Below are 72,089 nucleotides of genomic sequence, written 5' to 3'. Positions count from 1 at the left end.
TCAATGACGGTTGAATTGAAACCTGTTTTTGAAAACACAAGTAAGTAAGTGTTTCTTATTTTGCAAGGTTGACAACTTTGTGCAAAAAAATGTTTTTAATTGTTTGTATGCTTTCAGGAGGTCTGAGGTTTTATCCCTAGTCGAAACAGACTGATTTTTGGGATGTTTTTTTCCTTTTAATTTTATTTCTTGCTTTGTCTGGCGCTGTTTCATATACACTTTTTAAGATCTTTATCATTCTTTTTCCATCTCTGTACAATTTTACACTTTCCCTAACAAGTAGTTAATTTAATAATTAATTGATAAAAAATATATACATATATATATATATATATGTATATATTTTTTTATCAATTAATTATTAAATTAACTACTTGTTAGGGAAAGTGTAAAATTGTACAGAGATGGAAAAAGAATGATAAAGATCTTAAAAAGTGTATAAGAAACAGCGCCAGACAAAGCAAGAAATAAAATTAAAAGGAAAAAAAACATCCCAAAAATCAGTCTGTTTCGACTAGGGATAAAACCTCAGACCTCCTGAAAGCATACAAACAATTAAAAACATTTTTTTGCACAAAGTTGTCAACCTTGCAAAATAAGAAACACTTACTTACTTGTGTTTTCAAAAACAGGTTTCAATTCAACCGTCATTGAACCCTTGCCTTGATAAATTGTGTGGACACAAAGTTCTACATTCTTGTATGTCACAGTGACCTCATCATTCCCATCAACGCAGACAGGCTCAGACAGTACTGATCCCTGACAGTTGACCTCAAAAGGGGAAAAAAAATTTCAATATAAAAACACCAAATACAGTGGTCTCTGTTTATAATCACTCTGGCTACAAGCATGATCTCGCTATAAGCAAACTCAGGGCGCAAAACAGTATTTTCACAATATAAATTTACTCCATTACAAGCATGCTCATCAAAAAGAACTTTGCTAACAATACTCAAATATCTGTCCCATTTGAGTAGGCTATTGTAATTACTGAGATCCTTGAGATCAATCCCCGATGCAGTCGAGATTTTTTCTGACCCCCCTGTCCACCCAGCAGAGATTGGATTGCTGGGTCTGTAAGATTTGGCAGAAAGTACTTTGCGATAGACTAGCTTTCTATTCAAAGGGTAGCAAGCAATTGCTATTGTCCATTTCATGCGATAGAAACCAGTATAAACTTCAGCCCCCAGGGCCTAATGGCTATGAAGGACTATTTTTATTTTTTTTGTAATTATTATTTTGTTACTGGCCAAGGGACTGAATTAAAAAACAAACGCATTCGAGAAACAGAACATTTCCATTTTTTTAAAAATTAGAACTATTACAAAATCAGCCACCATATATAGCCAAGTAATTGTTGACATCTAATGCGAGTGGGTTTATATGTGCAACAAGTAGTATTGGCTGTCATTTTTGACAAGTTTGCTCTCGATAGGTCTGGAATGTTTACAACTGAAGCGATGAAAGGAACCTTAAAAAGAAAAAGAAAAGGTTACGTATTTTGTTCGGCAATTAATTGTAAAAATTGTCGAGAGAAACCTGAGTGCAAGGGAATTTCTTTCTTTTTACTTCAATCGAATCTGAATCTTACTCGAAGGAGTTGGAAAGGTAAGACGATCTTTCACTTAAATTTACTGGACTACTGCTATAACAATAACTTACTAGACTTAATTATTTTACTTTGTCTCATTCCTCACTCTCACTTCAATCAATGATTCAACTGATTTATATGGGGCCTGTGATGATGATGATGATGATGATGATGATGATGATGATGATGATGATAACAATAATAATGATTATATTATTATTATTACTTGTATTACTATTATTATTATTCTTATTATTATTATTATTATTATTGTTATTATTATTATTATTATTATTATTTTTATTATTATTATTTTTATTATTATTTTTATTATTATTATATCATTATTATTATTATTATTAATTATTATTATTATTATTATATTATTATTATTTTATTATTATTATCATTATCATTATTATTATTATTATTATTATTATTATTATTATTATTATTATTATTATTATTATTATTATTATTATTATTATTATTATTATTATTATTATTATTATAGTAATAGTAAGAAGAAAAAAACCATTGCTCATTTGTGTTTTTACTTGCATTCGGGAGATTCATTTGGATTTACCTTTGATGAACACTGATCAGAGTGAGAAGAAGATTAACTAGAACTGTTAGTAGCATTTTTAAAAAATTATCATTGTGATATCCTATAACATGTCGTAATCATATGAACGGCGTGCACATATTTGCAGGTCTGAGAACCCAAATCGTTATGGGCTCGTTGTTGTAAAAGAAATCTCAAATAATGACGCAAAATATTGTCCATTACAACATTGTTAAACTAGACCCATAAGCTGGTTCGGATGTCAGAACTGCATATATGTACATGTCGAAAGATTCCCACTTCCTTTCTGCTCTCTCCCTCTCTCTCTCTCTGTCTCTCTCTCTCTCTCTCTCTCTCTCTCTCTCTCTCTCTCTCTCTCTCTCTCTCTCTCTCTCTCTCTCTCTTTCTCCTCTATCTCTCCGCTTCCCACTCTCCCTGATCCTCGCTGTAAACAAAAACAGGAGGGGTCTGCTCGATATCTCTCTTTGTGTGCAATTAAAATCAGTATTGACTTTTCTTCCTGGTCATAAGACATAACAATGTTTGTTTTACATTTTTCTAACCGAAATGGAAACTGAATTATGACTATAGTTAACCAATTGCACGTTTCTGGGGTTTTCAAAACCAACTGGTGTTATTATTTGTTATTACTGCTAATGCCACCATTTTCTTTAGGAGCCTATACAAACAAAGGGACATCATTCTAATGTTGTTCTACACTTTCAAAGATAAAAAAAACTTTCAGTTGTGAATCATAGATATGTGTCATTAAAAAAGAACCCGGCTATGTGGTCTAGTGGTATGACACTCGCTTTCGGATCGGAAGGTCCTGAGTTCGAGCTTCGCTCAGTGCATAGTTGAGTCCTTGGAGAAGGCTCTTTACTCACATTCTCTCACCATACTCAGGTGCAAAATGAGTACCTGGCTGTTAACAGCGTTGTATCTGTCAGGAAAAATTGTAACATCGCCTTACAGGCATTGTCCCGTCCTAAATGTTAAATGTTGCTGTTGGCCATAGACTCCCTTGTAGAGCGCTATGAGCACATTTAGTGGATATTGCGCTATATAAAAGCTCAATTTAGATTTTAGAACCCAATGCAAGAGCCAGGGAGTTTTGCTATCATTGCCACTATCCGTGCAAAGATTTTGCTCAATATCACTTGACTTTGTTACAAGACATAATATGGAACTGACAATGCTAACAACAAAAAGAAATGACCTGGAATAAATGAGACCCACTTCGTCAATAAGAGCAAAATTGATAATGATCAAAATTCCAAACATTGAACATTTCGGGCTCTTCTCCAGCAAATAATGCAAACAATAAAAACATTAATAATCATCATCATCATTGCCTTTTTCATCCTGGGTCAGGGTATAGGCCACAGACAAACAGTTTCCATCCTTCTCTATCCTGAGCTAACTTTTTGATCTCATTCCATGTCTTACCACTTATCTGTAAATCAGCTTCTTTAAATTCTGTCATTCCAGAAACTCTTCGGTCGCCCAAGCTAAAAAAAAGGATTTGGTTTGTCCGTCTGCGTTTCTGTAACGGTTTGAGTTTAACAGAAAGGGGTGTTAACCCTTTGCCAACCCCCAACCTGGAGGACCAGGTGACTCAAAAAATGGGGGAATCACACACCATTAGTCGCCTTTTACGACACGCTGGCTTGGCGTTGGGCTATTCATTAATACATCACTTAAAATCCAGACAGATGGGGATTCTGATAGCTCAGTTGGTAGAGCACTCGCTTCACTTGCAAAGGAATCAAGCTTAAATTCTGGGTGATTGGATGTCTGGGTCTAATAGATCTGGTGGAATGTACTTTGCAATAGACTAGCATCCAGTCCATAAGGTAGAAAGCAATTGCAACTGTCTGTTTCAAGTATACAAACTAGGATAAACTCCGGCTTCATGGGCCAAAATGGCTCTGAAGGACAACATCACCTTGTCGCCTAATACAATCTCAATATGTAAAACATTAGTTAATAGACAAGGACAATATGGTGTGTTTGCATTCAATATCCAGATTACCTTTAGCTTCTGTATACCCGCAGATATAAAAACATCTGTTTGACAAGAGGCCAATTTCATTGAGTCTTCAACACACAGTTTATATGCATCTTTGAAAATATCTGGCCTTCCCTGGAAGGTGATAGTACAATTGTCTAAGTAGTCTGTCGAGCATTTTCGATATTCTGGCAGCACTCTTATATTTGACACTCGACCATATGGCGATACATCAACAGGTACAACTTGACCACAATTTATTGATTCTGTAAAACAGAGTTTAAAAAACTGTACTTTTACAAAGAGCAAAGGACAAATCGGATGTAAGAGCTTTAAAAAAATTTTAAATATAAAATAATGATTGTTTCAGACAAGAAACCCTTCTTTAAACTGCAATAAAAACAGTTCAAATGGTACTTTGCATTAAATCTATACAGACGAGAGAAACATTCTCAGCATATCCAGTTAAAGATGGAGGAGTTCAAGTACTGGTATCACAATGTTCTACCTTATAATTATAATCTGGGGGGCCTTTAATTGTAAAGGAAGGAGGACGGGGGGGGGGGGGGGGGGAGTAAATGCTTTGTTCTGACTTTTCATCTAAACAACCATCTGATCATGAAAGACTTTCTCAAGCTGATAAGCATAACAAAAGTGTTTTTCTTTTCTTCTCTACAAGTCTTTTTGACCTATAGGACTTAGAAGCTGACATTTATCGTCATTTCTATATTACTAAACAGACAATAGCAATTGTTAACCCTTTAAGACTCTACTCTAGTCACAAAGTAATTTACACCAGATTTGAGCGACAGACTTAACAACAAAATCACATTTATCTCGATTTCAACCAAGATCAATCCAGCCTCTTCTATCGTGACACCTTAAAGGGTTAATTAAGCTTGCCTATTTCTTTAATCACTATAAAACGTGGACTAGAGTCGTTCCGTCCCTTACCATCCGCTAAGAGCCGGTCACGCCTTACGAGAACAAGGGAAATAATCTGTCCATACAAGCACCATACACTATACCGTTTTCATAAAGCAATATCGCAAAATCTGAAGACATGGTTACAGGTTTGGGTTGTCAACTGACTTTTCCCCAGCAAGAAATATTATATCCATGTTCTATAAGTGTTAAATATATGATATATTTTCCCCCTACCGACCATATTCTTTTCCATCGTTCCCCTACCGACTAATTCCTGAGCCCTTACTAACCACCCGCCTTACCACTAAGGAAACATTATTTTGATGCACTACAATTTGATATAAAACTCACAAGAATAACAAGAAAGCCAATACTGTAAATATCATCATAGATATACAGTAAATAAGACTATCATTTAAGCATTAAGAAAAAAAACAACAAAAACAAATCAGCTTAAAATTCTCGCTCGAGGCGCTTTACAATGTCTACCTGGCAAGAGGAAACATTAAATATAGTAACAATGATGAGGACAAGACATGACATGCAGATTTATTTTTTTGTAATAAACATCAAATTGAAACAAATACTCATTGAGCCCATCCTCGTCAAGGGCTTCAATGGTATCACGCTGCCTGCCCGAGCATAGTTTTTAAAAAATGTAACCAGCGCTTGTACCGTCCACAACTGATCCAACTATTATATTCTCTATTGCTGAAGCAGTCTGATGAACATGATGAATCATCGTCTAGAATAACCTCTGTATGAGTCTCTAACTAGTTTCGCTGAGGATCATTTCTGTCTTTCTCTTTTTGCCCTTCCCTATCCCTTTCTGCTTCATGCCAATTTTTGCTTTATTTTTCCCCCTCTCCTGACGTTTCCTTTCCTGCTCAGTCTTCTTTGTAGCATTTTTTTTCTTCCTTCCTATTAGCAGCGACTGTTCAATGACACTCAATGACAGACAGTTAAACAATTATTTACACATCTACTCTAGATGATCTAGGTCTGGGAAATGAAAAAAAAACATTAGATGTTTTGTTTTACGGTGTTTGATCAGGTTTTTAAAGTACCCATTTAAAGTGTTTGGTCGGTAAGGAAACGGATATATATGCGAAAATGCCCTTCCCTCACCGACCAACCTATTTTCAGGGCACAATGGAGATTCAACACCGATTTGACACAAGTAATGCCTACATATAGATCCCAGGAGGCAGTTTTAAGCCACTCCATTGTATTCTACTGTTAGAAGAATTAAATTCGGCTTATTTGTCAATCAGGACGGACGACGTGCCGTAAGACAATAACTATTTTCATCTTACTTGAACAAAAGTTGTCAATTTGAGTGTGTTTTCCCTACAACTAGATATTTTGACAGTTTGTAGTGGCAGAAGCAATCTTCATAGATAATGTAATCGGGTTATTACAACTAAAGTCATTCAATTAAAGATGCAACATAGCAAAAACTCCTGTGAGTTGTCTATTTGGTCGGTTGAGGAAATGGTCGGTAAGGGAAGGAATGACTCTAGATGAGTTTTACTTTAGGTAATATAGATAGCTACTGTTACTGTAAGGCTCAGTAACAGTAAAAAGGGTAAGTAAAAAGGCAATCAGTGATTATTTATTTCTTAGCACCCCTCTCCTCTGTCCAAAGCCCAAGCCCGACGTGCACTTATATGCAGGTCTAATAACCCAATTCCTTATATGGGCTCATAGTTGTAATGGAATCTAAAAAAATGACGCAAAATATTGTCCATTACAACATGCATGTTAAACTAGGCCCATAAGTGGGTTCGGATGTCAGACCTGCATATATGTATACCGTCGCCCAAATCCAACTAAAATTTTCACGTTAGACAATTCACAACTCTTTTCTTCATTTCTGAATAGTTCTGTGTCAGTAAAAATTATTCATGAAACTGAGACTGAAACAAATGGGGAATATCATTTTGTCATTTCACACTGAAAACAATCTGAAGCAAATGCAATTTAAGTCAAGAACATTGATTGGTATGGCACGGGATTGTGGGTAGTTTTTAGGTGATTATCAGTGATAGGTGTCCTAGTCCTTGAAATTGTATCATTCATTTTCCCTCTATCTCTATACTTAATAATTAATAATTTGATTTCTTGCAGTTGTACAAGTACAAGACAGCTCTAACTAACCTTTTTTCACTGTCATTTCAAATGAAGAGCATCTGAGGGATATGACAAGAAGAAGTGTTCTCAATAAACGCCCGTCTTCGATTACGTCCATTGTGTCAGTGTGTGAGCACTGTCTAATTTTCAGACGAAATCCTACATTATCAATGTTATGATCCACCTGGAGTGTTCGTAAATTTCGAAATAGGAAAAGAGCGTTAGCTCTCCTCTTTCTAGGGATTGATAAGCGTTTCAACGTAAATTTTCAATACCATCCTCGGGTCTACACTGGCGTAAAGTTCTGATTTCTGTAGGGTGTCCGAATTTCGACACCTGTCGTAAAATCGACACTCTTAGATAGCCTGCTGTTTTTCACCTAAATTTATGTTTTCGGACATAAAAATATTGATGTCATCTTAACCGCCGATTAATTTTCTTTCTGTTTCGCCTAGTTTCCGATTAAAAACACGGATGGAAAATTTTGTTTTTTTTTCATGCGTAAACTTACGATTCAAGAAACCCGCTTCAACTCAACACCCGCGATTTTGTAAAATAGGCGTAACTATAGTTACGCCATGGTTGGCCCTAATTTCGACATCCTTCAGGAAACGCTGTGGTTGTGATATTTGGTATCTTTTTATTCAAGATACTTTTTCTGTTCGATCTATGTCATGTGTTTCGCATTTCAGTCCAGAATCTAAGCAAAAACTGACCAAAAATATATATATATACAAACAATTCCTACACATTGTTAAACGCATGTACACATGTAATATCTAATGAAGGGAGTGATGTCATTTGGGCACACATTTTCCGGACAACATCTGCAGAAAAACAAAACCTGGGCTTAACAAAAAAAAAAAAGTAGTCCAGAGCCATTAGACTCATGGAGACAGAGTTTATCTTGGTTTCTATAGATTGAATTAAGTTGACGTCGCTTAGGTCTTCGTTATTATTTTTGCCATCCAATTTTATGAGTAATTCTCACTAAACTGTATTAACCAGACTATAAACGTTCATGGTTACATATAGTTTTGTCTGTTAATCCGTTATACTTCCGGATGGCAATGTTGTGAGTTTTTAAAGCAAAACACAGACTTTCTATAGTGTGAAACGGACGATAGCAATTACTTGCTTCCCATTGGATAGGACGCTAGTCTATCGTAAAGTACTTTTCGCCAGATCGAACAGACCTAGCTACCCAATTACTGCTGGATTGTCAGGGGGTCGGAAAAAATCACACCTGGATCAATATCGGTCCCTTTGATTGTGAAGCGAGGCCCTATCAACTGAGTTATCGGGACCTCTTATAGAAGGTAATAATAATAATAATAATAATAATAATAATAATAATAATAATAATAATAATAATAATAATAATAATAATAATAATAATAATAATAATAATAATAACAATCACAATAACAACAACAACAACAATAATAATAATAAGAAGAAGAAGAAGAAGAAGAAGAAGAAGAAGAAGAAGAAGAAGAAGAAGAAGAAGAAGAAGAAGAAGAAGAAGAAGAAGAAGAAGAAGAAGACCAACAACAACAACAACAACAACAACAACAACAACAACAACAACAACAACAACAACAACAAACGACATCCATTATTTCCATTGAGCCAAATTATTAGAAAGCTTTTGTCTGTCCTACTGGTGGAGATCCCCTGCCAGGTTCAATGCGAGCACTGACTGGTCTATCCTCTTCACAAATGTGTATATTATGTGTGTAAAACAAAATAAACCCAACTTTCAATCACAGCTGTATGATATTCAAAGAAAATCTTGCATCCAATATAGACTATCTTATCTTAAGTGCGACACTGTCACCCTTGCAGATCCACGCAATTTGCGCTGTCTTATGGGGAGGGGGTGTTTTTTTTTTTTGTGTGTGTATTTTTAATGCGTGTTTTTTTCTTTTCTTCATATTTGTATCTTTTGTTTAAAAAAAGAAAGAGAAAATAAAAGCAAATAAGAAAATCAAAATCGAATTAATTAGTTGATAAATAAAACAATATATCATCCACAAGCCTTACCAACTGTTGTATTTTAAGTCATAGACTGTCTATACTAATTTATCTGAGTGTAAAAGAAAAAAAAAAGAGATGCATAAGGAGAGAGAATAATTTTTGCATGGAAATTTGAGTGTTTTGGTATGATTGAGTGTGCGTGGGTGTATTGGGGGGAAGGGTGTATGTGAGTAATATATATATATATATATATATATATATATATATATATATATATATATATATATATATATATATATATATATATATATTAAGTATCCCAAACTACTGCTGTTCAGCAGGTGAATTTTTTTTCACAAATCATCAAAAATGAGGTCTCTTCGAACTGTCTCTTTTTCTAGAATTAAAGTCATTGCTGAGAAACGTAAACAATTAAAAGCAGTATCCAGAAAATCACAAATTGGGCCTGCTAGTAAGTTTGTTTCACTGCAAAGCTCCGCCTATGTTTTTTTTTTTTTAATCATATTTTTTTCTTCCCCTATACAGGATTTATGTGGGGGTTTTTTTTCAAAAATCACATTAAATAAAAAAAAACAACAAACTTTCAAACCCTATACCTTTTTAACTTATACTAGTAAAAAGCCCGCAATTTCGCGGGGAAAGAACTCATTCGATACTGTACTCACCATCATTTAATGAGGGCAGATTGGTAAACAACGTTGTCTGTGTAATTTGGTATATCTTCGGTTGATTTTTCTGTGTGGCCCAACATGAAGTGTAAGCCACTATAGCCTCTGACCCGTGACACAGCAACATACAGTTGTCCGTGTGTGAATACCGGTTGTGGTAAGAAAATCCCCACCTTGCTTAATGTCTGCCCCTGAGACTTGTTAATTGTCATTGCATATGACAATTTTACCGGAAACTGTCTTCTATTTAGAATAAGTGGTAAGCCTGAATCAGTTGTTGTCGTCAGATTGATTCTAGGGATAAACACTATGTCGCCAGCTCTACTACCGGTAATTATCTTGGCTTCTAATACTGTTGAACCTAATTTAATTATTAACAAACGGGTGCCATTTAGGAGGCCTGATTTAGGATTTATATTTCTAAGCAGCATGACTGACGTGTTGGCTTTCAAATGTAATGCATGTGGAGGAAGTCCGGGAGATGTAAGTTCGTTCAAGAATTCAATCGGGTATAAGTTGATGTCAGAGTCACTTTGAATGGAATCAGCACTGCGGTACATTTGTTCAGTTGATGAGGTCAACCTGGACAGAACGGCTGCCTTTATTTTGTCAACATTTTCATGGGTTGTAGTCAAAATTGCTCTCTCTGATAGATAACGTTCATCCGCAAAGTTCAGATTCAAATCATTGTATACATCATTTATCAAGCATTCTGTGTCATTTTCAGGAAGGCATAGCGCTCTAGGTAATTTAACAGAATACTTTCCTATTTCGCTGAAAACCGGCTCTGTACCATTTCCGATGCGGAGAAGCCAATTTGCAAAACAGTTATTGTCATCAGTAACCCTCATGTTCTTGTTCATGTGAAAAATGGTGACAAAATTCCAAATAATTGACTTTTAAGTGTGACACTTAATATATCGGCTTCACTTCCTTTGTTAACAACAGGTAGAATTTGCCGAAAATCCCATCCAAGTACAACCACTTTGCCCCCAAAAGGTTTTGAACTGCCTGTTATGTCACAAAATGTCCTGCTCACACATTCAAACACACGCCTGTCCATCATCGGTGCTTCATCCCAAATTATGAGAGAACTACTCTTCAGTAACTTAGCTGTGTCTGATTGGCGACTGATGCTTCAGGTGCTGTTATCCGTTATTGGAATTGGAATTTTGAACGTTGAATGTGCTGTTCTACCACCGTGCTGACAAAAGATCAAAGGTGAAAATAAAAATTTAAAGAATACTGGGGATGTAGGAGCTTTCGGAATGTCTCCCCTTTACTTAACTTATGGAAAAACAAACACCCTAGCACCTTTAATAACACTTATGACTAACCTCTCGAGCTAACCCTAATAGTAAAAAAAGAATCAAATGGCGACTAAAATACCTTCATGTGATCAAGTGAATAATATCACTATGAATGCCACGATTTGCTGAAAAATGCCACACACACACACACACACACACACACATGTATACACCACACACAACACACACACAAACATACACACACACACACACAAACATAACATAACAAAACTGATCACCGCTAAATCAACAACACAACGGAAATAATAATAATACTTGATGTCATAAATAGATGACGCACATTGACAACTTTTTACAGTGTCAAAATAAGTTGATTTTGGGAGCCAAGTGTCGTCGGTACATATTTTATGATATTATCTGTTTGACTCAACGAACTTTCAAACTGACTTTAAATTATAAAAGGAAATCAAGTTATCTGTTTATCTATCTGGAAAAAATACATTTCTAATTTAGAAATATTTCAGTAGAGTTGTGCGCCGTATCAATTTTTTTATTGACTCAAATAAGCAAAACGTTCTCCACAATGCTATATTTTTTTAAGAAAGGATATTTTAGTTTGCGGCACACACACACACACACACACACACACACACACACACAATCACACACACACACCCTACCTTATAATATTATGATATTATCGAAAAAATTATTTATCTATTTGATGGTACAAACCGCACGTCGATAGTTTGAAACAAAACGAGTAGCAAGGATATAAACAAAACACGTACAAAATAAGGTCACATGGTGACCTTAGTGGCAACTAAAAGGAACATCCTAGAAAGAGGAGAGCGAACGTCGTAGCTCCTCTTTCTAGGGGAACATCAAGGGTCTTCACAAAGTATATAAATTGACATAGGACTGGCCACAATTTGATATATGATTTGTAGTTTTTGGGTCTGTAATGGGCACTCGTCACTCGTCATGTGAAGAGGTAGAAGTGTGCATGATGCAGTGCCAAACATCAGTGGTGAACTTGAAAATAAAAGAAAGAAGGGGGGAAAAAGGGGGTGAAAAGGGGGGATGAGAAAGAAAGGAAGCAAAATCCCTATCTAATTTCTGAAGTTGTATAATAATTGAACATAAAGAAGGAAACGAAGGCATCTAGGAAAATAGTATAGTAATAGATATACCTAATGTATTTTTGCAGTGCTGATAACCGAACAAAATTATAGGCTTGTTGTAATGGACACTACTTCGAGAGACATGAACGTAAAATTAAAAAAAAAAATTATGGAAGGGAAAATTTTGCACAATTTCGGGCTACATCCATGGCCGACTAGAGTATTATAGTAGGGTTATGGCGACATCCCTAGCAGCAACGATTCATTCAGCATTAAATTAAATGCGCATTATTCGTGAAAAAGAAGTTGCAACGCTCATAGGGTAATGTAACTCCTTGTTAATTAGAGCACACCCGATATCAGAATGTATGAGGTTCGATATTCAGTCGAGAAAGGCGATATTTTAAAATTATTTTTTAGCACTGTATCGTAAACACCATTTTAAATGTACATCCAGATCACAATAGTGTGTTGTTGATTCCAACCTACAAAACTAAATTAAGACAACATAAAGCGATTGTGAAAGAAACTCGTCTTTGGTCAACAGAAAATATAAACAAACTCCAAGGTTGTTTTGACTGCACAATATGGGATGAACTCATGTCTGATAACATGTCACTGGACGAGTGGGTTGATGTTGTCACGTCTTATATTCATTTCTGTTGTGATTTGTGCGTGGACACTAAAAGGATTAAAATATTTAACAACAACAAACCTTGGGTCAACAAACGAGTTAAGTTATTTATAAATATGAAGAAAATCGCTCATATGAGTGGGGACAAAAACAAGCAGCACGAGGCAGAAAAACAATTAAAGAGGGTAATTTATGAAGAAAAACGTAAATATAAAGATAAAATGGAAACAAACCTTAAAAATTCAAATGCATCGCAGGCGTGGAGGATGATTAAAGAAATGGGTGGCGTTAACAACAAAAATACAGATTTTAACAATGACACACATATGAATATCGAGGAATTAAATAAGTTTTACTGTCGATTCGACACCATTGACAACGTACTTTCAAAAATTAATATCATAACAAAAAATACGTCTCCTCCGCCAGAAATCGAAGAAGAGGCGGTCATCAATGTTCTTAAATTATGTAAAAAGAAAAAAGCACCAGGTCCAGATGGACTTAGTGGGGAACTCATTTCAAACTGTAACAACCAACTAGCTGTCCCTTTCTTGCCTATTTTCCAACGTTCAATAGATGAACAGAAAATCCCAATTATATGGAAAACATCGACTATAATTCCAGTACCCAAAAAGAATCCACCAACTCAGCTGAATGATTATAGACCTGTTGCTTTAACATCAATTATTATGAAATGTCTGGAAAAGATTCTGAAAAGAGAGCTGTTGCAATTTATATATGACCAACACATACTTGATCCATATCAGTTTGCCTACCAACAAAATCTTAGTGTGGAAGACGCACTCCTCACAGTGATGCATTCAATATCAAATCACTTGGATGTTTCACCCGCCAACTACTGCCGAATCCTATACGTCGATTTTTCGTCTGCCTTTAATGCCATGAAAACCAACATATTAATTAGTAAACTGCATGCTCTAAACCTTCCCCATTACCTCATCAACTGGTATAACAACTTTCTCATCGATCGCCCCCAACATGTCAGAGTAGGCTCAAATATATCATCAGTAAAAACTCTTTCAAACGGATGCCCACAAGGGTGTGTAAGCTCACCTCTACTTTACATCCTCTATACAAACGATTGTGTGGCTAGCTTTGATAACTGCCAACTCATCAAGTATGCTGATGACACCGCAATACTCGGCCTGCTCAATGATTCCGTCTCCGAATTTAAATACACTGAGCAAGTTAGTAAATTCAGCAAATGGTGTGCCGATAACTGTCTAGAGCTCAATGTAACAAAAACAAAGGAACAACTGTTTGATCACAGAAAAATAGGAAAAAGAGCAAGACAAATAACAAAAATTAACAATCAGGCGGTTGAAACTGTTGAAACGTTTAAATACCTTGGTGTAATTATAGATAACAGTCTAAGATTTGAATCGCACACCAACAATGTCATCAAAAAATGTAACCAGCGCTTGTATATACTCAGAAAATTAAGGTCTTTCAATGTGAACAGAAAGACCATGATACAAATCTACAAGTCATTAATATTGAGTATCGTTTCGTTTGGCATCACAACGTGGTATGGAAGCTGTGGAACAAAAGAAAAATCCAAACTACATAGAACCCTCAGAGAGGCTTCAAAAATAATTAACACAGACCTTAGAAGCCTTGACACAACTTATATTAATGCAGTTGAGAAGAAATCTTTTAACATTATCAACGAAAAGAGGCATCCGCTGAACGAAAAATTCCAACTTCTGCGCTCCGGAAGACGGTATCTAGAAGCAAAATGTCGGACAAATCGACATAAGACAACCTTCATTCCAACCGCCATAAAATTAATTAACAAATCTTCTGTGGAAAAATGAGAAACCAATGAAAATAACGAGAAGCAGTGTCGTGAATCATCATCATCGACATTGCCGCCGTCGTTATCATCATCATCATCATCATCATCATCATCATCATCATCATCATCATCATCATCATCATCATTATCGTAGTCATCATCATCATCATCATCATCATCATCATCATCATCATCATCATCATCATCATCATCATCATCATCATCATCATCACAATCATTGCCATCTTCTTCTTAATATAGTTCTATCTGTCTGTGTGTGTGTCTGTGTGTATGTATATATGTATGTATGTATGTATGTATGTATGTATGTATGTATGTATGTATGTATGTATGTATGTATGTATGTATGTATGTATGTATGTATGTATGAATGTAGGCATGCATATACGATGATATGCTGGTTTGTATGTATGCCTGCATGTATGTATGTATGTATGTATGTATGTATGTATGTATGTATGTATGTATGTATGTATGTATATGTGTTTGTATGTACGCTCATTTCTTTTGTATACACGTGTAGAAACAATGTGCAAGCGTGTATGTTCGTGTATGGCTGTGTCTGTATTTGTAAATGTGTTGATGTTCATACCATGAACCAAACTGAGCATTGTTTACCTCACATGAATTGCCTTTAATTTGGACAATAAAGATTATTATTATTATATTATTATTATTATTATTAGTACATCTCACTCCAGGTCGCGCCCTAAATTTTCAATTTCGTATAAAAAATACAGACAGCAAATAGGTCTGTGATTAGTTATCATGTTTGAAGTTCCTTTTATTTAATTGCCGGGCGACTGTTTTAATAGTTTTCTTTTTCTTTTTTTTTTTTTTTTTTTTTTTTTTTTTTTTTTTTTTTGTGTGTGTGTGTTGCTGTTTTGCTAGTTTTTCAGATCTTATCATCATCACCATCAATCCATTTTTATCATGATTTAAAAATGGTGATATTTTTTGTCACTTGAATCACTTTGTGTTGCCCATCTCACGTGACAGTAAAAATAGACAAAATGGCGGTGTTATTAATTACATATAAAATTTGTACGCCTATGACTAAATGAAACTTTCATGTCTTCCAAATGTAATAAATTATAAATCGGTAAAATTACTTTAGATCCAAATGGCAGACAAGGAATATGCACCTCTTACTGCCTCTTGTGTGCGGGCACTTGTCGACAAATTGTATGAGAAACGGAAAACTGCGGCACTGGAAATTGAAAGGTTCGCGTCGTCTCTGCTCTGACATACTCACACTAACACTACTTAGTAGATAGATACTACCACTTCACTATCGTTACAACAGTAATACGACTTTTTGCCTTAGAGAATATTTCTATAAATCGTAATGTCCACTTAATGTACTCGATCAAAACGTTTTTCAATGCGTCCCAAAGCAACAGTGACAGACGGAGAGTCTAGAGACAGAGATAATTTTAAAAAATAAATAATAAATAATATAACAACGCCAACGTTGTTGTTGTTACCACCCTAGATACCCATTTTACACCCGAGTATGGTACTAAAATCTAAGTATAGCCTTTATACTTCTTAAGGACTCAATTTTGCGCAGTCGGCAGAAGCAAGATTCAACCTTCGACCTCATGACGATGATGATGATGCGTCAAGAGACCTAGCATGGGCATGGGCATTAATCGTTGTCACCGTCACACCTATATAGTCAACTGGTCTCTATCAGTGCTACTACTACTACTACTACTACTACTACTACTACTACTACTACTCCTACTACTACTACTAATTTTAACACTAATAACCTTAAAACATATATTATTACCGATTTCTTATAGAATTGCTTCATACTTGTTCTTTCCTTTCTTATGGTAGATTACGACATAATATCTTACATTGTCTCTTTGACTGTGTCATTTTTCCCAGCAGTGGTATTTTGTAAAGTGATGTGAATGTAAACTCATTTCTGTAATACTTTTTTAAACATAAAGATACCATCACATACATACTTAACCAGGTACAAACATGTTGGTAATGAAGGCTGAAAGGTAATATAGTAAGAATAGGCTTTTCTCAGTTGTTTCCAAAAGGGACATGGGACCAATTATCAAAGGGATGAAGGCTGAAGGTAATCATGTAAGAGTTAATTGGAAGAGTACACAAAAGTACTTGAAAAAGTAAAGAGCACAATCGCTATATTCATGAAGGGGCAATCGGAATGGTCTAACTTATGGTATTCCTTTACATTGTATTTCAGGATTGTCAAAGATATGATAGTTGCTGGTCAGTTGGATCAAGTGAAAAAGATTCTTAAGCTACTTGGTGAAGACTTTGCCTGTTCTCAAAATCCAAACACACGTAAAGGCGGTCTCATTGGGCTGGCAGCAGTAGCTATAGGCTTAGGGAAGGTATGTGAAGAATGTTATTTTGTAACAATGTGCAAGCAGTAAACAGTCATTATTACTTAAACTTTTTAAAAATAGTAGATTGCATCCATTATTTCATGGTAAAAAAAAAATTCCGTTATATAATTGGATGGATATAAATTCTTGATTGGTACTGGTACCCTGATGAGATGAGGACTGTTATAGAGAAGATGATGATGATGATCTGTTGTTTTCGAACTGTATAGCATCAGGAACAAACTTCAGAACCATGAATCCTGTATAGTCAAAGTTAATCTAGTTTTTTGTTGCATTAAACAGACTGTAACAATTGCTTGTAATTCTTTGATTGAAATGCTAGGGTACTGTACTGTAAAGCAATTTCTGTCATCACCAAAAAATGCAAGTACTTAGTCACAGTCACAGCATAGTGGACAGAGAGGTCAGGTAAAAAATACAGTCTATTAGGTGTACGCGTTTATCACAGATTCTACCCCGTACAGTGAACACAAGAGGACAGCATTCATGTAAACACTACTTTTTTGGTGGCTCAATGGTTTATACAAGTGAACAAGACTCATAACATCAAACAATTCATAAAAATAACAATACCAGTCTCATGTGGAAAGTTCTCTGTAATAATTCTTTAACCACCAATCAAGGGACTGAATTCTTATTCAAAATTGGTCTGTTAGGGTGTGAGTATGTCAATCTTCAGTACTTTTATATTACCAAGAAGGACAAAAATAAAATCATTATGCCTATATTTTATCCCTCAATAATGGTACACTTTCATATGGCATGTGTTTTTCATGGGTTCACCATATTTAATAGGCTATACTATGTTTTATTTATTCCCCCCCCCCCCCACGTTAACATCATTTATAATCAAATTTCCATTTTCATACAATGCTTATCAACTTTTATGAGTTATACTTTTACTCTTACTTTTACAGTATATTATATCCATTGCTGCTAGTACTTGAATACTCTTGTGTTGAGTGAGGTAATATATACCAAGTTCCATGCCCAATGCCAGGGCTAGAAATTGCTGTCATTGTCAACCATAAAGTAACTGACCACACTCAATAAAGCTTGATGATTGTATTATGTAGAATCTGATTTTTAACAAAGCTGAATCTCCAAAAAAAATTTAAAAATTGATTAATGCAATCTGGTTGATCTCACATTGTTGGTGTTGCAAGCAAAGCACTTAAGTCCACTTTATCTTATTTTTAAAGCGATTGATTTTGCAGTATTGGATAATAAAACTGATATCAGGAAAGTAAAATACTTTGCTAATTCTCATATTTTTGTTGATTGTTTGAAATGTTAATTCTCCAAAAGTCATGGCTACCCAAGTAATCAGGGCTAAATCTGAATCGCCGAAAATTTCAAAAGCTAAAAACAAAAAATTCAAAATGATTCCCAACTTTTCGAACACCCTGCAAGAGTGCAACTTCTTAGACAATCTGGTTTTAAGACCTCTGCAGGACTTCTAGGATGCCATTTTTATGGCGAGTTGAATAAGTTAATTGATGTCACTGAATATTTTTAGAATATTTGTGGAATTTTGAACAGTGCAGACTTATATGTAAATTGCATGCAACACCCACTTTATACTTTACTTAATGGTGAATGGTCATTTTCCATGTCAATTTTTCAACAAGCAATTTTTCAAAACTTGCACCCCACAGGAGTCCTGCAGCTACATAGACTCTCTAGTCAAACCAGTGGTCACTTGTTTCCATGATGCAGACAGTCGTGTTCAGTACTATGCTTGTGAGGCACTGTACAACATTGTCAAGGTGGCAAGAGGATCAGTCCTTCCACAGTTCAATGAAATATTTGATGGATTGAGTAAGGTAAAATGTTTAACAACTTTTAACTCTCTCAGTTCTAGTTCGCTTTTCCATTGATATGAACTCGAGAGAGTTAAGGCTTTCTTATGTGTCACTAGAAGACATGAGCATTTATATAGAAAATTTCCAAAATCCTCCATGTTCAATGCCTTTCACAGTGCTTCATTTATTCCTTGCGGAACCAAATTATCATTTCATACAACAAACATAGAATAAGCAAAGATGAAAACATGGAAAGCTCTGTGGTTTTTTTTGTTATTTGTTTCGGTTTTTTTTTTTTTTTTTTTTGGGGGGGGGGGGGGGGGGGATTGAAAGTATGATTATTTAAGAGTGTGATGCATGCAAGATAAATATCTGTTATGTCGTATTTATCTTTTTTCTATGTTGTTATATTGCAGTTGAGATCTATTCTTAGAGGCCCAAAAATGTTGCATTTATGCTCTAAAACTCTCCAAAAATCAACCCTTTTGCACTGCGTTACTAGAGGCTGTCACTTGGGCGTTCATGGATAAGATATAGAAAATCCACTAACTAGACTTTTAAAGTCAACAGGAATCACCCAACCTACACAAGAAAAAAATAAAAATATATATATTAAAGTGTTACAATAGTGTCTTGAACCAGGACCCAGCCAAAATTACAAGGCAATAATGCCTTTCTAATTTCCCTCATGCCCCCGGCCTTTCCCATCATTGCCTGATAGCTGTCCAATATCCTTCCTTAACCTAGGCACTGGTGTAACCAACCGAAAGGTGTGAAGATAAGTGTGACCTATAAGAATTTTGCTTATTCAGATCACACCAAGGTCACCTAAATAATTATATGCATGGTTGCCAATTTTCCGTATATTTATGGAATTCAGTATGTTATAAACCCTCAGTATATTTTCCAATCAACTGCTAAACTGAATTAAAGTAAGTACATAATGTCTGTTACTGAAGTTTAGCACTCAGGCAGGGGTCGGTCTATGTGTTTGCATAAAAGTTCAGTAAAATTTTGCCTCCTGAATTGGCATCCCTGTATATGATGAGATTTAATGTAAAGTTAGATATGGAATTGCTTTGATATAACAACCTATTAAATAAAGCAATTGATAAGAGTCTTTCAAAAAAAAATTTTTTTTGATACAACTCAATTTTATCCTTATAGCTTACTGCACATCCAGATCAGAATGTGAAAAATGGGGCAGAACTTTTGGATCGACTGATCAAGGTATTCATTAATTTGTTTGTTTTTTGTTTTATTTTTGTGTGTGTTTTTTTTTGGTTAGTTGATTAATTTAATGAAATGATTATTATTTATATTTTAAAAAACTTTATTTCGCGCAATTTCCAATGAATGTGCTCAAAGTGCTTTTACAAGTGGTCCATAGTCAACAGGATTACTTAACACATGGGTCAAGACAGGGTATCTGTAGGGCAATGTTACACTTTTTTTGTTGACAGAGATTAACTGCCAGGTTTTACACCTGTGTATAGTGAGAGAATGCGAATGGAGAGCCTTTTCCAAGGACTCAACCTTGCATTGCACAGAGCAAGACTTTAACCGTGTCATACCTCAAGACCACAAAAGTTGAATACAATATCAGTGATACAGTACTATCCCAATTAGGCACTCTAACCCAAATGTGTTCACCCTACACCCATACACACATGGTGACACAGCATAAGTATTGTCTCTAGAGTATTAAATATGGATCCATCACCTAGTACAAGATCAAATTTATATATTATAGGCCAGTTTCAATTCATAAACCATATTTTTCTTAATGTGTCTGGAATAAATAAGTACACCCTTTTGACTCTATTTGCTATGCGCACAGTGCGCTGAATAATGATTCAGTGCTCTTAATAAGAATTTATCTAATATTCTAGAATACTTTGTTCTCTATTTTTTTTATTCGCCTTGCTATGAAAAGGCCAAATGTAAGTTGGAACTGTTGTGATTAATTTACTATGACACCCTCTCCTTACCCCTTTCATTTACACGCTCAGATACATCTGCTCGCTGGCAACCATTAAATTAAATCATGTTATTGAGAGAAATAGCTCATTTGGTTTGTTTACATCAAAATAATTTTTGTAGCCCCTATTCTGTCACATGACCATCTATGGCCTCTTTTGTATTATCATTAGGGCATCAGCACGTCTATAGACACATTGCTATGAAGTTAATATTTCAGAATCATGATTAAAAGATGTTAATGCTGGATTGGGTTCCTGAATTCTAGAACTAGGCGCTGATATGACCTAGATGTGTTGCAAGCACCATAAAACCCTTAAAAACAAACAGAGCTGATAACGATATAGATAGCAATGGACTTGGCGTCAATTTCTTGTTTCTGTAGCAGCACCAACAAGATATTGATAATCGCTGCCCTTTGGATAGGATGCTGATCTCTTTTTTTACTAGAGCCATCCAATTGCTGCTGGCTTTAACAGAGGGAAAATAAAAAAGAGCAACTCTTCAGAGTCTCAAACTTAATCAAGTGTTTTCAACCATAACTGAGCTGTGATTTTTCTTTTTGTGCCCTTCTGCCAGGGCATGATAAGATACCATTGCCTTGGCTTTCCATGAAGAAATATAGATAATCCATCAAATAAGATGTCTGATGTCAATAGGAATCACCCACGTTGTCCAAATGAGCAAATTGGGGGTTAATAATCTTGCCCAAGGAAAAAAAAAAAGAAAGTGCCTGAAGCGGGGCTTGAACCCAGGGCCTTCCGGGTCATAGTGCTATTCCTTAACCACTCGGACATTTTTCAAACCCCTTGAGCTGTGATTGTCTCCAATATTAGACTTAATCTATGCATTGTCATAGCCGCTGAAAAGGTAGACTTTTTGGCCTTTAGGTTCTATGTGGAAGATCTTAATTTATTTTCAAAGAAATAAGGCACATAAATACATTGATTGGCTTATATTTTTTTTTAAGTTTACATATCAAAAGAAAAGCAGGAGTATTTGGATACAATTACTGAATCTTGCACTAACCAGAGCATTCAATCATTATTGAAGCGTATCTCAGATTTTGCTCATTTATTTTTCCTAAGTTACAAAGCAATTTACAGTGATGCCAAAACTCCGGTTTCACCAGAAAAAACTCCAGTCTGGAGCAAAAAATTCTGGGCTCCGGGCAACTTCTGTCAAATTCCGGTGAGGTCAATTTGTTCCAAGGATACCCCGCCCCCTTTCCAATAGTATTACAACCATCATCACTACCACTACTACTACAACCACATCATCATTACTACCACTACTACTACAACCATCACCACCACCACATCATCATCAGTACCACAGCTACTACTGCAACCACCACCACCACATCATCATCAGTACCACAACTACTACTGCAACCACCACCAGCACATCATCATCATCACTACCACAACTACCATCACCATTACATTCACCACCACCACATCATCATCACTACCACTACTACTACAACCACCACCACCACATCATCATCACTACCACTACTACCACAACCACCACCACCACATCATCATCACTACCACTACTACTACAACCACCAGCATCACATCATCACTACCACTACTACTACAACCACAACTACCACATCATCATCACGACCTCTACTACTACAACCACCAGCATCACATCATTGCTACCACTACTACTACAACCACCATAACCACATCATCAATACTGCTACTACTGCAACCACCACCACCACCACATCATCACTACCACTACTATTGCAGCCACCACCACCACATCATCATCACTGCAACTACCACTACTACTACAACCACCACCACCACATTATCACTACCACTACTACTACAATACCACCACCACCACCACCACATCATCATTACCACTACTACGACAACCACCACCACCCCACTCATCCACTACACTATATTCACACCACCACCACATCATCATCACTACCAACTACTACAACCACCACTACACACATCATCATCACCACCAACCCACCACCACCAACCACCACATCATCATCACTACCACATACTACTACAACCACCATCACACTACATCATATCACCACCACTACCTACAACCACACACCACCACACATCATCACTCCACCACTACTACAACCACCACTACATCATCACACACTCATACAACCACCACACTATCATCACCACCACTACTACAACCACCACCACATCATCATCACTACCACCACTACTACAACCACCACACCACCACATCTCATCACTACCACCACTACTACAACACCACCACCACCTCATCTCATCACTACCACAACTACTACTACAACCACCACACCACTATCTCACTACTACTACTACTACTAACTACACTACTACTACTACTACTACTACTACTACACTACTACTACTACTACTACTACTACTACTACTCTACTACTACTACTACTACTACTACTACTACTACTAACTACTACTAATACTACTACTACTACTAACTACTACTACTACTACTACTCATACTCACTACTACTACTACTACATACTACTACTACACTACTACTACTACACTACTACTACTACACACACTACTACTACTACTACTACTACTACATACTACACTACTACTTACTACTACTAACTACTACTACACTACTACTATCTACTACTACTACTACTACTACTAACTACTACTACTACTACTACTACTACTACTACTACTACTATACTATACTACTACTACTACTACTACTACTACTACTACTACTACTACTACTATACTACTACTACTACACTACTACTACTACTATACTACTACATACTACTACTACTACTACTACTACTACTACTACTACTACTACTACTACTACTACATACTACTACTTACTACTACTACTATACTACACTACTACTACTACTACTACTACTACTACTACTACTACTATACTACTACTACTACTACAACTACTACTACTATACTATCTTCTACAACCACTACAACATCATCATCACTACCACTACTAATACAACCACCAGCACCACATCATCATCACGACCAGTACTACTACAACGACTACATCTACAACCACCACCACATCATCATTACCACTACTACTGCTACAACCACCACCACATCATCACTACCACTACTACTACAACCACCACTGCCACATCATCATCACTACCATTTGTACTACAACCACCATTACCACCACATCAACATCACTACCACCACTACTACAACCACCACCACGTCATTATCATCACGACCAAAACTATTACAACCACTATACCTCCACCACATCATCATCACTACCACTACTACTTCAACCACCACCACCACCACCACCATATCATCATCACTACCACTAACAACAACCACTATCACATCTTCATCATCACTACCACTATTACTACAACCACCAATACCACATCATCCTCACTACCACCAGTACTACAATCTCTACCATTAGGTTTTGGCACTTTACTTCATTTGAAATAAGGAAACTTTGGGATTGTATTTGGCAATGTGTTTATGTATCATAAAATAATTCTAATCAGTTATTTATTTAGAACTATACAATATGTAAACACAATACCATTCCAATTCCTTTTTCCTGTTTGCGGAAATTCCTCTTTCGGCATTGAAATTCCTACGAGTGGTGTCTGAAACTCCTGTGAGCCATATTTAAAGTTGGCGTCTCTGAATTTATATAAATAAAAGAGTACTTTTTGTTACAAAGATAAATTTTAAAAACTGTGGATTTGTATACAGGATTATTCTTAAATTTTGATATCTTCCCTCCCCCATTTCCCCATTCTATCCCAGGATATTGTCACAGAAAGTTCTTCCTTTGACCTTGGTGCTTTCATACCACTTTTGAGAGAACGAATTTATACCAAGAACCCATTTGCAAGGCAATTTGTGGTCTCATGGGTAATTCTTTGAATTTCTAATTTTAGTTTGATTTCAATACTTACATTTACAGACCATAAAAAGATGTTTTGAGTGGTCAAATTTGGCATATCATATAAAAATATCGTTATTTCACTGAGATTTGGATTTATTATTGTTTTTACTAATAATAGTTATTGTTATTTATTTTTGATAGATATAAATTTGTTTTTTTTGTTGGCTGTGAAAGGTCTGCTTTTAGTGGTGACTCTTATGTAAGTGTTGTAAGTGTTTTATTGTATAGAAACACATATGATTGAACCTGATTAACATTTTCTTGAAAAATGAATATTAAGAGTATATTACAAATGAACTATTTATTCTTTTCAAACCTTTAGAGTTTGAATTTTTAGTTGAAAAACAAATGTTATATATTTACTCTAAACTCAAATCCAATCCTTGATTTCCATGCAATTTTATATTTGATTTTCTCGGTTTAGAATATTTATGGTTATTAGGTTCATGCAAAGGACCACAATTTTATTTTACGTAATGTCAGTTAGATATACAGTTTTTGTTTTATTTTATCTCTATGGTGCCTGTTAAGCTGGACACTTGAGTGGACTGTAATTATTTCTTGCTGGTCCATTGCAAAATAGTCTCAGTCGGATCTTACTTTATAGCAGTATAGATTTGGCCATTATCTTATTTTTCACTGTTCTCTATAACTTCTCTTTCTTCTCCCACTGCCCCTCCCCCTCTCTCTCTCTCTCTCTCTCTCTCTCTCTCTCTCTCTCTCTCTCTCTCTCTCTCTCTCTCTCTCTCTCTCTCTCTCTCTCTCTCTCTCTCTCTCTCTCTCTCTCTCTCTCTCTCTCTCTCTCTCTCTCTCTCTAGCATGCGCACCTCTACTAATCAAATTATCTTAATTTTTCCTCAGTATGCAAAAAGCCTGTTAGGTATGAATGTATCTTCTGAACTCTTTAGAATAAATAAATCCTTTTAAATTATATTATATATCAACCGTTTATAAGGATTTGTTTTGCTTTGTGGGGCGAGGAGCGGGGAAGTGTCTTAGAAGTTCTGTTCAGTTTATTAAATAATTATAAAGATTATATATATTATATTTTTTAATTTCAGATTGAAGTTCTAGATGCTGTTCCTGATATAAATATGTTAGTTCTTCTACCTGAAATTCTAGATGGATTATTCCAGATATTGGGAGATAACAGCCATGAGATACGCAAAATGTAAGTTTGCCGGCCTTTTTAGGTTTGTATTTAGTTCATTTGTTATTTTTTTATTTTATCTCTTCATTGTCTATTTTGTCATTTAATCAATTTTTAAGGGGTACACTTTAAAGACTGAATTTTACATTTTGTGGCTGAGATAAATTTTTTACTTAAAATTTGAATTTTATTTTGTTTTTATTCATTTTTAGGTGTCAGGGAGTTTTAGCAGAATTTCTGGAAGGGATTCGTCGTACAAAGAATGGAGTCAATTTCAAAGCCATGGCTAATATCCTTATCATTCATAGTCAGAGTTCAGGTGAGATGTGTTTTCATGGAATGTGTAACCTTACTTTTTAGAAGAGAGACTTGTTTGAAGCACCTCATACTATCATATTGATAAGTTTATTATTGTGTTATTGCAATTAGTATGATGAAGCATTGTAACAACGCCACTACCACATTATCTCATTCATCTGCAGTGTTTCATTCATCCTGTTTTGTTGATAAAGGGGAAACCTGAAACTTTCATTTGATCTGTTCTTGTAATAAAATTGAAGCTTACATTCAATTTCATATTATTTATCTCTTCGAGCTTTGAGCAGCAACATTTACATTATTTAATCTTTTGGAGGGTAAGTTGTTGATTTTTAAAGTTGACTTTAACAACGACAATTTTTATCTCCTAAAAATTAAAAATTTTTTAAATTGTCAAGTAGGCAGGCCTGACAAAGGGATCGATATCAATCTAATATGTAGTTGAGAGGGTTGTTTTTTTTCAGAACTCCCTGCTTACCCCACTGTGATTGGGTAGCTGTAGAAAGTGGGTTTGGGATAAACTAGCATTATTTCCAAAGGGTAGCAAGCATTTGTTACTGTCTGTTTAATGCTTAAGAAAATTAGATAAACTGCAGTGTATATGAGCTCTATGTCTCCGGGAACTAGTATTTTGGGTTGGTTTTTTTTTATAACTGTCAATTGCATGGTCAGAGGTGGATGCAAATGATTTGCTTACTTAAAGTTTGCAGTGATCTAATCAAAAATTTGATGAAAATTTAAAATTACTATTTTTTTTTTAAAAATATAATTGAACAATATTTCATACTTTGTTTAGTATTTGATAGTATTGATTTATCTAGAAATAGCTTGAATCTTTCAGCTTGTTTTTTTTGTTCCACCCTCCATATAAAAAAAAAAAAATAGATAAAACAACGATTGTCAATTACTGACTCAAATCCTATTTTGATGTAATTTTTGTTTTCAGCTTCTGAAAAGTGATTTTCAATTATTGTCTATATTTAATGCTCAATGCCCGCACCTCCTACCCCCCCCCCTCCCCCCACCTCTCCTATTTTTTAATTTTTTTTTCTTCTCTCAGATGACATCATACAGTTCACAGCCATTTCCTGGTTAAAAGAATTTGTAGCCCTAGCTGGACGTTCCATGTTGCCTCATATGGCAGGGATTTTAACAGCTGTTCTCCCTTGTCTGTCTTATAGAGATGATAGCCATAAAAAGTAAAACAAATTTCCGTTGTATTTTTTTTCTTGTGCAGCAAGCTTGAAAATTTTTGCATCAAATAATACAAATTTTCGATGTGTTTTTAATTTGTTAAACATTTGTGTGGCAAGCTTCAAAATTGTACATATAAAAAAACTGATAAAAACAAGTATGAAATATGCTAGATCAAATCGCTTATCCAGACCAAGGCCTCATGGAACAGGAAGCGCCCAGAATATATGAAAAGTAACCCCATAAGGCATCTCAAAAGACAAAATCAAGTTGCCATTTCAGACTTCACTGATATAATCGTCCCCGACATCACATGTTCAAAGCATTTAAAATTGGAGAAACAGACATCGGAGAATGTGGACAGGTGAAGCAGGATGCCACATATGTTTTGCAGGACTGTACGAGTACAATGAGCAAAGGGCGACCATTTGGCCTGAGAAGACTACACTGAAGTCAAAGCCCTATGGGTCTTCTCATGAGCTTGAGAAGACCGCAGCGTTCCTGCTTCTTATTGACTTTCAGCCATAAAGATATCATGAGGGAAAAGAAGAAGAAGAAGAAAAAACTGATATAAAGATTGTAGTTTTTTAATTATTTTGCAGGTCTTTCAGAAAATTTTATTTTTTATCTAAAGTTTCAATCTTATTTAGTTTCTTAATCTGGGAAAAGAGAAAAAGAAGAATTTTACACTTTCCAGCTTGTTCGGATGTTTTGAAAATAGATTGAAAACATTTACAGTTAACAGTTTATTTTGATATTGAGTAAGCTTACAATTAAGATCTAGAAGAATACATTAACGTAAAAACTCAATTATTATCGATTGACTAAAATTCAACGTATAGGGCTATCAATCAAAAAAGTTAATTGAATCAGTTTTCTCAGTATTTCTGTCTTGTCAAACATTAACAAAAATTATGTTAACGTTAATTGGGTGGAGAAATTCATTCAGTTTTAAAATTTTCACAAAGATGAAATAATAATGATATTTCTTTTACTTAATCTTTACTAGACTCAGATGATGAGACTAAATTTCTTTGAATCCCCCTCCCAAAATTCATCTGCTTAATAATGCAGACTTAACAATTTTCACCATGAGACCAGTAACAGCGATGCTTAAATGGAGCTTTACCATAGGCACTGAACTCATAGTAGAACTGCTTGTAATTTTGATAGCTTAAAGGTGGCACCTGACTTGTAATAAGTAAAAAAAAATTCCCTTTTCTTATCTTAGAATAGAGGACTGGAATGATCCAGGTGTTGGTCGCAGTGCAGTGTCACAAATTTAGTTAGGATGAGATGACTTGCTCATCTTCACACAATGTGACATTGGAAATTGAATGTATCCTCAGGGTGTTAAATAAAGATCATACACGCTGCCCCTAATGTGAAATGTTATAAACACTTAGATTATAATGAAATCACAGAAGTGCTTGATATATATATATATATATATATATATATATATATATATATATATATATAATATATATATTACTTTTAAAATTCTCACTTTGATTTATCTGTTTCTGGCTATGTGGTCTTGTGCTATGACACTCGCCTTCTGATAGGAAGGTCCAGGGTTTGAGTCCTGCTCTGGGCAGCACTTAGTTGAGTCCTTGGAAAAGGCTCTTTACTCACATTCTCTCACCACACCCAGGTGTTAAATGAGTACCTGGCCCTTGACAGCATTTTCTTTGTCGGAAAAAAAAAATTAGTAATATCGCCTAATAGGCATCATGTTTCATCCTACATGTTAAATATTGCTGTTGGCAAGGGACCCCTTTTAAAGCGCTTTGAGCACGTTTATTGGATATTGCACTGTATAAATGCTCAAGTTTTTTTATTTCCATACCAGGGTTCGGGATGCAGCTGAACAACTCAATCTCTCATTACGCAAACTGGTCGAAGTACAGGATGACCAACCCACACCAACCGTGGAGAGCATTACAGACAAGTCCTTACCAAATTCACCGCAGGATGATGGAAAGCTCAGTATAGAAGAAGTGCAAGCTAACAAGTGAGCATTGGATTTTTATTACTGCTGTTGACCTCTGTTGTTGTTATCTAATCTTATCATCATCTTGTTTCATGTGTAGTTCATATACGAGGGTGTACAAATAGGCCATTGTATCATGTCCGTTGGTAGAGTTGTGGTCATGACACTAAAGGACTCTCTGGCATCTTATGTATTCAGATCCATAAGGTCCATGGAGCCTGATTTTATCAGGTTTCTGTAGCATGACATGGACAATAGCTTTAGTCTATTGTTATGTACTTCCCATCGGATTTAACAGTGCCAGCTACCCAATCAATGCTCAATGGATGGAGTAGTAAGGAAAAAAATTTCAACTGCAACTAGGAGTGATACCAATCACTTTGCTTTTGAGGCATTTGCTGTCATCAAGACCCCCCCCCCCCCCTCCCTCTCCCCCGCTGTATACACATTGCATCACCAAGTCAAAGGTCTTGCATAGCTGTCAACTGTCCTGATAAAAATTGGGACTGTCCCGATTTGTATTCTGAGAGAAATTCAAAGAAGAAAAAAATGGGTTGTTTATGTGTATGGAATTGATCCCTGCCTGTCCCGGGATTATGCATTTTTGACAACAAATTAAAAAAATAAAAGATGGAACAGAAAAGGCTCGGCATTTAAATTATATTATATAATAGTCCAAACATACTGCTGTTTTGGATCATGATGGTATTGTGTAGAGTGTCCCGTTTTAGCTCTTTGAAAATTGGCTGCTATGGTATTGCAAGGTTTTGATTATTTTAATTTAAAGAAATCAGCTTGCTTATGAGTGTACATGATTCTATTGATATGATTTTGGAATAGTTCTTTTTCCATTATTCTTGCACTTTGTCCACTGTAACATTTAAACAATTTTGTCCGCACTTAGTCAATATTTTTAGAAGCCACTCTTGCCAATTTTTGGTGGCAATCTCAGTTTTGTGTCATTTGTCAATATTTAAATTAGAAAAAAAATTGATGAAAACTACATAATCTTCAAAGTTCCTCCAAAGAAACCAAACTTAATATCTTTGTCTTTTTCTGTCAAACTGTACGAAAATGACCCTTTATCATATTGTCATTTATATTCCTTCAATTTTGATGTTTTTGACATCTCAGTAAGTGTAAAGTGCATTTGGATGCATTCCGTCTTCAGCAATAACCTTATGTCCAGAGTATCTCTTTGTGTTTACATTATTGTGTTGTTTCATGTTTAATGTAGAGGAAAGCACAACTTTTCATGCAAATATGGTGCAAACTTTCATTGTTGAAGGTCGGTTCATGCTGACCATACAATAGTCAAATTGAGGAACTCACAATAGTGACTGAGTTTGAAAAATAAAATTTGTCGTGGGAGTCAATAGTTTGGATTGCATGACAGTGTGCCGTGTTATCGATTGACTTCTTCTTGCAGCTATGTGGTCTAGTGAAATGACCTTTGAACTGGATGGTTCGAGTCCCGCTCTGACCAGCACATCGATGAGTCCATGGAAAAGGCTCTTTACTCACAGTCTCTCACTGTACTCAGATGAAAAATGATTACCTGGTCGTTAACAGCATTTTCTCTGTCAGAAAAATAATCTAATATTGCCTAGCAGGTGTCATATTCTGTCCTACATGTTAAGTGTTGCTGTCGGATAGGGATACTACATTGTAAAGCGCTTTGAGCATGTGTTTTAGTTTCTCATCACAATTTTTTGTTTCATTCTTTGTGTATATCTGAATATGTGTATGTATGTGTATTTGTCTTAGAGTATTTTTGTTTTCTGACACCTCTCTACGCTCTATTAGTCTTGAAATTAACACGACATTGTAAAGTAATTCTGATTTATCTTTAAACCATTTCAGTGCCATTATACAGCTAGAGATTCTGTCTGTGATTAAAGTGCTGGAGAGACTGCTTGGCCATGAGACTATCCAGACAAGGGTTGCTTCCCTAAAGTGGTTCAATCTCCTCTTAGTTAAAACTCCTAACAAAGTAAGGGACGGGCTATACATTCAGAAAATATTTCATTTTTAATATCTACTACATTTTGATTTAATTGAGATGACGAATTAGGGAGCAGACACTGGTGACTGGTATAAGATATAAATCTTGCACTGCTCAATACATACCATTTCAGATTTATATTGATTAAATCTATATATATATATATATATATATATATATATATCTCGATGACCCGTTGATCAAACCTCTGAAGTAGACTCTTTGCGATACTATACTTCAGAGGTTTTATCAACGGGCCATCGATATATATATATTATATATATATATATATATATATATATATATAATATATATATATATATATATATATATATATATATTGGGAGAGGGGAGAGAAATTGGCCAAAATTCTGATTTTCCGCATCATGCTCAGATTTTGAAGTTACAGATGAAAAATGGGGAAAATATATTTTAACTTAGAATTATGCACCTGTAAATGAATTTCATGATATTGTTGCACAATCATTTTTGACTAATGATTCACCGAAATAAGGATTAATTCATACTTTTGGACTGATACTTTTGTTTTCATGAAATTGAGATATTTTCTTTTTGATGTACAGATTCGTTGCTTTATTTTTTCCAGTAGCTAGTCTGTTTTTATTACAGTTAATGATGCGTAATTAGAATACTGATGGTGTGATTAGAATAGTGACAAGAGCAAAGAATTTTCCAGCCATAGTAAAGGTTTTGTTTTCTTCTTTTTTTTTTTCTTCTTCTTCTTCTTCTTTTTCTTCTTCTTCATCTTCTTCTTCTTCTTCTCCTTCTTCTTCTTCTTCTTCTTCTTCTTTTTCCTCTTCCTTTTCTTCTTCTCTCCTCCTCCTCATCTTCCTCCTCCTCCTCTTCCTCCTCCTCCTTTCCCTCCTCCTTCTTTGTGTTTAACTCGATCACTTATCAAATTGACTAGTATAGAGAAATGTTGTGATCAACATATTGATTTATTTTAACTGTATCTTTATAACAGGCATTCCGTTATATAGACGAGTTCTTTGATCTTCTGATGACAACACTGGCTGATCCGTCAGACGATGTAAGGAGTTTTTTGTTTGTTTTTTTCTCTTTTTTAACCAATTCATTCATTTCACAGACTCTTTTGTAAGCAAAGCTATAATGTAAGAAATGATACCTCAAAGTAATATTATTTCATGGTGAACCTGATGCCCCCCCCCCCCCCCCCCCCCAAACTGTCCCTCAGAGCCATAGCGGGAAACAGGCAATAGCATTTGCTTTCTACCCTTATTGATAGGACGCTAGTCTGTCGTAAAGTATTTTCCGGTAGATCTGACATCCCCAGCTACCCAATCATTGCTGGGTGGACAGGAGGTCAGAAAAACATCTCGACCCTGTTTTTGTGAAGCGAGTGCTCTACCAACTGAGCTATTGGGACCCCCTTGACTTAGAGAATTTGAGTTTAACTCTTTCAGTGCAGAGGCTACCTTCGCATTTCCATAACAAAATGGCTGACACCTGATTGAGGCAGCATGAGAATGACAATCTAAGACAAAGCCACATTCAAATTTGGCGCAAAATCTCAATTAAAATACCTCCCTAAGGCCTATTGAATGTTCTGATGAAAGAAATTATACCATTTGTTCAATTTATAGTACTTTTGTAGAAAGTAGGATTGGATTACATTATTATTTTTGCCTTTCAAGACCAGCCACACTATGCGTCCATTGGCCAGTAGAACAGATTCGACGCTGAAAGAGTTAAATAAATCCGTCATTTTGAAAAGTGAATAAAAACTACTGGATTGAGGTGAAAGGTCATATTCAGTGGATATTGCAGAGCTGCCAACCTCCTCAACAGTCAACCTTGGACCTGTGATGTCAAAAACTGGGATTTTGCAGGCTATTTATATTCTGTTTAGACGACAGTCAAGCAATTTAAAATATGATATTGAATTGAAATAATCGAAATCGCAAAAATCAATATTTGTAACAGGTTTAATCGTAAAAATATTGGACCAATATGGTGTCGTTTTTTGGGGTTTTTGTTGTTTTCTTTTTTTTAATTAATGTTTTATTTAATATACAGTACCGACCTGATACCCATCCATAAACCTTGACTTTAAACCTGAACTCGGGATAGGGGGATTTAAAAAAGGGATATCCTGGTTTTAAAGGGACAGTTGACAGATCTGCAATTGAACTGAACTCGGGATAGGGGGATTTGACCTTAAAAAAGGGATATCCTGGTTTTAAAGGGACAGTTGACAGATCTGCAATTGTGTTACATAAACGCTATAGAAACCAGAATAAACTCCGGCTCCATGGGCCTAGTGGCTTTGAAGGACAATTTTGTGGTATGTAAAGGGCGTCCTGATAGCTCAGTTGGTAAAGCATTCACTTCACATGCAACGGGACTAAGATCAATTCCGTGGGAAGTCAAAAATTTTGTCTTGCCCCCCCCCCCCCCCTCTCAATACTAACATTGATGAAATTTAATCATGGGATTATGTTTGATTGATTTCTTGATTTTGCCAATTTTTTTTTAGAACAAAAATTTGTTGCAATTAACCGAAGTATGTCACAATTGACCAGTGACTTTTATAGAGAATTAATTTCGCTTCTTGGGAAATGTTGCAATTAACCGAAAGTTGCATTTAACCGAGTTGTGAGTATCTGGAGTGAACGGTATTAAAACAATTACTTGTTTTTTTTTTTGTTTTCTTTTCATATCCTCATTACAGGTAGTGTTGTTAGACTTGGAGGTACTGTCAGTAATCTCTTCCAACACATCATGCCAAGCGACCTCTGTCCAGACTGACGGATCAATTTGGGTTAGTTGTTTGTTGCATCTACTTATTAGCAGGTCTGATAACCCAAATTGTTATGGGCTCATTAGTGTATTGGAAATACTCTCAAATCAATGCAAAATATTGTCTTTTACATTAATGTCAACTCAAGCTCATAACTGCATTTGGTTATCAGACCTGCAAATATCTGCACATAGTTGTTTTTCTATTTATAATTATTTAAAATTCTATTGACAAGAACAGATTTGATACATTCTGTTATTGCTTAAATGCTGTTATTGTTATATAAGCTTATATTGTCATTTTAGTCTTTATAACAGTTGAAAAATTGAATTGGTTAATGAATTAATAAAGATTCAAAAGCTCAGTTTTTAAAAAATTTTATTCAGAACTTAGCATGGGAGAATTTTACATTCTACACTTAAATCAGTGCTTTATATTTTTGGACAAGTGAGTTATACTTGCTTTGATAAGGTAAGCTGAAAATATCAATAAATTTAAAATGGCACCAATTTTGAGTGGCAAACCTGTGTTTTATGGTAAAAATGGCACCAATTTTGAGAGGCAAACCTGTGTGTTATAGTAAAAGTAGTCCGTCGTAGCTTTAAGGCTCACAAGACAGTAACTTTGTCCATACTTTGTCACCACTTTAAGAAGGTATTCCTGCAAATGAAGATGCCAACCAGAACTCCGTTCACAAAAATTTGAGTAAGTTTTAAAAAAATTGATTCTATCTCATTAAACCATTAAGCAGTGACCTTTTAAAATAAACAACATCAAAGTTAAACATGCTTTATAAACACCGTGAACAATAATTGACAAATATTATATCTTCATACCTCTATTTTTCCCCTCCTAATCCTCTTCCTCCTCCTCCTCCTCCTCCTCCTCCTCCTCCTCCTCCTCCTCCTCCTCCTCCTCCTCCTCCTCCTTCTCCCTCTTTTTCTTCTCCTCCTTCTTCTTCTTCTTCTTCTTCTTCTTCTTCTTCTTCTTCTTCTTCTTCTTTCTTATTATTATTATTATTATTATTATTATTATTATTATTATTATTATTAATAATAATAACATCATTATTATTATTAAACCACAACAACGATTCCAATACGTAACTATTTTGAAAGTTGAATTATGAAATCATTTTTTTTTAAAAGTTAGATACAATACGTTTTTTTTCTAAACTTTGAATTGCAGACGAGCAATTCATCATCATCAACAAGCCTAGCCTCTGACATCCGCCTAAACAAATACTTTAAGAGATTGATGAATGGCTTACTAGACTGGTTCAAGAAGGACAAACAGTTGCTGGAAGAAAGGGGCTCTTTTATCATAAGGTATGATTGAAACTCCTCCTTATCATAGACCAGTTTGTGAGCAAATGGCAACAAAATTATTCATTTCAGTTTAGTTAGGAGATATGTTTGACTGCTCCTTGACTATCAGATGGAATTGAAAATTGATTTTATTTTCCTCGCAAGGATTAAAATGTGTTCATTACTTCAAGGCCATTTTATGTCGAACCCGTTGCATCCAGGGATATCTGGCAACCACTCTTTTGTTTATAAATATTGGCTTACAATGTGGCCACACTGTACTATTACTGTTATCTGAAACTAGTCTAAGGTGGGATGGAGGGGGGGGGGGGGGGGGGGGGGGGGGGAGGGGTCACGCTTATGAAACTATGGCAAATTTGGTATATAGACAATGCATTAAGCTCGCTTTGGCCTTAACAGTGAAACTGAACTTTTTCCCAAATTGGTCTTTTCTCCTTATTTATCCACTTATAAATGTAGACCATAAATGTTCTGACCATGCAAGGAGATGATTTTGACTGTAATGTGACTCTGGGTTATTGAAGCCCATGATCTCCTGATCCTGAGGAAAGTGCTTACCACCATGCCATAAGCTCTCCTTAGTGGGCAAATCAATGATGCTTTGGCATAGTGATCAATATTTTCCTTATTTCTCTGCCGTCTATCTGGGTTTTTAAGTTATGTATCTATGTTTTAATTGTTTTTTTTTTGTTTTTTTTTGTAGTTGGCTGTAGAAGCGTTTTCAGCCCAAAATGTTCTGTGTTTGTTTTGGGGGTTTTTTTTTTTGTTCTTTTTTTTTTTTAAGCTATTATATTCCTTTTTGTTGATTATTTTTTTATGTATGAAATGTACTCTTTCATCATCAGATTATTAAAGTAATTGTAAAGCATTTAGAACATGATAATTATCATGAATAATTTCCAGTCATTCAATCACATCACAATTTGCTTCACACATTGAGGCTAAAAATCTAAGATTAAATACAAATTCAGTTCAGATAATATTAAAAGAGAAAAATTGACATTTTTATGATTTTTCCCTTTACTACAAATTCTTTTTGTTTCTCTGCTTTTTGTAAAGCATAATAACGCCCCGACTAATTGTGTTATAAAAAAATCATAAAGTATAATTTGGTTTTTGAAAAAAATTAGTGAGTTAGAAGTGATATAAATGTAACTAAATCAGGAGAATATGTCAAAAAACTTGTTGTTTAACTCTCTGACAATGGTTCATTTATAACTAGTTTGATGGACAAGAACTTGACTATAATATGTATGCATTCTTTTTTATTTCTTTTTTACAACTAATCACTACTATTCATATTGTTTCTTTTAAATTAGACAATTGTCGGTATATCTGAGTGCTGAAGGTATATTCAGTAGCTTGGCTGAAATCTTAATAGAGGAGGAAGACCTCGTGTTTACCTGCACAATGGTACAGTCCCTCAACACCATCCTACTTACATCTACGGAAATCTTTGAACTCCGATCACAGCTCAAAGAACTCAGTACAGAGGTTTGTTTTGCTTTAAGTTTATCAATTAATATTTTTATTTTTGCAGATCACCAGTTTTGTGATTCTAATCCTACTGACTCCCTATTCAATTTTTGAAGTTTAGATCATCTCAGGCAAAATACAGTGGCCACCGTATAAAACAGGCATTTTGGGTGACAAATAAATGTGTTATAAGCCAGAGTGGGTAAAAGACAAAGAAGCTGGGAGTGGAGGGTATGTGGAGGAGGGGGGGGGGGGGGGGGAATAACACTGAATAATTTAGGTGGCAAGAAAAAGGAAAGTTTTACTCATAAATTTCTGTATAATTTTTGTGTGGTTTTGTTGCCTTGTGGTATGATAATTGTGACCCTTCGCCTCAAAACGGTATTAAGTCTGGTTGGTTAAGATATTAAAAATTGAATTCATAGCCAGAAATATCAGATGTGTTGAGTTTGTATGTTTTATTGAGGAGAATGGATACCATATTGAAGAGTGCTAATGCCAACAATTTATATTTTTACAAGTATAACATTTTCATTCCGACATAATACCGTTTTGAGACGATGGGTCACAATTAGTTTGTGATTTGTTGTTCAAGTTCAAAGTCAAGTCTATAAATACAAAAGGCACACTGTGCCCAGTACCACAAATCTTATACACATCACTTATATTTATCACAGTACACGAATCCTGTCACTCTAGTCATTCAATCCTCCCAGTGTTCTTTTGTATGTGAAAAACTTATTGAAATAATGTTGGGCCTTCGAATTCTATTATGTCATGGGGTGGTTTGTTCCATTTGTGTATTGTTTGAGGGAAAAAAAATAAATATTTGTATGTGTATGTTCTTGCGAATGGCTGGTGAGATTTGTCGATGTGATGAAGCCTGGTTGAATGCCTGTTTTATGAATTGCTAATGTAGTTTGGAACGTTTATGGCTGAGTGTTTGCTTTTGACTTTAGGTCCTGGGTTTGAGTCCTGCTTTGGGTAGTACAGTCATTGGAAAAGGCTCTTCACTCATATTTTATCACGTATTTAGATATAAATACTTCTTTTTCTTCTTCTTCTTCTTCTTCTTCTTCTTCTTCTTCTTCTTCTTCTTCTTCTTCTTCTTCTTCTTCTTCTTCTTCTTCTTCTTCTTCTTCTTCTTCTTCTTCTCCTTCTTCTTCTTCTTCTTCTTCTTCTCTTCTTCTTCTCTCTTCTCTCTTCTCTCTTCTTCTTCTTCTTCTTCTTCTTCTTCTTCTTCTTTTTCTTCTTCTTCTTCTTCTTCTTCTTCTTCTTCTTCTTCTTCTTCTTCTTCTTCTTCTTCTTCTTCTTCTTCTCTTCTTCTTCTTCTTCTTTCTCTTCTTCTTCTTCTTCTTCTTCTTCTCTCTTCTTCTTCTTCTTCTTCTTCTTCTTCTTCTTCTTCTTCTTCTTCTTCTTCTTCTTCTTCTTCTTCTTCTTCTTCTTCTTCTTCTTCTTCTTCTTCTTCTTCTTCTTCTTCTTCTTCTTCTTCTTTTTCTTCTTCTTTTTATTATTATTATTTATTTATTATTATTATTATTATTATTATTATTATTATTATTATTATTATTATTATTATTATTATATTCACAGGAGAGCTGTTCTTTATTCTGCTGTCTATTCAAGTGTTGGTGTCACAGTCCTATATCCCTTTTGTCCCTTTGTTATTTGACACAAAATTATGCCCAGGCTTACCGACTCATGCAGATCTTGTATCCTTTTCACATTCGAAACATCTGTTTTCATTTTCTTTGTCAATAACATAATTCTACATGCAAAAAGATTTGCCCATGTAATAATAAGTAAAAAATAAAAAAATTATAAAGAAAGAAATACAGAAATAAATAGATTTATATAATTTTGAATTACTAGTAATGAATAGAACATATCAAGGCTGGTCAGTGCTCAATTATTTTTAGAAATCCAATTCTATAGTGTTTTATTGACCCTACTTTCTTATTAATGGCACAGATTTGATCTCAAATTGTTCCAAGTACCATTAAACTCCTTAAAGAAGACGTGATACAAGACTCTTTGAATATTTTTAGGGTGTCTTTATAACAGTTTTACAATAAAACATTTACTTCTGTTTATCACTCTTAATTTATGTGTTGATTTTTTCTTTTCATTCTTTAAATTCCTTAATCCATTTTAAAGCGGAGACTTGGAAGTGACAGTAGATTTCCTCAAAGAAATTGACAAACTGGTTCAATTGATTGAGTCTCCCATATTTGCATGTAAGTCAATTTTACACTCAGCAGATTATTTAACTCTCTCCATACCAGCCATTTTCCAGATTTTCCCCAAAACTTCACACCCAATCTGTACAAAAATAAATTTATTTCACTCAAACACAAAATCTGTTAGTTCTTGCTATACATATATTTTTTTTTTCTGCTAAACGAGCTCTTCAACACGGTGTTACCATACTTTAACTATAGCAAACATTTTTATTCAAATATTATGATGTACAAAAGAAATTGGATTCAGTAGTCTGATGACACGTCACCCGGCAATGGCGGCCATCTTGGTTCTAAACAAAGAAAATCATTACTTTTTATTCTTTTAGCTGGCTAGAACTTTTCATATGTCTTGTGATCAGAATGTGTAAAAGTCAAAACATGATCAAATTTATGGGTTTTTTTCCCTCTGGATACGCTTTTATGGTTGCCGGAGAAATATTTCATACGGGCGTCCGCCATTGTTCCGATAGTTTAGAGCCAGTGTTACTAAGTTACCGTGCGTCATTAGGAAGGAAGTAACGTTACGGCTATTGAATCCTATTTGAATGACAATAATATTGGCTGCATCGTAACAAATGTGACGGTTTCCCCTATGTGTGGCAATGAGAGAGTTAAACCATTTAGGTCATAAGAATTCCAGCATTTCCATCATTGTATCACTGGCTCTGTGGTGGCATGTTGTCTCGTCTCGACTCACAACAAAGTTAAGTGATGTTGAGCATAGTCAGGAGCAATATGAGGATGGGTGGCAATGTTCTCATAATTCGTCCAAGTGCTGTGTTTTTGGTTAAGGGGGGAGCGACATTAAAAATGATGAATTTTGACCCAGTTTGCTAAAAATTAGATTTTGGTGGGATGTTGTCATGTGACCATTTGTCTGCATAAAAAATTGCATGAGAACTTCATCTTCATTTTTTTTCAACTCAAAAAAACGTATTTTGGTATGGTTAAATCCATAGTTTCAGTGGACTGATTTCATGAAAGAATATCAAATAGTCTTTATAACTAAGTAAAGGCAAAAACATATCAATTAAAAGTAAAAACTCTCCTCTATCTTCAACAACCAATCACTTTGTTCTTAATTATGTCATGTGGTCACAATCTAATCAGAGAGCGAGAGGAGAGTTTTTCCCTAAACACGTTTACTTTGACTTTTAAATACGTTTTTCTCAAAACTGCAATTTTCGTCACTAAAAACCTATCTCCTCCCTCAGGTTTCAACCAATCTTCTTCAAACTTTCTACAAATGTGTGTCATACAAATACGCAGGTCCTCTAGGAGCCAGATTTGTGAAAAAAAATAAGTTTTATGAGTAATTTCAAATCATGCAACTTTTTTCAAGGGGAATAATCGAGTAATAACTTTGAACTTAATTTTTAAAGTTTCTAATTAAAAAATTAAAAATCGGGCTTCTAGAGCCTCTTTATTTTCCTTTTTTCTACCTTTGGCCAAAATATTATGGCAATCGGTTGATAAACAAAAAAGCCTTTGACTTTTAAGGTGTGTTGTTTATTTTCCAATATGGCGTCGTTTCCATAGCAACGTGCAACTTTTTTCGAAAAAAAATATATGCAATCATCCTTCCCAAACATATACATTATGACTGTGCATAGAAGTTTAGGATATTTCATCAAATAAAAAAAATGACCCTTTAGTGTCGCTCCCCCCCTTAAGACATTTTACACACATTACCCCTCTTAATTCAGCTGTGAGCAAGTACCTGGCTGTAGGCAGATACATATATTGTAAGAGCGCAAACACAAAAAATCAGGCAACATTTACCGTGTGAAATAGAATTGTGGTTCTATAAGGCCTTCTGATTAAATAAATGAAGCATTGTGAAGCGTATTGATCATGTCGAATCTATGGTAATGCCCAATATCAATGTTTATATTTGTATATACTTGTTAACTCCACAAATGATAAATAAAGAAATTATTTTAAATTACTAATTTATATCCAGTTGCATCTTTATAATCCGGAACTCCACAATCACAATATCTCCATTATCCAGACAGGTCGCCTGGGGACGGATTTTTTCTTCTTTATTTGTACTCCATAATCCTGAAATTCTTGTTTCCAGATCCAAACATATATTTTGGGAACAAGCCATTAAAATATAGAGGATTCATGACTCTATAATCCTAACATCACATTGACTGATACCATCTGTCCATTTACTCTTGTTCAATTCAATTGACAAATGATTAAAGAATGATCCGATTTAAAACGCTTTGTTACATCCAATTAATTACGGTCAAGTGTGTAATTTGTTTGTCTAGCCAGCCCTGTCATTGGCAGACAGCCCAACATCCTCAATCAATGTGGTGAAGCAGTGTGTGTGTGTGTGTGTGTGTGTGTGTGCATTAATCAACAGGTGTCAATCAGTGTAACTGGTCAGTTTACACTATCCGAAAGGCACCAAACCAACCCCCGTCATTTGTATTAATGTCATTGGGCATACAAAGGCTGTTCATTTCCAATTAAGGTAAAGATAAATCTTGTTGGCCGCTTAATCTCGCCGCCGTTTGACACTGCTACGTTTCAGTCGTCCTTATAATTGTAAATCTGTTCTCACCTTTTCACTTGCCTCAAGTGCTCATCAAGAACAAGCACTATCCTACTCATTCTCATAAATTTCAACATGTGAGCACCTTCAGCAAAGAGAATGAGAGTCAGATACCACCACAAGTAAAAAGAGAAATCAGCGTGGAAAAAAATGACCATCCTAAAATGACAATCTACACATTTCAAGAATTCATGAAAGAGAATTTTGCGCTTAACATTGGAAGATCAACTTAAAGTGACATCTTGAAAGAAGTGATATAGTCCTGTTGCTGACTTAAATTACTGTGGACCGAGGTCAAAACTACCAACAGTGTTTACCACTTTTCGGAATTGATTCTATGATGTGTATGTTTCTGTAATTGGACAAAATGCCGGGAATGGAGTGTTCAGATTAGAGATGTGACTGAGGCTCCCTGGCTGGGTTTACAATGATATATTTTTCCAAAAGGCCATATGTGATCAATCGTCTCAAAAGGGTATGATATCAGGGTGAACCTAATGCTTATAATTAAATTTTAAACTTAACCGGTGATAAAATTTAAGCCACAATCACAGATAAATGACTTCTGTTGAGTTTTGACTTTTAACTCTCTTCAAGAATGTGCTCTCAGATTCATCTACAGTGACTATACAGACACTTACGAAGACTTATTAACAAAGGCTAAAGTTATCCCCTTGAAACCAAACGAATTATGGCAACAGAAACATTCAAAATTTTTTACAAGTTATCCCCAAAATGTCTAGAAGATTTAGTAATTTTTAAAGAAAGAATACTTGATTTTAGGCACATCAATACTGTTAATGTCACAAACATCAAAACAACCCATTTCGGTAAACAGTCCTTTTGTTATGCCACTGCAGTTTCATGGAATAATCTGTCAGAGCACATGAGAATGGAGACAGATTTGAATAGGTTTGAGAGTCTCTTATGACTAAAGTGGCAGCTTCTCAGACTGGTTCAGATCTGTTTTCTGTCCCCTTAAGCATATTTGATATTCATATTTAATGAAACAGTGAGACATGTCAATTTTTATGTATAATATATAGTATTTGATGTGTGCAAAGTATTTTCTTAAATTATTATGTCGGCGAAAAGCCTTAAAGGGCTTACTTATTTTAAATCAGATTTTATCAAGAAGATATTATACATCATTAAAAAAAAAATTATTACTTTTATATTTTATTGTCATTGTTAATAGTTATTGTTAGGTATAAACGATGTATGCATAATATGTAGTTTTACCAACAATACATAATGTATTCATTCATTCATTCATTCATTCTTACGGACCATTTTCCAGATTTCCCCCAAAACGTCATATTCATTCAACATAAAGATACATTTTTTAAACTCTAACTCAAAAGGAATAAGTACATGGTATACATGATTTTGCTCAGCAAAATTATCTCTACAACCCAATATTAAGTTCTTATAACTTTAACAAAATATTTCTTCAAAAGAAATGTGAATGAGAAAGATATTGGTTGTATCATAATGAAAGTGACGATTTTCCTATAGTGTGTATGGAATGGATTTTTAAAAATAAAAAGCTTCAGCTTTCTAATTCTGACTGATTTGACTTTAATAACTAAAATAATAATGATAATAATAATAATAATAATAATAATAATAATAATAATAATAATAATAATAATAATAATAATAATAATGTATTGTATTCGTTGAGTTCTCTACCATATCATGAGGAAGTGCTCAGAGCACTTTACAGGGGCATCAGCAATTCAATTTGGAAAATAAGATGCCTCGTAAGATGCTTTTTAAACATAACTTCCGATGAACAATGTCAGCGTTCTTTTGGAAGTTTGTTTCAGAGGATTGGGACAATCCTAGAAAAAGAACAAGATCTTCTTCATCCACTACATTGTGACATAATACCAGATTGATGCATTGGGTTATATACAGCGGCAAATTTTCATTTCCTCTCACTCAAGTCACCTGTGATATTTCCTTCCTGTTCCAGTCCTACAATTTCTGTCAGTACTTATTGCCAATCAGGTACTCTTTTACACCAATGCTGATTTTGGATAATGTGAGTAAAGTGCCTTTCCCTAAGACATAGCTTTGTGATCATTTGACCCCTTCTGATCAAATCTGACAATTCTTAGAATAAGATGGCTGAGTGGATAAGATATTACATCAACATCAGGAGGTCAAGGATCACGCCTTTTTTTCAGCATCTCCTTAATATTCTTGAGGAAGAAAATTAATTCATATTGATCACTTTTCAGGGCTGCACTGCAGTTTTGGATATTTCAGTCTCTCTTTGAAATAGCCCCTGAAAACCAAATTTTTCCCTCTTATTAGGAAATAAGACTTTGCAGCCTCAGACCCTTCAACACCAGTGTGCTTTATAATGCATGTTTTTTTCAGGTTTTTAATATGTACAGCTGTTGGCTCCTCAATTGTACATTCTTAGTGTGTCAATTAATACGAGAATTTTATCCACATTATTACAATAAATCACTATTGTGTTTTTTAATTTTTGTTCTTTTTAAAAAAAATTCTTTTACAGATTTGCGTGTCCAGCTCCTCGAGGCCCACAACAATCCGGAGCTGATCAAAAGTCTGTATGGACTCCTCATGATTCTTCCTCAGTCCGAGTCTTTCAAGTTGCTCAGAAACCGACTGGAATGCATTCCACAAATCCATTTAACCATTCCTCTAGATTCACCGTAAGTCTATGTAGATGTGTTGCCTATATTAAGTAATTTGTTTTTTTTGCGGGGGGGGGGGGGGGGGGGGGGGGGGGAATTGATTGTTTTTTTGTTTGATTTTTTTCCTTTCTTTTCTTTTCTTTTTTTTTATTGAACTGTAGAAACAATGGTCCCATGTCTAGTTTACCCGATCCGAAAGCGAGTGTCATACCTCAAGACCACATAGCCACAGTTGATGCAAAGAATTAGACGTGAATAAAGGCTCTTACAAATAGATACAAGACAAATAAAACCCAAGATGTTTCAATATTCAGCCATCTTCAAGGGATGGCAGACAGTCATTAAAATAGATGTGAAACATTATAAACATTATTTATGTCCCATCTCCTCAAGAGAGTATTATGTTGGAGTGAAACAGATGACAAAAAAAGTTATTATAAAGCCATGTGGCTATGTGGTCTAGTGGTATGACACTCGCTTTCGGATCGGAAGGTCCTGGGTTCAAGCCTCGCTCGATGCATAGTTGAGTCCTTGGAAAAGGCTCTTTATACCATTTTCTCACCGTACTCAGGTGTAAAATGAGTGCCTGACCGTTAACAGCGTTGTCTCTGTCCGAAAATTTTTTAATATCGCCTAACAAGCGTCATGTCCCGTCCTACATGTTAAATGTTGCTGTTGGCCAGGGACCCCTTGTAAAGAGCTTTGAGCACATTTAGTGTCTATTGCACTATATAAAAGCTCAATTTTTTTTGGTTAAAAGCCATACCGGCCAGGTTTGTGAAATGGTGGTCTTTGTTTCTTTTAGATACTATATTGATTCTGCTCAATCACAGACATAAAATTATGCTCAGCCGAAAGTTTTTGACCACAAAATAGATTAGCTTCTGAGTCACCCCGAGATAATACCATAATACCACCCTGATGTGGTTCACATAGGGGAAAAGAGAGGTTAGTTATAAAATGAAGCATATTTTTGTTGTGTTGAAAATATAACAAAAACAAAGATATAAATAAGTACATGATATTTTGATTGTGTCACTGGTGATGAACAAAAGTTAGCAGCTTCAAAATTTTTTTTTTTTAATGTGGAATATGTAATAGTTATGGCTCATATTGGTTCCTTGTAATATTATTTTGTTCTTTTGAATTCTTGGAATTTCTATGAATACTTTAATTTCAGGCACTGTAGTATCCTCTTCAAATCACATTATGAGAAGGTTTTGGACAGATATAAATACAACTAATCTCTTCTTCCCTTTTAAACAGGAGATCAAAAATAGGAGAAGACCGGCGTCTAGTTTCCAGAATCAACTTCGATGAGCTCATTACTCATTTCTTGACAGTCCAGAAGAAGCACAAAAATTACAAACGTAAACAAGTGGCTTACAAGATTAATTCAGCCAAGAACCTGGATTTGAAATAGCAAATTATGTTGATTAACTTAGTCTTAGTTCGTATTTTAGAAGATTGGCATCTTATTTATTATGAAAGGTATGATAGTGAGATGTTACTTTACTCTTGTGGATGTGATGTGTATTTTGTTGAGGAGGTGACTTTTAATACTTTTTAAGTCTCTTTGGGGAGGGTGGGTGGGGGGGGGGGAGGGGGGGGGGGGGGGGGTCTCGACAGCTCAGTTGGTGGAGCACTCACTTCACATGCAAAGGGACTGAGATTGATCTCGAGATTTTTTTTCAACCCCCCCCCCCCCCCCCCCTCTCCTGTCCACCCAGCATTGTATGGGTAGCTAGGTCTGTTAGATCTAAGTCTGTTAGATTCCAAAGGGTAGCAAGCATTTCTATTGTCCATTTCACACTACAGAAACATGGATAAACTTCCGCGCCATGGGCCTAATGGCTCTGAAGGACTACTTTTACTTTTCTTCTAAGTGTCTTTTTCATCATTCAGAGAAATATTTTGTTTTGTTTTTCTTTTTAACTCGTGTATTTAGTGAAGATACTGTCTTCTTTTCCCTAGAGAACAATCCTGTGAGTGTTTTTAAAGTTTAATTTTTCCACTGTCATTCCAATGTGTCCATTAGATTCATAGATGACATAGACGGGGGTCTAAACTCATTTTCTGTTTCGTGTCATCATTTAAAAGGTTTTGAAAGTAGCCTCCTCTTGAATGTATGTGTTTAGGAATGCATGTATGTATGTATGTATGTATGTATGTATGTATGTATGTATGTATGTATGTATGCATGATTTGTATATTTATGTATGTATGAGTGTTTAAGCACCCCATGCAATTAATATGCATGAATGTAGTTATTGCAAGGTTAATGGGATAGCTTCGAAAAAAAAGTATATTATATAGATACAACTTAAGTTTTGCAACACCTGCGGTATATATGCCATAAATCATTAACAACACATGCCTAGTTACCATTTTATCACTTTTTATTGAACCATGCACTTAGAACAATGCTGCAAAGTGTAGTGTGCTTATATTTTACCAACTAGCACACTGTGTAAATATTAGTATTTGTTCTGTGTCCTGCAAGTACATGTTAATGCTACTGTGCACACAACGTGTGGTTTAACAAATTTGCTCAGTGTTATTTCTCTCTTGTATTCACATGAATGAGTTGATAGGGAGTGTATGGTAATTGTATGTTTTGGTCTTGGCCTCACAACATAGCCTTTATTATTATTAGGTTACAGAGAAACGTCTTCAACTTCTCCACAGAATTGTATTTTCCAACAAAAAGCAGCAGTAACTCTTCCACAATATTTTACAAAACAAGTTTGTATATTCACATGAAATTATCATTGCTGTAAGTTCATCATTCCAACATAGAACCAACACATATAAAAACAGTTTTTTCCCCCCAAGAGCAATCAAGGAATGGAACACTCTCCTGTCAGAAATCCTAAGTATCGCCAACAGCAACAAATTTGATCGAATATTAAACATTTATTTGTTCAAATATTAAACATTTATTTGTTCAACTCAATGACACAATAATGGAGAAAGTCACCACATGATTTGTATATAATCTACAGTGATGGGTAATTTACCCATGCAGATAAAGGCGTTGAGCTTGGACTTGGATTACAGGATTAAAGGCTATAATTAGATACCTAGACTCTATACAAATATGAAAGACAATTTCCTCGCCCTATCAGATATGGACTTTGAATTCAGACATCACCCTTGTGTTTCGCAGTGGTGTCTTTGTTCTGTCCGAAAACTGCACACTGAATAGTCACCTGGAACAACTACAAAAGACGTCTAACTTCTACGTCATGGCACAAGACCGAAGGGCTAGAGCTCAGGTGGACGCTGGTTCGGATAAGTCTGAAAACTGCACTAGCACCTAACAGACGGCATGTCTTATATGTGTTTAATGTACATAGCAGAAATAAAGTGACAAATTGGAGAGCGGGCACTGGTGTAAGTTAAAGATATTTAAAAGTGTGTATGAAACAGTGCCAGAGAGAGCAAGAAAGAAAAATACAAGAAAAAAAACGATTTAAATGGATTTTTTTTTTTCCTTGTATTTTTCAGTCTTGCTCTCTGGCACTGTTTCATACACTTTTTAAGAGGCTAATGTTGTTCATTCATGATTTTTAAAAAAGCAAAAAACGAGAATTTTGAAGGACTAAATGAATGGAGTTGAACAAGGAGAAGAGTTTTAGTCTATGCATTATTTTTTTAAAAATTGTTTGTCTTCAAAGTTTAATGTAAATGATAATCATTTTGTCAGATACATGGCTTTGCTGTGGGATGGTAAACACCCCATGGTTCGTGGACTTTTCAATGTCAACATAAATGGGATTTTTTACATATTTTTTATTTTTGGAATATGATTTAACTTCAAAATATCTTGGAATAAAATAATTTTTGAATGACGTTCAATGATGGGACCATTTTAAAGTTGTGAAATTGACCGGATATTGTATAATGACTAGGAGAATAATAATGATGATGATGTGGCATCAGTTCTATTATTTAATGAATGACAATTATCCATGATTTTCGGAGTTTTCTTCTTTTTTTATTTATTTTCTTCTCTATTTTTATTTATTGTAATTGTTATAAAGCTTCCACCCTTTAATTTTTTCTCTCTTTTTTTTTACCTCCTTTTTTTCGGATCTGGAATGTAAACTTATAACTGCTCTTTGGTCAAGCAGGCCTTGTTTGGGGCTAGACAAAAGGCAAAATGCAAATATTGCTGCTTGAAACTTGAAAAGTGGGCAAAATTGTGAAGTTGAGATCGAATGTATGTTTTCAGTTTTTTTCAACAAAGGCAAATGATGTAGATGTTTCAGGTATGCCCTCTAGGGCTGGGGCGAAAACATGAACTAAGGCATAACATTTGATGACAATTTTGATATGAGAGAAAAATATTTTTTCTTAATGACTTAACACAATCATTTCAATCATCTCAAATTTGTTTCTGTTGATTTAACTGTTAAAATATTACACTTGATTTCATTAATGTCTTGGGTTTCCAGTAGTTTAGGATATACTTTATAATTTACAATAATTTATGTGCAATAAGACAATAAGTAAAGGTTGATGAGATTTTCATTATGCTTTTTTTTTTATCATCTTTTATAAGTCATTCTTCGTTAAAGCTATGCAAAATCATAATTTTAGTTTTCATTTTGAAATCTGAATAATAATTTGACTTACTTGACTTATGCATCTTGAGTCCTGGCGGAGCATAGGGCCTCAACAGCACTCTTCCATCTTCTTCTGTCCTTGGCTCACTCCAGGTAAGATTAGAGACGCACAAATCTTGGTGAATGCTTCTCCTCCAAGTCTGTTTTGGACGACCCCGTTTCCTCTTGCCCTGTGGGTTCCGTTTGAGAGCCTGCCTGCTTACAGGAATAATTATTTAAAAATTGAAAATTATTATGGATGTTCTTGTAACTGTACCTAACAGGCTGATTTGATTAATCTAGACATGTACTTTTTTGCAGGTCTGATAATCCAAATTTTCATGGTCTCATTGTTGTAATGATAATAATACATTCAGTACATCATGTATTCCTCGTCCTCTCTCATACAAGGAGTTAAGATGAGGAATATGTGAAATTTGTACAAAGAAAATAGAGAATTTATAAATTTAAGATATTAAGATTTGTACGAGGAATCCGTGAACACGAGGAATATAGGACTTGGAATGCGTACTGCACTGTACTCTCAGATCAATGCAAAATATTTTCCATGACAAAAATGTTAAAACAAACCCATAAATATCCTTGGGTATCAGACCTCAAAATTTGTCCATGTAAATGTATCTCTAAACCGACACATCTTGTGTTGCTGTCATTTATCAGAACAGTCTTTGACTGGCAACAGGACCTAAAGGTCTAAAGATTTGAGCTGGCGATAAGACACCTCCATAGTATGCTTGGATGGGGTCTTCTGACCTCCCATGGTGGGCAGGAGGTCACTTACTGTGTCTATCCCCCTATATCTGTTTTCTGAGTTGCTTTCTATCTTTGTCTTGGAATGAGATAATTTGGTTTGTCCTGGCCCTGGCTGGAGTCCTTTGTTGAGAGGGAAACAGTCAAATGTATAGTATTAGTTTTGGGAAATGGTATTTTTTTTCCCTTGTAAACCATCACTGTAATATTTTTTTTTGGTTTGGAATATCATGTTTTGTAAGCATTTCAGTGTATTCCTCTTGATGGGATCCTGTGCTTGTGTCTGGATGACACTTAGGTGATCTCAAACTAAGTACACTGATAGTGTGCTCTTGGAATCTATAGCTGTTCCCTATTCGAACCATTCCCCTTTGTCTTACTTTTTCCTCAAGCCCTTTTAATTGTACATCTAGAATATTTTTGCTATCCAATTTTCTTCCTTTTTACTGGCGCCGATATGGCCTAAATGTGGTGCAAACGCCGTGAGAACCCTTAAAAACAAACAAGTAATATGAGAAGAATTGTAAGATTGTCAAAAAGTGTAAACATTTTTTAAAATGTATATAATTTTAAAGCGCAAAATCCCTAACATTAACATCAAAACAAAAACATCTGTCAGAATCTTTTTTTTTCTTTGCCAAAAGGAGATATAGATGACCGAGTCTGGCATTGTGACACAGTAACCCACTTTTATCTCATTGTTAATAAAACCTGACAAATGTTATTAAACTTCTTTTTAAAAAAAAAATAATTCCATCATAAACTGATTTGTGCATCCACTTTACATTTCTATGCGTCTATGTGGCCTAGTGCCTTTGGATCAGACAGCCCTGGGTTCGAGTCCCACTCTGACTGGTGCATTGTTGAGTTCTTGGAAAAGGTTCTTTACTCACATTCATATTCTCTCACCATACTCGGGTATAAAATAAGAACATAGTCGTTAACAGCGTCATCTCTGTCCGAAAAAAAAAAATCCCTAATCGGCACGATGTCTCTTCCTACTCCCACATGTTAAGTGTTGCTGCTGGTTATAAATAGCTTGTAAAGTGCTTTGAGCACGTTTTAGAAGATATTGCTCTGTATAAATGCTCCAAGTTTTACTCATAGGAATATTTTCATTGCTTTGTGCAATTCATTTTCATTATTTATTCTGCTACATACTTTGCCATGTCATGTTATGTATAGGATTATATAAAAATTAACTTTACATATCCATGGTAATTTACAATTCCCCATACTAAATTATTCATCAATTTGTTTTGCGTTATAAATGGATAATTGGTTGGGGTTCCTGACCTCCCAGAGTGGGCAGGGAGGTACTTACTGTGTCTTTTATCCCCCTATATCTGTTTTCCAATTTGCTTTCTACCTTTGTCTTGGAATGAGATTACTTGGTTTTGTATTACTTGGTTTTGTCCTGGCCCTGGCTGAGAGGGAAACAGTCAAATGTATAGTTATTGTTTTGGGAGATGATAATTTTTTTCTTGTAAATCATCTCTCTGTTATGTATTATTATGTTTGTTGTTTTGAACGTATCATGTAAGCATTCGAGTGTTTTCTTCTTTGTAGGGACCTGTGCGTGTCTGGATGAGACTTTTAGGTGATCTCAAACTAAGTACATTGATGGTATGCTCTTGGAATCTACATCTAATCCTTATTTGTTCCCAGTTCCCCTTTGTCTTAGTTTCTCTTGGGTGCTTTAATTGTAATTTTAGAACTTTTTACTATCCTATTTCTTCCTTTTTACTGGCGCCGATATAACCTTAATGTGTTGCAAGCGCCGTAAAACCCTTAAAAACAAAAAAACTGATTGGATAATGGAGTAAGGTTTCCTACCTCCCATAATTTATTGTTGTGCCTTTGGCGGGCTCTTCTGACCTTCCTTGGTGGGAGGAGAGGTCACTTACTGTCTCTGGGTGGGGTTTTCTGACCTCCCATAGTGGGCAGGGAGACACTTACTGTTTCTTCTACTTCTATACCCCTATATCTGTTTTCCAACATGCTTTCTGTCTTTGCCTTGGAATGAGATTACTTGATTTTGTCCTGGCACTGGCCGGAGGGAAAACAGTCGAATGTATGGTTAAGAGAAATTATATTTTTTGTCTTGTCAATCATCTCTCTGTTATTGTTATGCTCTGTATTATTTTTGTTTTGTTTTACAAACATGTGATTTGCAAGCATTTTAGTGTGCTGCTCATGGTGGAGACCTGTGCCTGTGTCAGGATGTTACATTCAGACTAATTGCACTGAAAGAGTGATAGTGTGCTCTTAGAATCTACATCTATTCCCTATTTGAAACAATCCCCCTTTGTCTTACTTTTCATTGGGTAATTCTAGAACTTTTTACCATCCCATTTTCTTCCTTTTTTTATTGGCGCTGATTTGACCTAAATGTGTTACAAGTGCTGTACAACCCTTAAAAACAAAACAAAATCACTTGCTGTGTCTTCTACCCCCCCCCCCCCCTTACATGTTTTTCCATCCCACATTGCTTTCTGTCTTTGTTCTGGATCGACGTTGCTCGTTTTTTTTTCCTTGTCCTGGCGGGAATCCTTAGCTGGGAGGGAGACAGTCAATACGAAGTATCTTTTTTTAATTTTTATTGTGAGATGATATTTTCATTCTTGTAAATCATCTCCATGTTATGTACATGTATGATAACTATAAGTTTTGAATGCATTGTACTTTGTAAATATTTCAGTGTTTTCTTCATAGCGGGACTCTTTGCTTGTGCCTGGATGGGACTTATTGTAATGTCAAAATAACAGACCTGCCTACTTGAAATATGAAAAATGTGTAGTTTTCAGGGATAATAACACAGTAGACATTATAATTGTCTTTAAAATTCATCAACCTGTCCATGATAAATGAACATTATGCTTTTAACTCCTTTATAGGCTAGCTCTGTACCAGAAATTCGTCTTCAAGAGGTTTTATTGTATTAAAAATCTTTTAAAAGTTCTCAGAATGGAGTCGAAAATTCGTAGTTATACTGAATTTTTGTAGTAGTAGGCAGGTCTGAAATAAGCACATCGGTGGACTACTTGTGGACTCTTCTGTTTCCCATTTGAACCAGTCCCCTTTGCCTTGTCTTTTCTTTGGTGCTTTTAACTTCATATCTAAAACTTTTTCACTTACCGTCTTCTTTTTGACTGGCACTGAAATGACCTTATAGTTATAGTGTTGCAAGTGTTGTAAACCACCTAAAACAAACCTCTCTCGTGGTGAAAACAATTTGATCAGCAGTCATAAGCAGATAAAAAATAGAAGAAATTATAGCTTGAATTGCTTAATATAAAAGATCCAATGTGCTTCGAAATAGAAAGTTATTCAATTGATCTGATAATTTCTTTGAGAAATTCAATAAAAAATTGAAACATTGCATATGATTTTCAGATTCTGTTACAGATTTTAACCGTTGTAGATATTACTTCCATGGCATGGATTTAGTGGCGTCAGTGCATAGGAGTAAAGTGTCTCATCTTGTAACTAAAGCAAGTAATGCTAGGCGTGGTCATCTAAGAGTTGTGTTCTCGGGTAAGTCGCTTCACACACTCATTACCCCACATGACTCAGGTGTGAATGAGTATCTGGCTATAGGCAATGATGGATATATTATGAGTTTTAGTACAAAAAGATGCCATGCCTAACGGGCAACTTAAAATGTTTAATATGGAAATGTTATTCCATATACATAGTATGCTAAGGGAGTCCCCAGAATCACATAATAAATGTGTCACTTTTTTTCATCTACAAATTTACATTTACCCAGGGTTTTTTTTTTGTTTTTTGTTGTACCATTTCCATTTTGATTTCATCTTTACATTCAATCAATAATAGAATAAATTGAAAATGACTAAAAAAGGTCTTCACATATACTTTGTGTCTTTAAATTTCCTGTTCATATTTTTTTCATCCCGTAATGGTAGACTTCTTTCTTGTGTGTAAAAAGGAAAAATCCAGTGATTTGTTTGTTTTTATTGTTTTTAAGGTCTTATGGCGCTTGCAACACATTTAGGTTATATCAGCGCCAGTAAAAAGGAAGAAAATGGGATAGTAAAAAGTTCTAGAATCACAATTAAAGCACCCAAGAGAAAGTAAGACAAAGGGGAAATGGGAACAAATAGGGATCAGATGTAGATTCCAAAAGCATACCACCAATGTACTTAGTTTGAGATCACCTAAAAGTCTCATCCAGACACAAGCACAGGTCCCAACTAAGAGGAATACACTCAAATGTTTACCAATCATATAATATAATATGTAAACTAAACATAATACAATGCATAACAGAGAGATGATTTACAATGAAAAAAATATCTCCCAAAACTATAACTATACATTCGACTGTTTCCCTCTCAGCCAAGTAGCTCCTGCAAGGATCAGGACAAAACCAAGTAATCTCATTCCACGGCAAAGACAGGAAACAATTGGAAAACGGGTATGGGGGGATAGAAGACACAGCATGTACCTCCCTGCCCACTATGGGAGGTCAGGATCCCCACCCAGAATCCAGTGATTTGAATATGTAATCATTTTCTTAATTGTCCTTTTTACACACACACACACACACAGATCAATTTTTAAATGCCAGAGGACTCACCAAATCAAATCTTTATTTACTTGAACTTGACAAGGTAATTCAGGAACTAATGTAACCAAGTAAGGAATCCGTGATATTTTGTTTCTTTTGGCAAGATTATTAATCCTGAACCGGTTCACTTGACGAGTGATTCTTGCTGATATCAGGAATTGGTTTGACAGTACAAATTACCTACAGTATATTCCTTCTAGGAATATCTATGCAACGTCATTACGCTGATGTTATTTTCCTAGACTTGGAATAAATCCAACCAGTGAAAAATAAAGAAATTAAAAACATCTATTCTTTTTAGATATTAACTCTACATCTCATCCCTTCAATACAACAAAGATGCATTTTCATACAAGGTTTTGAGATTTTATAGAATAACATTCACCTTGCAACCTGTCGGGTCAAAGGTTTGAATCTTGCTGAGGGCTGAACAAAGTTGAGTTCTTGGAAAAGACACTTAACTTTCATTTTCTCAAAGTGTAAAGGTATAAAATGGGTAGCGTGGCTCAGTGGTACGGTCTTTGCTTCGTACCCGAAAGGTACCGAGTTTGATCACCTGCCGCTGCACTGTGTGGCCTTGAGTAAGTCACCTCCCCCTAGCTCAAATTGCAGCACTACACTGCATCTGACGCCTGGGTTATTCCAGTTTTCCCTTGGAATAGACTCTAGAGACAATAAAGGGAATTATTTATTTTTTTAACAGTTTTGTCTTTGTTGAAAATATTATAATGGCGCCTAACGGGCAATATTTCCTGTCTATATATTGTTTTCTGTTCAATCTAGGACACCTGGGTGGGGTTCCTGACCTCCCATAGTGGGCAGGGGGGTACATACTCTGTCTTCTATCCCCTAAGATCTGTTTTCCAACATGCACTCTGTCTTTGTCTTGGAATGAGATTACTTGGTTTTGTCCTTACCCTGGCCGGAGTCCTAGCTGGGAGGGAAACAGTTAAATGCATAGTTATTGTTTTGGGAGATGATAATTTTTTCCTTGTAAGTCATCTCTCTGTTATATGTTATATTTGTTATTTTGAATGTATGAATGTATGACGTAAGCATTTGAGTGTGTATTCCTCTTTTTAGGATTTTGTGCTTGTGTCCGGATGAGACTTATAGGTGATCTCAAACTAAGTACATTGGTGGTATGCTCTTGGAATCTACATCTGATCCTTATTTGTTCCCAGTTTCCCTATGTCTTACTTTTTCTTGGGTGCTTTAATTGTAATTCTAGAACTTTTTCTATCCCATTGTCTTCCTTTTTACTGGCACTGATATAACCTAAATGTGTTGCAAGCACCGTAAAACCCTTAAAAACAACAAACAATCTAGGACACCTTGTAAAGGACTATTTAATAGGTATTACATTTTGTTAAATCAATTGTGAAGTTTTCCAAATCCAATTTCAAAAATATTTGGAAACTTGAGAGTAATTGTAATATAGGAGACATGCTCTTATATTATGAATAAGTGTCAATACTTAAAGGATGAAAACCAATTAAATTAATTATTTATTGGTGATATTGGCATGTTTGTCTCTTCATCAACAAAAAATTGAAAGCCAAATAATATCTGAAATTCGAGGCATAACAGTATTGGAAACAGTAATAGTGATCACGAGTTTTCATTACTGGTAATTTCTTAGTAGAGAAACGCTGGTATTATTCATACACTAAAAATAAAAACATCACACAATTCAACAACAATGCAAATTGATCAAGGTAATTGATTTATTTTATATAAAAATAACAAACACATTAACACAGAAACACACATGCCGCACACAAACAACAATGCAAGCCGACACACTTCTACATACGCACCCACACATGCATATACATAACAAGGCCATACATACACAGGAATGTACCCACAAACACTCAACATAACCTAACTCTCTCTCTCTCTCTCTCTTCGACCACTTACCTTCATGCACCCCCTCCCCCTCCCCAACACACACACACACATTATCACAATCATCATCTTTTCTCCTTGTCCTTCGGTGGTCCCATGCAATTTCCATCAGGATATTTCTCCCTGAACAACTTGACAATGTCAGGGTCCTTCAGTCTCACTCCTTCCAACTGATTGCCAAGAGTGATCCTGTGGAGGGTCAATTTTTTAATATGACTTTTAAAAAATACATTTTGATAGATTAATAAATAAATATGAATATGAACATAGTGCATTTCCATGGATTTGGCATGCTCAATGCGCTTCCATGTAATCCCCTAACAGGCCATATAAATCAAATTTTCCACTTCATAAACTGCAAGTAACCTCCCTACTTGCACTCTTACAACATGCCATTGCATAAAGCCAGGCACTCCTCTTTATCTGAGTTGAGCGAGGTAATATAAGTAAAATGTCTTACAACTACACTGCTGATAAACTGAGTGAGTACATTTAGAACATTTCAAGCATTATTACAACACATTACTCTAAAATGAAAACAATTTAAAAAAAACAAACATTACACCAAAAATTTGCAAAGTTGGACAAGATTCATTAGACTCTAAAACAACAGTTTAAATTCTCAGAATACCAAATAAAACTTTTAAATAGACATTTCTTGGAAAGTCTCACCAGTTAGGCTGTACATTGTGAGGTCGTCCAAACAATTCCACTTTGCGAGTTCCTGGAGAGAGACGCTCAATAATTCCATAGATCTCATCTGGTTTGTGACTTGTTGCTCGCACCTTTTTGAGATATTGGGAGAAAAAATAATTATAAATATATTTACAAATAAAATATAAATAATAAATTGCATTGCCAAAGAACTGCCAATACGCTTCAACAGTCATGTCGTCACTTCCCTCGTAATGACGCATGGTAACTTAGTAACTGGCTCTAAACTATCGGAACAATGGCGGACGCCCGTATGAAATATTTCCTCGGCGAGCATAAAAGCGTATCCAGAGGGTAAAAAAACACATAAATTTGATCTGATCTTGTTTTGACTTTTACACATTCTGATCACAAGGCATATGAAAAGTTCTAGCCAGAATGAAGAATAAAAAGTAATGATTTTCTTTGTTTAGAACCAAGATGGCCACCGTTGCCGGGCGGCGTGACATCAGACTACTGAATCCAATTGTAATCTCGCCTACTAAGATGTGATGTCAGGTCATACATGTAAAGTGTTGCTGTTGGCTTGGAACCAATTGTAAAGCATTTTAAGCATATCTAATGCATACCACTTTTATCTCAACTCTCAATTTTCAAATCTTTATTATTTGACCCTTGAGAATACTAGAGTTGCTTGAAAAAAATTAGCCTCAAAAAGGAGTCAGAAATATTTCTTTTCTCTATGTAAATTTTGCGGTAATAATGGCATTCTTGAGTAATAGCTACTGCATAATTGTAACTTATCGATGATATGCGCTTCGCAAAAAAACTCATAACAACTGCCAGCCAGATATAATGTACCAACATACAAAACAATGTGTAACCTTAAACGTTTATAGTCTGATTAATACAATTTAATGAGAACCACTCATAAAAAGGGCTAGTTAAATACAATAACAAAGAGCTGGGTGACGTCAATTTCGCTATATCTATAGGGATCATAAATATAAATATCCAAAATGGATTAAAAATAGAATATAAAATCTTAAAGTGGATTAAATAAACTTCTTTCAAGGGTGTCATAAGTACTTTCTCTTCCCATACCAGAATCATAGTCCAACATCAACATTTTAACGTGACTATTGTATGTCCAGAAGAAAATGTTCCAACCACACTTAAGTTGCAGAAGAAGAAATGGATTACTCCAGAGATATTAGAACTAATGAATGAGAGAAGAAAGGCCAAAAATCAGGAAGAAAAATACAAGACTCTGAACAGGCAGATAAAAAGAAAATGCAACGAAGCTAAAGAAGACTGGATAAATGAACAATGTCACTATATAATGTCCTGCAAAGAAAAAATGGCAAATTCTTCCATCAGAAAATCAAAGAAGTGACAAACAAAACTAAATCAGGTGCTAAAAGTGGATGCATCAAAGACAAGCGTGGAAACACCATCATGGACAAAGACTGCATTCTAAACAGATGGTCAGAATATATTGAAGAACTTTTTTTGATAATCGAGGAGAAATGCCTATGATAAAAGAACTGGAAGGGCCTTCTATAATGAAAGATGAAGTTAGGAACGTCATGAAAAGCATGAAAAATGGAAAAGCTGCAGGACCTGATGCCATAACAATTGAAGCCTTGACTGGCCTGGGTGAATGGGGGATTGAATTCATCACAAACCTTCTAAATCAAGTGTATGACACAGGAAAAATGCCAACTGATATGAAACGATCCATTTTTATAGCACTACCAAAAAAGCCAGGGGCAGTTGATTGTGAACAACACAGAACTATTAGCCTAATGAGCCACCTCACAAAAATTCTTTTGAAGATAATTTTACTAAGAATAAGAAATAAAATACGACCTGAAATTGGGGAGATGCAATTTGGTTTTGTTGAGGACAAGGGTACCAGAAATGGAATATTCACATTATCAATGCTGATGGAAAGATGTATTGAAGTAAATAAAGATCTGTATGTGTGTTTCATCGACTATTCAAAAGCCTTTGATAAAGTACAACACGAAAAACTTCAAAATTCTATCATCCTTGGACATTGATGGTAAAGATTTAAGAATATTACGGAATTTGTACTGGGAACAAGAAGCAGCAATGCGTGTTGACAACGAACTAAGCAGTTTTACACCTATTAGAAGAGGAGTTAGGCAGGGGTGTGTTTTGTCTCCAGATTTATTCAACCTCTATAGTGAAATGATATTAAGAGATATCGAACATAAGAAGGGGGTGTGTATTGGAGGAAAGAATGTAACAAATCTGAGGTATGCAGATGATACGGTTCTACTGGCAGAATCTGAACATGAACTACAAGAATTACTGGATGTTGTAGTCAGGAGTAGTGAAAATATGGGACTGGAACTGAATATATCTAAAACAGAATGTATGACGGTATCTAAAAATAATAACCCACCAGCCTGTGTAATAACAAGCAGAGGACAAACAATACAACAAGTTGAATGTTTCAAATATTTAGGCTTCAATGTAACATCCAATGGAAAATCAGATTGTGAAATAAAGAAAAGAATAGGTATGGCGAAGAATGCATTCAACCAGCTGCATACAATTATGAAAAACAGGAATATTAGCATGAAAACAAAAATCAAAGTCCTGGATTGCTATGTACTGTCTGTGCTGCTATATGGTTGTGAGAGCTGGACCATAAACAAGACCATGGTTAAAAGACTGGAGGCAGTGGAAATGTGGTTTTACAGAAGAATGATGAGGGTGTCATGGATGGAAAGGAAAAGAAATGAAGAAATTTTAGAAATGGCAAACAGAAAAAGATCACTGATAACAAAAATCATCAAACGCCAAATGGAATTTTTAGGACACATTATCCGCCACCCTGGTTTGGAAATACTCGCCTTGACTGAAAGATGAATGGAAAAAGATAAGAGGAAGACAAAGAATAACGTAATTGAAAGGGATAAGAACTTGGACAGATGAAGCTGAGAAAGGTGGCGCTGCTTTAATAGAATTGGCAAGAGATAGATCAGCTTGGCGGAAGATGACCTCCGACGTCTGCTTCAGATATGGAACTACATGAGATGAGATGAGATTGTATGTCCATTTATGCTCTAATTATGACATGATAGATAAGTTCTGGGTGGGGTTCCTGGCCTCCCATAGTGGGCAGGGTGGCACTTACTGTGTCTTCTATCCCCCTAAATCTGTTTTCCAATTTGCTTTCTGTCTTTGTCTTGGAATAAGATTACCTAGTTTTGCCCTGGCCCTGGCCGTAGTGCTTGGCCGGGAGGGAAACAGTCAAATGCATAGTTATTGTTTTGGGAGATGATATTATTTTCCTTGTAAATCATCTCTCTGTTATGTATTGTTATGTTTGTTATTTTGAATGTATAATGTAAGCATTTGAGTGTATTCCTCATAGTGGGATCTTGTGCTGGTGTATGGGTGAGACATTTAGGTGACCTCTAAGTACATTGATGGTTTGCTCTTGGAATCTACATCTGTTCTCTATTTGAACCACTCCCCTTTGTCTTACTTTTTTTCTCAAGTCCTTTTTATTGTACATCTAGAATCTTTTCACTATCCAATTTTCTTCCTTTTTACTGGCGCTGATATGACCTAAATGTGTTGCAAGCGCCTTAAAACCCTTTAAAACATAAAAAAAAACAACAGATAAGTTAATTGTTTCTTTCCATAAACGAAAATACACATTTCTTTCTTAGCATATTAGTACAGCTTAAAAGTAAAGTGTGTACTGAAACCAACTGTAGTAATCCATATTTCAGTATATATCAGACCTCTTGAACTCATGGAGGAAAGTTGTGGACGGGTCGGGGAATTATGATGTTAATGGATTAGAATTTTGACACCACCATGTTATAAGCAGCAAATGTTTTCTAAAATTGATGGATGTCAATTTGATAACCATAACATCCGTTAATGATTTGGTTTTGTTTTTTAGGGGTTTTGTTTGTTTGTTTGTTTGTTGTTTTTATTTATTTTTTGTTTTGTTTTATGCTTTTACTTTTTACTTTTGTTCATTTGTTTTCTCCTATCAATATCTTCTAATGTTGCTTGTTTTGTTTTTGTTTGTTTTTAAGGGTTTTACGGCGCTTGTAACACATTTAGGTTATATCAGCACCAGTAAAAAGGAAGAATATGGGATAGTAAAAAGTTCTAGAATTACAATTAAGGGACACAAGAAAAAGTAAGACATAGGGGAACTGGGAACAAATAGGGATCAGATGTAGATTCCAAGAGCATACCATCAATGTACTTAGTCTTATATCACCTATAAGTATAAGTCTCACCCAGACACAAGCACAAGATCCAACAACGAGGAATACACTCAAATGCTTACATATCATTATACATTAAAAATAACAAATTTAATAATACATAACAGAGAGATGATTTACAAGGAAAAAAATATCATCTCCCAAAACAATAACTATGCATTTGACTGTTTCCCTCCCAGGCAAGGACTCCGGCCAGGGTCGGGACAAAACCAAGCAATCTCATACCAAGACGAAGACAGAAAAGCATGTTGGAAAACAGATATAAGGGGATAGAAGACACGGTATGTACCTCCCTGCCCACTGTGGAGGTAGGGAACCCCACCCAGTAATGTTGCTTGCAGACAGTGTCGATTTTAATTTCATTAAAGATGCTAAACCCAAATTTTGGACATAATGCCTAATTATTGAAACAAAACCTACCTCAGCAACAATGACATCACAATCCATGCCTTTGTTAACTCCTTTAGGATTTCCTTTAACACCAACCTGAAACAAATATCACAATTTATATAACAACTATATGAGTGATCCAAGACTAAATCCATCCTCAAAAAATTATGTTCTTTATTATACATTTTGTCCAATATTAAAACTGCTTTACACAGAACTGGAGAATCAACATTCTCTTACATTAAAAAAAAAAAGAGTATCAAGATAAGAAGAAGACGAAAGAAAATGGATTTTACTATATACAACATAATTCCTAATATCCTACAGAATACATAAAATGCAGTTTAATTTAGAAACATATCCATTCATGAGTTTTAAATAAAGGTGAATGATACATTTGAAATGCTTCAAAACTTAGGGGGAAAAAAACCAGAAGAGTAGAATGCAATCAGGTGCTTTTCAAATGAATATTCATTTCTCGTAGTAAAAACAGACATTTGCATGAAAAGGATCAGGAAATACGAGAGAGAGAGAGAGAAAGAGAGGGAGAGGGAGAGGGAGAGAGAGAGAGAAAGAGAGAGAGAGAGAGAGAGAGAGAGAGAGAGAGAGAGAGAGAGAGAGAGAGAGAGAGAGAGAGAGAGAGAGAGAGTCATGATCAAATAACACATTGGTTTCAAAAATTGAATAAATACATCTCACAGATAACAAAAAAGTGTCAGTTCAACTTGTGCAATTATCAGCAAGGATTTGGGTTATGTATCCACTATTTGTTTAATATTTAATGAAATATCAGAAACTTTGAACGTGATCAAGGAGAAGAAGATTGGCCTCATAGAAATATCAATAATTCAATAACAAATAAAATGAAAACCAGAATGTTGGAAATCAAACTTTGATATTATGCCTTCTAGCTTTGACATACATTTTTACTCATTCTTTCCAAATTGTGTTTATTGAAAGAGACATCCTGCATGTTGGTATCAAGTGATTAAACACAGCTAAGACTATAAAGGTTCACTATCAGAAAAACATCATGATCTTTTTTTTTTTTCGTCCTCAATCAATCTAGTGGAAGGTCTGTTGCAGGCATTGGCAATCATATCCATTCAACCCTCTCTCACACAACCGTCTAGCATCAATGTTAAGACTTCTCATTTCCTACTAAATGTGTATCATTTGACTAAGTCAGTCATTATATGAAGTTAACCGAATACCGAACAGTTTAGATACAAAATAAATATGAACAAATGAGAAGACAGCATTACCACAATACTTACCATGGTCAATATACTTTTCTATAGGTGAGATAACTAATCCATACCCAAGTTGAATAATTAAATATGTATAATGTGCTTCAATAAATACCATACTAACAATACTCCAGGGCTGTTAATTACATCAGCAATCTTAAGGCAAATACTTAGTCTGAATATTTTTGTCTACTTACCAAAGGCTAGAAATCCATGATTTGATCAGATAAAACTCTTTATCGCCAAATTGCCTGATATAAATAAGCCAAGACTATTCTCAAACTTGCCTGCTTTATTAAAGACTGCATCAATTAATTCACTAACTAGACAGTGTTCTTTTTCATGATTTACCACATTACAAAATAAAATCATTCCATGGCTGTACTTTGTTATCAATGTCACCCTGTCCAACCTTGAACTCGGTCAATGTTGCTCGACTTTGTTACAAGAACATATCAATATATTTCCACTTACCAAACAATGCTCCTTTCCGTGATTGAGCCAGTGCCCTGTCCTTCCCGTGCGAATGATTCTCTGTAACTGATTGGTCTTTACCCAAATAATCTCATCCACTCTTTTGTAACTGTGGAAAAGACACAGGTCTCATTTACTTACAAGTGTGAAAAAAACATAAAACAAATTATATGATGATGATGATGATATAGAAGGAAAAAAATATTATATCCCCTCCCTCCCATAGAACATAAGTGACTGTTTCCCTCTCTGACAATATAATCTAGAGTTAGAGATATACTCTATATTTGTCTGTTCCTTCTTTTAATTTGCTAGTCCCAACAAATCATTATCCTGAGACATGCCAGGGTCATTTACTTACATAAAAACAGTCCAATAATCTTTTTTTTAATGTTTTTTTCTTTCTTCTCTTTTTCTCCAAATCACCAAATCGGGACAGTGCCCATTTTATTGGGACAGTTGGCCGCTATCGTCTCTGTAATAAGATCCCAACAAGGACCAAGCTAAAACCATTTGTCTCATTCCACTACAAGGCTAGAAAGCAATGTCAAAGAGGAAAACACATATTAAGATATAAAGAAGAAAGTCACATGGGATGTTAAGGGCTTCCATCCAAAAAGGGACAAAATCAGTGACTTAAGCATTTCGTTCATATACCACTGTTTCTTAAATGTCAAATAACTTTTTTTTTAAATACTTCATAAAATACTGAGAACAGCTGTATAATATAATATGCTTTTGTATTGTCTTTGTTGTAAAATAAATTTAGAGCAAAGCAAAAGGAATTAGGAAGCCAGTGTAAACAAGACTTACCCCCAAAGCTCTAAACACTCCCTGCCCAATTCCATGGCTCTGAGGGGGAAAAAAGTAAGAACGGTTGAAGCAACATATTCAAATTCTTTTTTTTTTTCTTCATGAATAAATAATCAATTGTTTAATTTATGAGTAGAGCTATCCAGACCCAACACGCAAACTAAAAAATAAACATTTAACGGCTGAATATATTTTTCAGAATGTATATATCTTTTCCAGCAATTTATTTATTACAACATGCAAAAAATGTATGAAACAACACTATCCACTTACTGTGTCAAAGCCCTTTATAATGGGTCCCAATCTAATGCTACCACTCAAAAGATAGGACAAGACACGATGCCCATAAGGCTTTACTACAATTTTTATTTTGGACAGAGACATCACTGTTACCAGCAGGGTACCGGGTACTCATTTTACACCTGAAGATAGTTGTGAGACAATATAAGTAAAGAGCCTTTCCAATGACTTGGTGCTGCACAGAGTGGAACATTAATACAATTTACAAGCAGTATCATTATACAACTAGAACAAAAACCTCACAAAAAAGCATCAATTATGAAAAGTTGTTCTAATACTTATTCTTCTGTCCCAACCATTTCACATTTGACTATGACCAGACTTGCCACCCAACCTCAACCATTTAGAATAGTTTTCCCATATTTTCAACATCAGCAACTGTCCAAACTCCAAACTTATTTGTATTCACTGAATTTATGAAGACTTATCAAGCTAGTGGAGGGAAGGAAAACCAAGTAATTTCTTTGGCAATCAACTGTCTGGCTACTCAGGTTCATATCAAGCTGGAGACAAAATTTAATAACACACATTAACTATTCCACTTTTATTATTTCCCCCACTTTTGTTACAAATCCTGAATTTTTGCATATAGCATATTTTGGTCAACATTCTCATATAATCATATTTTGGACCTCAAAGTGTATTAGAATATGAGAAAACATATTAGCATGAAAACAACTTTAAATGCATTGAAACCATTTCACTGTAAGACTAAATTTCTTTCAAATCATAATTTCTATGAATATTTATAAACCGATATGCAGATTGAACCATTCTTACCAATAGAGCAGTAACAGCAATGAGACTCAGGCTAGATCGTCATCGCTGCGCTTTTGATGTAAAATGGTACAATACGATGTAGAGTGACAATGAAACAACCCCCCCCCCCCCCCCACCTGTAAAAGGTTAATTTCTAAACAACCAAATTGCATGCACATACCTGCCTGTAACCCACAAGAAGATAAACCCATCATCTTGTAGGCCAGGGATATCCAACCGTCTCATTTCACTGTCTCCCATTGTACCATATGGCAACTCCATGTGAATGTCCCAGGGAGGGTCGGCCATCACCACTGCACATTTGCCCAACACAGACATGTCGAAATAACGGAGGTCACACTGTATCCACTAGTGAAACAAAAGAATATACAATCAAATTATCAGTGGAAATTATGACGTGAATGTTGAGCTAAAGTACATTGATAAGATTGATCAATGATGGATGTGAAATTATTTATGTTTTAAATTTTACAATCTAGATTAAATAAGGTTGGTTTTTAGACAAAAGGTCATGGAACTCTGTATCTAAAATTATCTAGAATAATGAGGGAGGTTTTCAATCAAATTCTCAGGAATTCCCATGATAGTTCAATGTATTGCATCAAGCTCTTTATATTGTTACCTGTAAACAGTGTTGTTATACATCATATTTACTTAACACTTTAGAGATTATCTTAAACGGAAAACATAATCTAAACATGCATTTAAATACATTGGAGGATGATAATCTACACAGCCATGCAACATTGTTTTCTTGGGATTGATAGATAGCGAGTCTGAAGACTTTGATCCTTGGTTTGGGGAGAGGGGGGAAAGGAGAAGGATGGTTTTAGAGTGCTTTAACCCTAGTTTTGGGGCTCTTGAAAGCTCAATTGTTTTGTTTTTAAGGGTTTTACGGCACTTGCAACATGAAAGCTCAATTGATAGACACCTCTCATCCCAGGCAAAAGAATCAGTATTAATATTGAGTACACTTGAGCTTTTTCTGAGCATCCTGTATATCCAGCAGTAACTAGGTCAATGAGACTTAGGTCTGGCAGATGGTGCTTTGCAATAAACGAGCATCCTCCCCAAAGGATAGTGAACAATTTTTAATATTTGTTTAACGCCTTGTTTTTAAAAAAATTAAAAATTGAATACCTGAGGAGGGAACATTTGGACTCCGCCATCACCAGATCCCTCTGTGGAAGGCATTTTTCCCAGACTGAGTTCCTTTTTCATTAAATCAGTGCTTGGCAGATGTTTCTGGGAGAGGTAGTCAATCTCATAGTGTACATATTTGCATGTATCGACATGGAAACATGTGTTAAGGAAGGAGCAATCGCCGAGGGATTCATCTGTGTGAAGGCGGATAATCTTCCTGAAGTGGAGTCTCTTGCATTGAGTCCCAGTCGGACCAAGTCTCTGACATTCTTCCTTTGTTCGATATTGGCAAAATTCTTGTAGCTGTGGCCCTTGGGGAAGAATTTTGGTTTGGGTTCTTCAAAATGATTTTATGAAAATTAATATTATCAAGACCATTTTACACCCCCCCCCCCCCCCCCCCCCCCCCCAAAAAAAAAGGCCCTTGATTGATGAAATAATTAAAGTTTATATCCAAAAGTAAAATTGGAGCAAAAGATATCATCTCAAACAGAAAACAAGAAGATCCATGAGCAGCTTATGTCTTTAAAGCCTTATCCACACACACACACACACACAGCACATACCCATAGGCACAAGATCAGTAAAATGAATTCTTGCAAAATACATACTAATGGCAGACATGCCTGCCCTCAATTTCAAATTTCAGGGACATTTTACAGATATAACCTCAAAATTTCAGGAACGATAGGCTGCGCAATAGTAATGTCTTAAAAAACAGTCAAACATCTGATACTGATATTCAGAGCATAATATGGTTACAATGGTGCCAGAGGTAATTATAAGTAGTTGCTAATCTGCTTGGACAAAAAGGGATATTCTCACTCACTGGTTTAATGATAAAATATTACCTGGATAACTCCTCAAGATAACACCATCACTGGTGAGAATGACTGACCACATAAAAGGAGGAAATTTTTCTCGAGCCAATGTGATCGTAGAGAAAAGCTTACTAATTTCCAAATTATACGGTTTGTTGATGCTGATGACGTGGTGGTTGTAGTAGCAGTGGTATGGGTGATAGTCGCAGTGGTATGGGTGATGATGTGGTGGTGGTTGTTGTTGTAGTGGTGGTAGAGATGATGATGTGGTGATGGTTGTTGTTGTAGTGGTGGTACAGATGATGATGTGGTGGTGGTTGTTGTTGTTGTAATGGTGGTAGAGATGATGATGTGGTGGTGGTTGTTGTAGTGGAGGTAAAGATGATGATGTGGTGGTGGTTCGTGTTGTAGTGGTGATAGAGATGATGTAGTGGTGGTGGTGGTGGTGGTAGAGATGACGATGTGGAAGTGGTTGTTTTTTGGGATTTTTTTTAGTAGTGGTAGAGATGACGATGTTGTGGTGGTTATTGTATTAATGGTGGTGGTGGTTGTAGTAGTTGTAGTGTTGGTGGTGGTTGTTGTAGTTGTAGTGGTAGAGATGATAATGGGGTGATGGTTGTTGTAGTAGTGGTGATGATGATGATGATGGTGATGATAATGGTGATGAGCATGATCATGATGATGATGTTACAGTAGTTCATGATTGCATGAACTGCTTAATTCCAGGTGATAATAAAATGGTCAATTTTTTAAATTTCCGGGACAAAAAGTAAAGTTCCGTATTTTTCCGAGACAGACATTAAAAAAAAAATTTTCAAAGACAAATCAGAAATTCGTGGACGGTAGGCATGTCTGCTAATGGCAAAAAACAATGTTTTTTTAAATACAAGCACAAATAAAACAAATAAAACAAAAAGCTCTAATAAAAAAAAAAGGAAGGGGTGTTGAGGGTGATTTCTCTTACCTCCTCTTGATTTAAATTTTTCCACCAGATTGCGTTCCTGAAACACACAAGGAATTGTGTAAGCAAATGTAAAATAAAAAAATAGCACACTCACAAAATCCCAATCTTTTATAACATAAAACAGTGCCAATGGTGACGAAAAGTTAAAAAGGGTGGAATATTTTGAACGATTGCCTTTGAATTAGAGCCCCATATTTACTGCATTAACCCCCGCTTTTAGAGCAAGTGAGATGATAAACCACCATTGATACTCTAGCTAACTTGTGGAGAGTGAAAAACTACTCATATTTGTTCCACCACATCAAATCTCTCACTGACAGGGGCAAATGTAATTTTTTAACTCTCTCAATCTTAGAGATTTTTGCTACTTTTCAAAATTGGAAAAAATGTATTAAAAAATGAGCCTGTACATAGTTTTAATATTCAACTATCATTAACATGCAAAAAAAAAATAAAAACATTAGCTTTGATACTATGCTTATAATTTGTCTCAGTAAAATGTAAAAAATAAGCATGGGGTCAAAGTAACCCGGGTAAACTACGGCTATAGTCGGTGTTAGGGTTGAGTGAGTTAAAAGTAGGAATTTCCTCCTCTGACATCAAAATCACAGATTTCAACGGATCCAAGGAAGACCATCAACGCTGATAAAAAGTAATCTAAAGTTTTATTAAAACCTCAGAAAATATTTACTCCTGTCCCATTGTATGAGACAAAAATGAATGTGGCAGTTTTGAAAAAAGAGTTGAATGTGTAATTCTACATCGATCATCCTGACCAGGTGCGTTTAGACCTGTTCTCCTTGTTTTTCTGGACTCATCAGATTGTGAGATGAAAATCAGACAACATCTGAAGAACTTTAATCTGGGAAATTAGGTTAGGGAACAGGTAATGGTGTAAGATAAAGATCTGAACCAATGTGTATGATATGGTGTCAGATAGTAGTAGTAGAAGCGTATGGCTACACCTCCAAATTCATTTCGTCAACCCAGCTTCGAAAGTCTTCCTCCACCCTAAGAACTGTTTCATAGCCACCTTCAAGTTTGGTTGCTGGACAGTGGAGGACGATGTGATCACTGGTCTCTGGAGCTGTCTGACATTTCCGACAGGCATCGCTGTTCCCAAGTTTCCATCTGCACATATTTGATGCAGTTCTGCCATGTCACATTGCCATCGTACAGGAGCTTGTGAGCTGCCATGACCCTGAAGGTGATACCAGCCGAGATCCAATCCTGCTGGACCAGCTGAAGATGAGTAGTCAGACCAAGAATGATCCAATCAAACCAGTGTCCAGACAAGGTTTTTCCTTCTCCTGGACCCACACCTCCAAATCAACGGTGTCAGATAAAGCAGAAAGATAAAACGCAGAAGAAATGAAGCCATCCATAACTTCCTAGTCAAGGAAAGCCGATTATTTGGGGGAATGATTTATCATTTTTTCATAGTACTTTTCTACATGCTTTTGTCTGACATGTGGTACCATATATATTCATCTTTTCTTTTCAGGTTCTAATTTTTCATTTTTTCATTTGCCTGATGAAATATTGCATACCTTGGCAGTCTGAGTAACGAGGAGGGCTTGTATCTCTTCATTAAGCTTTTTTTCCTCTCTCTCCTTTGTTGATTGCATGGACAGCAAGCTCTGCATAGACAGAACAAGAAATAATATGTTGAAAGTGTGTATAGCAGAAATATGATAAACAAAACAAAACAAAGTGTTAAAAAAAAAAAGAGAGAGAGAGAGAGAGAGAGAGAGAGAGAGAGAGAGAGAGAGAGAGAGAGAGAGAGAGAGAGAGAGAGAGAGAGAGACAGAGAGAGTGTGTTTCACAACATAACTGGTTTACATGCTCTTTGATTATTCTGGAGCTCAAGTCAACCCCAATGCCTATCCCAATTATTAAAAACGAGAAATAAACAGACACAAAAGGGGGAAAAACTTATTTTTCAACATTTTGTTTACCTTTATTTGCATGGCCGAATCACCTTAAAAATCGAATGGAAATTAAAACAAAGAAAAAAAGTAGAAAATTTAGTTTTCAAATAGGAATTACTTCGTCTATTGACCAGAAAACTATTCAATGCATAATTTTTGCAACATTTTCATGTCACAGATTCTAACAATTGTATCAGAGGAGATTTCATGTTTTGTTTTTAAATATTTCTATACCAACATAGCCATTTACATGTTTAAATTCAAACTTTACGATAAAAGTGGGACTTTAAACAAAAGTTTCAGCAGGGGGTGGGGGGAGGAAGAGGGGTAAAAGGCGCATAAGACAATTACACATTATAAAAATAACATGCTTATACTACTGCCATCATTTTTTCACAGAAAACAATACAATTCTGCTACAAACCTCAATATCTCCAGACTCTGGGCCTGTTGCTGTTTTCAACTGTTTGGATCCTGTATCCTCATCCTCTTCATCATCGCTATAAAAAAATTTTAAAAAAACAACACAAGATTATCTTTTGAGAAAAATGACTAAACCCTAAAACTCAAATTTATCTATTTTTTCAAATTGAAAATGCTTCATAAAAAGTTGATCGTATTGCGCGTTTTCTTTTAACTGAACTGATACTGTCACAGAAACAAAAAAAAGAAAAGCAAAAAATAATCAATAAAAAAAATTAATAAATAAAATCTGTACATCCAAAAGACTGCAAAACTCGGCTCCACTCCAGCATATAATATCCTTATACTGGCAGAATGAAATGAGATTTTCAAAATGATACAATAAATTCTTTTATACTTTTATAAAGATAATATGGATTCTAAAACATTTCTTTTTAAAATAGTCAACCAACCTGTCTTTCTTTCTCTTCTTGTTCTGACTTGTCATAGAATTAAGCTGAAAAGAAAAATGGATCAAAGAATTAAAAATAAATATAAACACTTTTAAGGCAAATCTACTGATTTATCATGCTCAATTCTCATTGCTAAGCTTCTATCATTCGACTGCCATTTCTTTTTTAGTTTTGTTTTGCTTTCACTGGTATTAGCCAGCCAGCATTAATTCACACAATCGAGGGAGATAATGGGTGAAAAGTCAATTGTCTAGGGACACAACGCATGGCCAAAGTTTTGTAGTCATCATCACCCATTTTATTAAAAAATTGATCATGTTCATTATTCGCTTGATTTTGTTACAAGATGAGACTTTTAAGCCACCTGAGTCGTCATGAACATGAATTTATAGTTTACTTTTGATGATTCGAGTATAACCTCTTAATTGTAGTCAATTGTAGGATTCTTGTCTTATGGCATCTGGTTTCTAAATGACCTTACATGAGTTGTTTCATTGAAAAGTCCTAACCCCGTAAAAAAGAAATAATGAAAGTACAGTAGCACAAAAGTCTCTGAGTTTGACATTTTTTAAAGTGGTGGACAGGTCAGTATTTGCTCACCAACCTTGATTACGACCATACAGATGATGCTATTTAGTTTCTGAACACCTGGATATCTTTATTGTCTGTTCTCTTCTGGCACTTATCAAGTTCCTTCAAATCTCAACTTTTGTGACACAAGAGTGTTTAAGTATTAATCTTTCATAAACAAACAATATTCATGCTATATAAAAGCTGGGGGTCCCGATAGCTCAGTTGGTAGAGCACTCGCTTCACTTGCAGAGGGACCAAGATCGATTCCGGGTGCAGTCAAGATTATTTTTCTGAACCCCCTGT

The 72,089-nt window shown here is 35.3% G+C and overlaps 3 protein-coding genes across 5 annotated transcripts in view; 1 reads left to right on the top strand and 2 right to left on the bottom strand.

The window, feature by feature from the left end:
- The window catches only part of LOC144976928 (uncharacterized), an 18,263-nt gene extending 10,812 nt beyond the window's left edge, over positions 1-7,451 (bottom strand). Inside the window, exons 1-3 of one of the 2 annotated variants that reach the window (XM_078921537.1) lie at positions 7,255-7,451; positions 4,192-4,433; positions 615-771 (exon numbers count right to left, since the gene is read on the bottom strand). In XM_078921537.1, the coding sequence (XP_078777663.1) occupies positions 615-771; positions 4,192-4,433; positions 7,255-7,345 (490 nt within the window). In that variant the 5' untranslated portion in view covers positions 7,346-7,451. The remainder of the gene's footprint in view (positions 1-614; positions 772-4,191; positions 4,434-7,254) is intronic. The other variant, XM_078921536.1, reaches the window with a different exon arrangement.
- Positions 7,452-15,750: 8,299 nt separating this feature from the next.
- On the top strand, positions 15,751-46,189 carry LOC144976924 (protein VAC14 homolog). Of its 2 annotated transcripts, none has more exons than XM_078921532.1 (18): positions 15,751-15,989; positions 16,996-17,146; positions 18,820-18,987; positions 20,134-20,196; positions 24,766-24,873; positions 25,969-26,078; positions 26,270-26,376; positions 27,436-27,574; positions 29,425-29,586; positions 31,429-31,558; positions 32,556-32,621; positions 34,284-34,373; positions 35,541-35,680; positions 37,000-37,174; positions 38,750-38,868; positions 39,314-39,393; positions 44,502-44,661; positions 45,910-46,189. In XM_078921532.1, the coding sequence occupies exons 1-18, from the start codon at positions 15,889-15,891 to the stop codon at positions 46,064-46,066; spliced, it is 2,226 nt and encodes a 741-aa protein (XP_078777658.1). In that variant the 5' UTR covers positions 15,751-15,888; the 3' UTR covers positions 46,067-46,189. The 2 variants fall into 2 exon arrangements, with proteins under 2 accessions (XP_078777658.1, XP_078777657.1); XM_078921531.1 differs by having other exon boundaries at positions 15,763-15,989; positions 18,793-18,987.
- Positions 46,190-56,327: 10,138 nt separating this feature from the next.
- LOC144976923 (N(6)-adenosine-methyltransferase catalytic subunit METTL3-like) overlaps positions 56,328-72,089 on the bottom strand; it is a 22,646-nt gene continuing 6,884 nt past the window's right edge. The window contains exons 5-15 of the mRNA XM_078921530.1: positions 71,214-71,257; positions 70,763-70,838; positions 69,958-70,047; positions 68,408-68,444; positions 66,620-66,933; positions 65,640-65,827; positions 64,400-64,438; positions 63,587-63,695; positions 61,893-61,958; positions 57,202-57,314; positions 56,328-56,718 (exon numbers count right to left, since the gene is read on the bottom strand). Coding sequence (XP_078777656.1) covers positions 56,595-56,718; positions 57,202-57,314; positions 61,893-61,958; positions 63,587-63,695; positions 64,400-64,438; positions 65,640-65,827; positions 66,620-66,933; positions 68,408-68,444; positions 69,958-70,047; positions 70,763-70,838; positions 71,214-71,257 — 1,200 coding nt within the window. The 3' untranslated portion in view covers positions 56,328-56,594. The remainder of the gene's footprint in view (positions 56,719-57,201; positions 57,315-61,892; positions 61,959-63,586; positions 63,696-64,399; positions 64,439-65,639; positions 65,828-66,619; positions 66,934-68,407; positions 68,445-69,957; positions 70,048-70,762; positions 70,839-71,213; positions 71,258-72,089) is intronic.

The sequence above is a fragment of the Berghia stephanieae genome, chromosome 7, assembly GCF_034508935.2.
Source record: "Berghia stephanieae isolate SIO BIC M18660-M18661 chromosome 7, UCSD_Bste_1.3, whole genome shotgun sequence".
Lineage (NCBI taxonomy): Eukaryota > Metazoa > Mollusca > Gastropoda > Nudibranchia > Aeolidiidae > Berghia > Berghia stephanieae.
The sequence above is the reverse complement of the archived record's forward strand: the minus strand, read 5'-3'. Positions and strand labels throughout refer to the sequence as shown.

Excerpts from the sequence above, each read along its gene's own strand:
- LOC144976924 (XM_078921531.1), top strand. The coding sequence starts at position 15,889 with ATGGCAGACAAGGAATATGCACCTCTTACTGCCTCTTGTGTGCGGGCA. Across the intron at positions 31,559-32,555 it reads TAGTTAAAACTCCTAACAAA|GCATTCCGTTATATAGACGA; the intron begins GTAAGGGACGGG and ends TCTTTATAACAG. Across the intron at positions 38,869-39,313 it reads TACCGACTCATGCAGATCTT|CGGAGACTTGGAAGTGACAG; the intron begins GTATCCTTTTCA and ends TCCATTTTAAAG.